The sequence below is a fragment of the Halichoeres trimaculatus genome, unplaced genomic scaffold (assembly GCF_033239565.1).
Source record: "Halichoeres trimaculatus isolate MK-OKI-2021-1 unplaced genomic scaffold, fHalTri1.1 fHalTri1_scaffold_10, whole genome shotgun sequence".
NCBI lineage: Eukaryota > Metazoa > Chordata > Actinopteri > Labriformes > Labridae > Halichoeres > Halichoeres trimaculatus.
Window position 1 is genome coordinate 20,093,447 of NW_027437187.1, and position 54,464 is coordinate 20,147,910.

Below are 54,464 nucleotides of genomic sequence, written 5' to 3' on the forward strand. Positions count from 1 at the left end.
CCACTGTGTAGAATGGCTAGGGAGGGCAGCCACAGTGAATCAGCAGGACATCTGGCACAGCTCTTCCTCCAAGGCACTGAAAAAAGGAAGTGTAGAAGGTTCCTCCACACCAAACCACAGGACATGGGCATCCAGACCAAAGTGGGTCCCAGTGGTTTCCCTTGCTCTCTTTTCCCCACAGCAAATGTAGCTGTGGCCTATAATAAATATCCTTGGTTATAAACAAGAAGTTGATTGACATCAGCGTGAATTCCCCCTGATAATAATAAACATATTTTGAGTCACAAAATGTAATACTAGATCAAAATTGAGGGAACCAAGTCATAACTATGAGTTACTATTTAATTATAGTGAGCAAGTGTCTCATTATACAGACTTCGAATTCCTTAATTATAACTTAGATTCTCATAAATATGAAACACCATTGTTGTTATTTTTGTTTTTGATTTGATTTTTTTTAACTGGTGGAAATGGTCTTCCCTAAAAGCTTGATTTAACATAAGAAGTTAACTTCAAAAAGAACCATATGATATGTCATTGAGTAACTGTTAACTCAATCACAAAGTTTGATAAATAATTGGAGAAAAGAAAAAAGTCAGACCCATTTCTGTCGCACTGGGATCAAAATTTACCTCTAAAGTAGTTGAATACAACAAAAACATCTTTAGTAGCAGATATTTACACTAAAATATGAATCCCATTGGATATCCATAACATGAACTCTTTTTCACTTTTAAACTTAAATCCATTCACTAAACCTCTGTGCATGTAGATTTAACCCACTGTAAATCTGTTAGGTTTGTTTGGTTAAATTTTTATTGTTCTTCATTTTAAACTCTGCCTTGTAAGGTGACCTCAGGTGTTTTGAAAGGCACTTGTTCAAGTTAAGAGTGCCATGATATAATTAAAGGTCTGGCCTAAAGTGCCATCAATTTTTACTTTTATGTGGTTAAGATTCAGTTTAGTTTCATCAAAGCAGGTATAAATAAATGTAGGCAACTTGGTTCATCTGAGTTTATTGCGCAAGAGTTACCAGGCAAGCAAGCAAACAGATTTATGGCATTATAAAGTAGGTCTGCATGCTGCTAGTCAGGAAGCAAGAGCATCTAAATATGTACATTCAAGTTTTAGACATATCATAAACTGACCACAACAAGAGTACCACTAGTTCTGTGACACAGCCTGTCAAAACAACACAAAATCATAGCGCAGGCAAAGAAGCTGTACGTTTTGTACATTTTATACAAAAATACTAAAATCTGATTTAAGAGAAGATTTACAGTTTATTTTCAAAAATGAAAAGAAATGATTGACTTGTCAGTAGCATGACTATTACTTTAAACAAAACATTTTTTTCAGCTGAGATATAAAAGGGTTTTCCCAAATACACACATTAGGGGTTGAATCCAGCAGAGCACACTTGAAAGAATGTATCCCATGTATCAATACATGTATCTTTTGTATATATTTCTCTATTATTATGCCCTTCACCCTTTACACACTCACTTTATGCAGTTTTTATTAAAAAAAGGAGATTGAGATCAAAACTGTAGATAATCCCTGCGTTAAACAGTGATGTCTGATTATAACAACTCTTGCCATATAAAAATCTATTCACACTGTTTTTCTGTCCTGCTTTTACTCAAGTCACACAAACACTAATGGGGAAAATCATTGAATACTTTAAAGAGAAATTTGATCTGAAGTAACGTTATTGATAACCCAGTAACTAGAATGTAAAACAATCAATGGAATAAAATAAAATAAAATCTAAATAAAATAAAAAAATCTATTATTGATTAATCGTGAAAAATGATATCACATGAATTTTTCTGACTGTAGCCTCAAGTTTAAAATTTAGGCTTAAAAATTAACATTTCAGAGGAAGCACGTCAGCTTTTTGAAGCATGAATACATGCCTTGCTTGATGCGGTCTTATATGTGACTGAACAGGTTACAGGATACAGAGTCTAACACTGGCTAAAGTTTGACTGCACATACTATATTTGATGTGTGTCCCTTTTGGCAAGTCTGTTTATTTAATCTCACTTTGAACAGTGGACGGACATATTTTTCATAGCTGCCTCATGCGTCACTTGTCTTGACACGCAAAGGGATGGCCAACATGGACGGATGTTAATACATTGTTGGGATGTTTTGGCTGTTGGTTTACCTTAAAAGTTTTCATTACTCCCAGATAACTTCATTCCCAATCAGTGTCATCAAACACTTAAAACACAAACAAAAATAAGCGAAACATCCTTTTCTCTTTTATCTACTCAGACTGTATGTTTTTGAAAGCGTATGAGCACTTGTCCTTTATTACCTGTGTCCAAACTTGTGGATCTTTTACACAGTATTAAGGCAGACATGAATGACTCATACGTGGACGGCTGGACCCAGGAAGTGCGGTTGCTCAGATAGTGCATCCTGCAGACAAAGCAAAGTTCTGTGTATTTCACTGTCATGTAGTGCCTTCTGTTGCACTAGAGCAGCTCTGTCCAGAACTTGTTGTTGAGGGAGTTGGCTCCTGTTCTGATTCCCTGACACATATGACAGCATCACCGCTCACATTGATGAGACACTGAGCCTGCAGGAGCAAGACAGAAGGATTAAATCACAAGAACACTGGCAGGAGGCTATGACCAGCTGTTTGTGCTTTCATGAATATTAAAATATAAATAAACATATACTATTTAAAGAATGTTAGAAACTTGTTGACATTTCAAACGTGTGTTGTTGATGTGCATGAGTACCTGGTTCTTGTTTGGATTTTCCATAAACACACACTCTTTCATGCTGTAAGACACCACAGCATTGCCACCCAGGGCTGCTACGTGAGCTCGAACCATTGCAAACACTTCTGCAATGAATGAGTGAAGGAAGCCGCTAACACCACCTTCCTGCAGTGAACAAACAAACACAGGCATGTCTACACTCTGCAGAAACACTGATCCTATGTCTTTTTCTTTTGACTTCTCCTTGTAGTCATACCTCTCGCAATGACGTAGTCTCTCTAATAAAAAACATGTTGATGATCCCAAGGTATTTAATGATGCGTGTCCCAGGAAGAAAGGAGAGTGGCGTCATCTTCACTACGGTAACTGAAGTGCCCCCGAATGAGCGCGTGGATCGCAGAGAACGGGAACGTCCATCAGGCAGTGGACTGGAGCGATCCAAAGATGAGACTGCATTTTCATAAAGAGCAGATCCAACAGAAAGAGAAGTGAAAGAGACAAGAGGAGGGAGAGAAAAATGGAGAATGGAGATACCTCAAAAAACTCAAAGAGTGTTGAAAACTCATGTATGCAAGTAAGCAGAACCAAATGTGAATGTGAAATGTGCATGCAACAATACAACACTTGCTGGAGTTTGCACAATAGAAGCAACACAAGTATACACTTGTTTGTGAGTAAATCAGTTGTTTGTTGTACACATGTGACCTGACATGCAATGTTGTGAATGCGTGGAGCTGAGACAATCAGTAGGAAAGCTTGTGTTGCCATGCAGATCATGCAGCGGGAGCAAACAGACAAGACAGTTACACAGTGTCTGCAGACAGACAGACAGACAGACCTGGGCACAGCTGTGTACGTTTACATGTGTGGACACAGTAATTGCAGTACAGTTTATGAAAGACTACTCATCTGTTTGAAATTTTGAAAGAGGTTTGAAAAAGAACGACAGACAGAGACAGCTATGAGCTGAGCTGGGCACATACACGAGCCAGAGTGTGAAAGGTGCTCCATTGTCTGACTGCAAAATTTTTACCTGATGTGGCTTTTACCTCCATCAAACCTGGAACCTTCGGAGCCACACATTAAACTGCAGTTCACTCACAGTGCACAGAACTGGAAATCATATAACATCCTGCAGAAAGCTTTGCCAACCCCCACTCCACTGGGATCTCTACCAAATTCAGGTTTCACCATGTATACTTGATCTGTAGCTCATTTATTGTCCCACAAAAATAAAGTCACTGATGCAGATGCAAGTAAAAATCAAAAGGCTTCTTGTTGTGATCAAAGTGCTTATAGATCAAGGGAAGAACAAGCACGCTGAAAGCAAAATAACCTTTTCTTATTCATTGCTGTCATGGTTTCCACAGCTACAGGCATTTCAAAGCCAAGCTGCTGATTTGCTGATCCTTCTGAGGGGCGGGGCTTCAACTTTCACACTCTAGCAAAATAGCTGGAGCTTGATTTACGATGCTCCGCCCCCCAGCGGCATGCATGGAGGGGTGTTTGAGCGTATGCGAGCATGTGTGTATGTGTGTGGGTGTGTGCTTGTGTTGGACTGCTTGTAAAACTGTGTTATGTATTTGTGGTCACCAGAGTGTGCTAGAGACTGTGTCCTCCTACTTGTCTTAACTGATCCTCGTCTTATGGTGTGAGCTTTCAGCCTAAGCAGCTCTAGCCAGGTGCTGCATCTGTCTGCAAAGGAACCGTAATCAACGGAGGCAGCTGGAGAGAATACACACACACACACGTACGTACACGCACGCACACACACAAACACATGGCCCACACCCAAAACATACACAACGCAACAACGACAACAAGAGAAAAAAAAACAAAGGAACAAAATAAAAAAAACAGGACACAATATAACAGAAAAGAACAAAAGTGGATGAGGTTTGGGAGCAGTGCATGATAACTGTCCGAGACTAAAGGATGAAAGTCAAAACAGGGCAAGTGTAGTAGTTTTGGTAGCAGGAAGATGGGGCAGGGGATATGGTTGAGAAGACGCAGGCTTACCTCGAGATGAAACATTTGAACTCTCTGGGACACCTGTCACACACATACACACAAAAAAAAACACAACAAAGTCCATCTTTGTTCTTGGAAGGGAGTGAAAAAACTTGATAGCACAGTCTGTGTTGCTTTCCCCAGTTTACAAGGTTTCATACATCAAAAAGTACTTTTCTATTTTTGGAAGTTGCTAGGGTGTTCTTGTTACTGTTCCTGCTGAGGAAAGTGAGCTAATCTGCATTAGAAGCATGGTATCTCATCTAGACAACATTACACAGTCCTGTGGGGGCTATGATACACCACTGTTGTTTATTTACCTTCTGCATGAACCACAACCAGCTGATTGTTGCAGAGTTTTGCAGCTGGAGTGAATAAAGAGACTGTACCTAAAGCGTTAGTCGAGGAGAGGGGGGCAATGCCTGTTAGTGAGAGGGGGCGGAGGAGGAGGAGGAGGAGGTCAGGGAGAAACAAAATTGTAAGTTCTGAGGTTACCCGAGATTTTGGATGGTGGCTGAGTGTTGGCGTTGGAAGAGTCCGCGCTCAGCTCCAAGGGAAACTGCAGCTGCTCTTCAGTCTCCCCTGATCCTGAAGATTGCACAGAGACAAAGAAGGACTTAAGCCGGATTCAAAACGCAGAAACACAACTGAAGAGATTAAACTGATGTGTGTTACTGGGAAGGATAGTTATAGATATTACAAGTGTGCAAGGAAAACGTTTAAATTCAGGTACCAAAACTTGATTAAAAAGTGATTCCCTACATATTAGTAAGATTGAAACTGAAGTCACAAAGCTAGAAGATGAGCACACCATCTGTAAAATGTATGAACATAAGGTATTAATAAGAGTTTTTAAAGTTAAAAGTAAAAAAAAAATCCAAAATGTTATCGGAACCATAAACACTTCTCAAAGACCTTTGGTGATGGGCTTCTCTGCTTGCTTCTCCTGAGACTGGTCTTTGTCATATGTCATGGCAACTGCTGTCACAGTGACCTGGGAGGAGGACAAATATTTTTGGAAGCAGGTTGAAGGAAAAATTTCAGATTTTACAAGTGACCTTTCTTTTGATACAATAAAAAAAACTCAAGTAAAGCCTTCTTCTCACCTGTATAAGCTCTTCCTCTGGCACTGCTACAGTAAAATTAAGATGACAAAGGCAGCAGGGGATCATCGAGCGCAACTTGAAGTAGAAACTCTAAAACAAAACACAACGATGGGACTTTTAGCAGGTATTTATGAAGCACACACAGCATGAGCAATCATATGCTGTAAACACTGAAAATTGGAGATGAGAAAAGAAAAGCCAGGCACTACATGTGTTGGGATTTTAACTAATATTTCAGTCCGTCTTACCTTCAGCAGATTCTCACAAAGGTCAGTGAAGATCTTGTTCAGGCCTTGGTTTGTTAGATTTGCATGACTCAACCTAAAGACCCTCACTGATGTAAACATCTGGAAGACGGTTAAAGGAACACATTACACATACAATATATATAATTATCCACAGCAGCACAATGCACATGCTTTATAGCTCCCTGAAATACTAATTCAATTCTAAAGTTTGGCGAGTACAACAGAAGATCTTCAATAAAAGAAGTAACTATGTCATGAAGAACAACCTGAACTCCTGAAGTCCAGTTGTTAATCCCAGGCATGACCTCAGTGTTGCAGCTGTAGAAACCTGGAAATAAAAACAGAGATAAAACTCTAATCAGGACACTTCTGAATGAGCACGTACAGTAAAAACTGAAATCTTTGCAACCTAAAAAATTCATCAAAATGTCTCATTTCAAGAAATCAAAAGACAAAGAAAATGCCTGATTTGCTTGATAAGACAAAAAAAATCTGCCTTTGAAGTATTTTTTTTTCTTAGGTTTCTTGAAATAGGAATAATGTGTTCATAATCTTAATGTGTTAATTAGGATTAATCAATTACAAAAACATACTGTTAAAAAAATGGACGCATCTTGACACAGTTTACTATTGAACTCCAGTTGATCCCTGAATATTTGTCAGTGCACAAAGTGACAGTGCGGTTTAGTTCTGAGGGGCTGAACAGGGTATATGACTTCACTGTTAGTTTTCAGACTGATCCACCGAGAGCTGTCAGCTGCTTCATAAACACACACAGTGTTGGGAAGGGTGTGTTTGATTTATTCACACAGTTTACCCTGTTTGTGAAATAGCTTTTGAGGATGAGCATCATTTTTCATCAGTATACCACATTAATTTCATTAACTGTGCTGTAATACAATAAATACGATATAAATCATATATCGAGTACTTACTATAAAGATAGTGATGCCAGTTATGTCATGAAAAAATATTTTGTGAAGTTGTGGGAAAAAAAAAACTTATGTGAATCTTTTCTGTAAAGTTGTAAACAACAGCCTTTCTGTGTGCTGTTAAACCCTTAGTGAAAGATTGTTTACGCATAAAAAATTTGAAATATGATTGATTTGGATAGATTACAGAAACTGTAATTAATTATATCAGTTTTAAGAATCAGGTCCCACCACAAGTGTTAATACAAGGAACTAAACAAGTAAACTTTTCTTACACCAGAGGAAGAACTTTTCATTTATTAAAAGCAGATCATGCCTGTCCTTAGTCATTGAACATCTTGCAATAAGACTTTTTTTCTGAACGTGGCTCATAGTGGGTCTAATAATATATTTATTATGAGAAACAAGACATGACACTAGTAGTGTAGCTGTAGAGGATACCTGTAGGAGGGGAGGCATCAATGAGGAGAGAGTGGATGTCCTCAACAGCGTCAGTGTCATCAATCTGCAGAAATAAAAGCTAATGCTTACTCTTGTCCCTGAAAAACTTCATATGACTTTTTGAAGCTTTGTTAATAATATACCTCAAGAACAAAAGCATCCTTCTTGCCGTGGGAGAGGTCCAGTTCTGATAGTTCATCTGAGCTTTCAGAGTGGGAACGGAAAAGTCTGGATCTTTGCCTCGGCTCAGGAATCGGAGAACCAACCAGTTCCTCTGTTGGCTCCTGCAGAGGTGAAGACACAAGCCCTGATCAGATGAGATGTCAAAGTGAACACCAGAACACCGTAGCAGCAGCCCACATCTGCATCTCAAGTCTGTCCTCTTGTAGAAAGACTGTGTTAATAAAAAACACACACCACATGCACACTCACTCAAGTAACCAATCAGCTGCACCATTTCACACACATGGCTGGTGTTAATTAGAATATGAATCTGGAAAATTAAAGAATGGTGCAAACACGCACATACGCACAAACATACACTGGTGAGGGTGTGAATGGGCTGGGTAGATGATCACAGTACGTTTACAACAACACAGATCCAGTCTACAGTGAGTTGCCCTCAGGTTGTGACTCTGGAGTGGGTTACACATCATCCCTTCTTCCCAGTTAAGAGCTGTTACACAGTTGTAGTAAAAGTTGTGTAGTATTGCGATTAATAGTGAAGTATTTGTCATGCTTTGCTGTGTCTCACAGCTAAAAGTTGCCGTGTTCAGTACCATGTTTATGCCGCAGAACACCTCAGGGTCCAGGGCAAATAACTTCTTTAATGACCAGAGAGAGACAAAAGGGGTAAGTTTATCAAGATCCACAAATACAGACTATATTAACTGGATTAAATATGACAGTGCACATGATTTTAACACTCGAATAGACACACGTAAACCCAATATTGCTGTGTCAAATGTGTTTGCGTAAAAGAATTGTGTGTGGGTGGCAAAAATATTTTCCCGCATGTGAAACTGAAATTCTAAAAATCTTTTCTGTGTGAATGCAGCTTCTAAATGTGCACAACTACAGTGTGAAATACAGATAATGAAATGACTATCAAACTTTTTCACATGGTCAAATTCATGACACACTGTCCTCTGTTGAAATGAAAATGAAACACTGCAACAGCCTGATGTGTAGTTATGGTTGTGTTACTGTTCATGCAGCGTGTGCTGTGCCTCTCACCGGCGGGTTTATTTGATAGAGCTCTTTGTTCTTGGCTATGGTGTCATTGATCCGTCTTTGGATGGTAGAAATGTGGTGCTCGTTGCTCAGGTCACCAGGAGTCTTCCCTGCGATCTGGATGCCTCCTGGTGCCGGCAGGGCGGTCAGGTACACACCTGTAGCAGACTAAACATGCACACAGACATTTCAATGACAAGGTTGCAAGAAAGACTTGTACTGCTAATTAAGCACTTTTATCTCTGTCAACCTACAGCCAGACCCAGGAGCATGTTTTCTCCGACACTGATCTGTATCTGTAAGCCAAAGAGAGCGTTCATGCTTCGCAGCTTCAGTTTGTTCATCAGTTGCGTGTGCAGTTCGTATTCCATGAAAGGAAGCAGGTTGGAGATGGCCGTTGCATTCACTTCCCCCTGGGCCTTCTTCTTAAGTCGACACAATCTATAAGACAAAATACAGGTATTGACTCAATTCATGTTAAGTCACATTTTTGATACTCAAAGTTTTTTCATAACAGAATTTTATAAACCACATTTTTGTTGTCCGAAATTTTTCCAATGCTAATTTACCCTTTTAATGCCAAGACACAAGCCTTGCAAAATTGGTGCACAAATGTCATTTCTTAGACCTCCCCACAACATATGTTATTATTTTATCATTTTTATTACATTTATTCATAATTTTTCATATTTTTTTATTTAAACCTCAAACTACCTAAGTCTACAACCCAAAGTCAAATCAACACTCCAAAAGATTCCCGAAGTATAAAACCTTTAAACTTTTAAAGCATAAAACCTTTCATTTTAGCAATATGGAAACTTTAATTTCTTGCTGCATCTGTTTAATTAGAACAATTTGAATGGATTGCGGTGGTGGCGATATAATTGATTTATTGATCAAACTGATTCGAAACATCAAGTCTCATGGCTTCACTTTATGGTACCTACACTAATATGGAGAAACAAACACGCCAAACAAAAAGTGTAGAGCAATAGAAATCGGTAATCTACGATTATTTAAAAGAGGCTCTAGCAGCAGTCAGACTGACACCATGTGTGTGTGTAATTTAAGAAAACTGAATTAGAGGAGTGTCTAGAGCTAATGCATAAATTCAGACAAATAACAACACTTATTTTTTAAGCTTCATCATAGAACTTTAGGTGAATCCAGAAGCAACATAATTGCAGGATCCTTGACTGCTGCGATTCTCTCTGCTTAAGTAAAGATGCCCTTAAGATACGATAAAATAAGATAATCCCTTACTTGTCCAACAATAAGGAAATTAACAGAGTTACTGCAGCAAACAAGAAAAAGTACAGAGCAAATTTCGACTTTGAATATTTAAATAGAAAAAATATAAGTGCCAAAGAAAAATCAGTAATTTTGAAACTGTGTAAAAAACATTTTTACATTTTTTTTTTTTAATTTTCAAGTACTTCTTAATGAATTTGAGTGAGGTGGTGTAACATAACATAAAGTTGAAGCCTCCTGTGCTACCCTGCACTGTGAAACTCTTTGGCTGAAAGCAAAATGGTATGAAAGGTGACAAAAAATTCTGAGCAAGGCATTTATTGTAAAATATTTACTGGAATATGTTGCAGAAAATACAGTAAATTTCTCATTTCCAGTTCTCATACCGCACTCAAAACTGTGTTGCACCCCCTTGTGGTTAGAGTAATTGCATGCATGTACCCAAGATGAAAAATGGCAAGCAATACTTTAGAACCATTCTCAACAACAGCTGAGGTGATTTACCTGGCCTGGATAAGACAGCCCTTCCCTGTAACAGATGCCTCTGATGGTAAGTCGATTGTTGTGAACAGAACATCAGGAACCTTTAGAGCAAACAGAACACAATTAATACCGGCTTTGTTTCGCAAGCCTCTGAATTAGACAAACAGACACATGAAAACATATATTTCAGACCTTTTGTCGTCTGCAGTGATAACAGTAGGTGAGCTGAGCAGGAAAGGGCATGTTGAGCTCATCATATGGGATGTGACAGAAGCCACAGCTTGGGGGAGACGGCTCATCAAACCTGGCAAACAACACACACCATCCAGTATCAGCCTAATCCAAACCAGCACAGATATACACCGTACACATCCGAGAAATTTCCATCAGTTTGCTCAGTCGGTGAATCATGACAACCTGTGGTCTGCAATCCCGATGTCCAGGCAGCCTTCACGCATGTACCGAGGGTTGAGGATGGCTGCTGTACCTGAAGCTGACAGGATACACACCTCCTCGCTGTGTTCAGGGGAGATGGATGGATCAAAAGAAAACAAACAAAATGATATGAGAGGATGCTGAACCATGTGTTAAAAAGGAAGCCTGTTTTATGTCGGCTGATCCAACAATAGGCAAAGCAAGAGTAAAAAATGATGACATCTTTTTTTTTTTGTTGTTGTACACACCAGATGCTTGTGCTCTCACTGTACCCCACAACAGCATGGCACCCAAGAGCTTTGGCATGAGATTTAATCTCTTGGCGAATTTCCTCCCACCAGGCATCGCGAGTCTCCGGCTCATCTGCAAAACACAAAATTCTAAAATCAGACAGCTTTCACACAACAATGATTAGCTAAACAATCTATCAAAGCAATACAAACAGTGAATTACCAAAATCTGCTAACATATTAGCAGGACATGTGACAAGTCTGTATCTGAGCTGGTATCTATTCTTACTGATTTTATTTATCAGATTAATAAAAGACAGCAAAACAAGTACAGTTTATGTGTCTGGAAGAGTTGAATAATGAATCAAAGCAAGCAAAAAAACAACAATCTGTGAACAAAGTGATGTGGTGAATGATGTCCATGGAAGTTAGAGGATGATGATGAAGGCATTGTCAATGGTCAAAAAAAGGGTTTCACTCTACTTTTGATTTCCTTTGAGTTAGTCAAACCAACAGAAAGGACATAGGTGACACTTAGAGAATGTGGGTACCTGCTGTGTTTTTTTACCTCTGTGGTTTGACTAGAGGAATAAAATCTGGCCAGCTAACGAACTGTCTAAAGATGGTTTAGAAGTTTTAAATATAAAAGCATTGAGCCTTCATCATACCAAGGCTGGACCATGGGTGTGTGTTTCATTTATCTCATGAGGACAGCTCAAATATCTCTGTTTCATCAATATTTTTTCTGAAGGACCCGATTGTTACCACTGCTGAGCTTACTGATTTCATAGTTACTGAAGGTTGAACATTTTGAACCGAGTATGTATATTAGAGTATTGAGCTGCTCCCCATGGCTCCCTGATAGGGCTACATGCTAACAGAGCTTCTAAAAGAAAGAAACAACTTAAATGTGAAAGGTGAAAAAAGGGAAGGAATGAATGAGGAGAACTCAAAAGAAGAATATTTGAGTGGATGAAGAAAAACGATTGATGTTCAGGCATCAGGGCCCACAAAGTGGGTTCCTTTAAACCAGAAGCGGCATGTCACACAGGCACAGGCTCACCAACGTGCACGCTCATGACCATGTGCTCATGGGCAGAGAAGGGCCATATTCATTCACTAGAGTCCATCAAATCTCGTCCACTTTGAACCCGGAGAACAATGAATGCAACCATTCGTCCTCCTTTCCCCAAACTCACACCTTTCCTTCCATCCCCATCATACATCTCAATCGATGTGTTAAATTTCCCTCGACTCAGCCCATCCAATCAACCTACTTTTCATCCATCCATCCATCCCTCCTTCCTTTCTTCTCTCTCAGTATGAATACGGCCCAGTGAGTCAGGGATGCACATGCCCGATAAGTGGCTCTTTGTCACAGAGTAAACCTCCTAAACCTCCTCTGGTCTAGACAGGTTTGACCTTGGTACTGATTCAGGAAGCATTAAAACAGCGCAGGGACAACATTAGGGAAGAGCTGCTTCTCTTCTGTGCGGCAGAATGAGCTGGGAGGGGAGGGGGCAGCAAAGGGAGCCAGGCCAGGCTGGATGGGTTGGGGTGGAGACGCAGCGCATGCTCAGCTCAGCACACACTCACAAGAATTAGAGAGGATAGGGTGGCAGCTCACTGAATTCATACATTTTTAGGGATATTCTATCTTTTTCTGCTGTTTTTTTTTCGGATATTTACGTTAGCTCGTCTATGTCTACTTAATGCCAGGGTTGGGAGTTTCACTGAGCTGCCACCTCTCCTTTGGGTGAGAGCAGAAAAAGGGGGAAATACCTGCAGTGACACTATTCCAGTCTAGCAGTTTGTATGAGCGCGTGTTACCCAAGGCTGGGCCAGAACACACCGTTAGTACAGAAAAGAGAGAAAAAGAAAAGCAGAGACAGTCTAACAAACAAGCACAGCACAACAGCAGCACTCCACATTTACTACGCAAAGACAGGCTGCACTTCACAGGTACTATGAAAAGACAAACTATAATCAGGCCTTCCAGACAATCTACAAAAAGAGGACAGATGAGGTAAAGAGGAGAGTAGAGATGAATTAAAGCTACAGACTTTGCTAAAATCTTAAAAAGACTGAAGGAGAATTGAGGAGTTGTAGTAAAAAGACAAGCATGCAGAAGCAGCCTAATTGTTGTTTTATCAGTAACGTTCAGAAGATGCGCTGTGGAGCTTTGTGCAGACAAACTGTTAGGGTTATAATCAGTTGCTCTCATTTGTATGAATCTTAAAATTTTTCACTTTGCTTTGTCAGGTTTTTACTTTTCGTTCCATCCTGCATCCACCACCTGCTTAAAATGAAAAATATCAACAAATTTAAACTTACTGAGAAAAACTCCACATGGCACCTTTAATGGTTCTTCAGGCAACAATGGACAGGGCTCTTTACAGAATGATCCAGATGTCAACCTTCAATTTAATAGACTGAAAAAAACTATGCTGTCCCCTCTAGATAGACAGGAAAACTGCTGAATAGTCATTTGGAGTTTGAAAAGTACCCATAAAGTCCTTTATGGGTTGCTAGTTTTCTCTCTGAAAAGAAACCAGCCTATCCTAACCCAACCAACATCCATCAGTGAACCCCCATCCCTAAATACCCTGACATCGGACTTGGAGTGGATCAAAGTAGGTGAGGGAGAAACATTACTGAGGCTACAAACTAGACTCACATAGCCTAATATCTCTTACATGCAGATACAGGCCTGTTGTGCATGTCTGCATTAAAGCTGTAAGCTTGCAAACCAGACAAAAGTCACAATTTAGATCCAATATAGAATAATGTTCTCACTAATGCTTGGATGGACAACTTCTACTTAGTCAGTCCTTAAGGCTGAGCAAACGTTCACACACAGCATTTAGAAAAAAAAAAGCTGCTTCTTGCTGTGGCTGTCACTAGCACAGATGCATAAAAGTGTAGTCATAAGGATTGTGATGCAGGAATTAAAGCCTATTTGCAAACTCAGGGAGAGCGCGTTTAGACAACACCACAGTAATGCACCACAGCGCCACCTCCAGCGAACAACAACACACAACAAAAGCAGCAGGCAACAGACTGGAGCCATGCACCACTATTACAGCCTCACCTCGAGGGGACAGCACCACAGCACACAGCACACAACAACACAGTGACCAGAGCATATGAAAAAACACACACAGACATACACGCGCGCACACGTACCCACACACACACATACAGGTATCACATGAACTGTACAGACCTCACAAAACACAAAGCCTTTCAATCAAACCAGAGGTGAAAGTTGCCCCTATTCATGAAGCTTTTTAGCACTGCCCTAACTTAACTTCATCAAAGTGTTACAAAGCTGCAGGCTACAGTGTGGCCAGGAACAGCTTTCACCTACTCAAGGACTCTTACTGAAGTATTTGAACATATTTTCTATGAAACAAAAATCACACAGATCAGGACTAGGACTGCACACATCAGAAATGTTCAATCAACACAAGAGAATAATGGGCAGCATTAGCTAACAGCCACTTGCAACGAGACCGAGCACTGACACAACACTGTCCATCAGTGGAGGAAGTCGCTCACATCATTTAACAGGACACTTCATTAGGAAGGGGAGGGTTTGTGCACACTGAACTCACCAGGGTTGTGTATCCGATCCAGCAGTTTGACAGAGCGAGCACTGACCACTCCGCCAACATGAACGAGAAAACCAGGTGGAAAAGACGTCAAGGTAAAGAAGGGGAACTCCTGCGGGAAAAAAAACAGCTCAGTCACTTAGAGAGTCAGAATGTTTGTACGGAGGCCCTGAGGTGCCAGGTCAAGGAAAAAAAACAGATTTGTAATTTGTGACCATGGATTACAAACCCAATGCATCTGTAACCTGTGTGCACAGATTTGCAAACTGTGCTCACCACATAAAAAATTTCATGGGTTGGCCAATTTGTAAATCTGTACACCGGGATTACAAATCCATAAAAGCACAACTGTGCCCATATGGTTATTATTTTCTCTATGTTTGAGCTGCAAGGCTACTTTTATCGATGTTTAAAAAATGTCAAATGTTTCATTCAGGCTCAGGAGACAGAGCGTTCCAAAGTGATCATTTTCAGACAAATCTTCAACACAACGCCAGAAAAGAAGATAGTTATACTGGAATTAAGTTGTCAGTCTGGACATCTGTAAAAAAAACAATTTGATTTAATTTACTTGTTTACTTAGCCTCAACTTTTGTGCACTGTACCTTTAAGTGTGTTCTAACTGTGTTAAGAAAAGCCAACATGCAGCAAAGATTGATTTTGATGGTGCCCTTACCCTCCACCGACAATTCAAGATTTACAGCATATTCATCGGTACAAACTACAGCATTTTAAATAGATCTGGAAGTGATTGAGAAAATGCTTTTGAAATAAAGCTCAGGTTTGTTGGTGATTGACTCAATCCTTTCAAGTCTATATAAATGCATCACTTTGAGAGCCACAGATAAGTGTAAAGAACACACAGGTTAACACACATCTCACTATAGATCAGGACTCAGTTTTACATGCTCTTCAGTGGATTTTAAGGACAGCTTGCCCTTCGTCCCCAGTGAAACAATGTGATGCAAATCCATGCACTCCCTGACATGAGGAAACTGGAAAAACCTGAACTGCCCGCAAGCATCTTTGTTTTCATTTGGGTTGTGTGATGACCACCTTTATGCAGAAAACCTGAGGGGGTTGGGATTTCTAACCATGCAGGCTTATGTGATGAGAAAAAACTACTGGTTTCCTTCTTGTCCAGCACGCCAAGGAAGGAAGTTAGTCACTAATTTGAGTGACAGCTCCTCACAACGGAAGCAAAGAGGCAAGAATGATGAAATGAGGTGAGCGTGCTCATTCCCCGTTATCAACACGTTGCCAAAGCAGACTTATGACAAGCAGTCAGAAAGGAGGGAGGTGATTGACACGAGCGTCCAAAAGGCAAACACACAGTCGCATGCCCCTTCACACCTGAAGGAAACACAACTCCCAGCCTCCAGCCCTCCACCTTATGTGTCTGTGAGTCAATCAAGAGAGTGGTGGGTGTAAAACAAACACAGAAAAGGGTCCCAAGGACCTAGTGCCATGTTGCTCAACCCAGCCAACCACTCTGAGATCTACAAACAGAAGAGGGGAGGGGAGGGGTTGGGAGTTGATTCAGATTTGGTGGTGGCCATCAGCTGGTCAGTGTTAGGGGAAATATGGAGAAATAGAGAGACACTGGTGGGACGTACCCCGGTGTTTAACAATAATGCAGAGGAGGACGCTCCCTGAGTGGCACAAGTAGTCAGAGGACAAAGAAAGGGAACATTACTTGCTCTTACATAAGCCAATTCCCCAATAAACTCCTCCCTAGGGTTAATTAGTGAACTATCACAAAAAAGAACTAGCTGTGTGAAAAGTAGTGACAGTGAGTTATTGTCCAACTCTATGTACAGACTACTGACGTAAACTGCAGGGCAAAGAAAATGCTGTTAATTATGTAAAGTCTGATACTTTAACTTGTGGTTTGAAAAATTTTAGACTTTAATTTATTCCGTGGTATAATCTTACTGATGCTGGTGGTAAAATTTTATGATGTTTGTGTGACAGTTGGGTGCCATCCTACCCTTTGCTCAAGGGCTGTCTGCGTCTGTTGTCTGAGCAGGGTCTTTAGAGGCCCTGCATCCTTTCCACCGCTGCCTCCGCTGCCCATTCCTGAACAAAGAGGAGAGTCTGGCTTCAGTATTGCCATTTTTCGCAAACAGATCAATGGAGTAGATAGACAAAACAGCTTTTGTTACAGTACATTGTAATTATCATGATGAACCAAGTACTAGCAACTGCTAGAGCCTAGTCTACTCTTATTGTTTCCATTCATGTTTAAAAACTAAACCTCAGGTAATGATTAGGTAATCCTGGCATGTTAAAACCACATGCTAAGGTAACAGAATCCTGAGTAATGTTTCTTTTTTATAACAAACTCTGTGTATTCACTCCATGCATGTTAAGTTATAGCACCAAAGAACACCGGTCGGGTCGATCCAGGTGTAGAAAGTGGTGCTGTTCACTCCATATCTCAAAAGTGGCACCAACACCACTTTGTTTCAAGGTTTTGTTACTTGATGACACACAGCAGTCCTACTATACCAGAGGCTGCCAGCAGTAGGTCCTCTGTGAAGGACACGCTCTTTCTCAGCAAGGCTGAGTCTGAGTGGATGGTGGAGGGAGGGGGCGGGGTGGTGGCTCTAGTGGCGGCACCTTTACCACAGCCCACTGAGCCAGAACCGGGAAGGGGCAAAGTATCTGTGCCTGTGGAGAGGGTGGGGGAGCTAGGGCAGAGATAGATCCCAGGCCTGCGTCTCACTGGCAGAGGGACCGCTATCCAGCAAAGAAAAGCAGAAGGAGGGTGCAAAAAGAAAATCAGATGAAGTGAGAATAGAAAGAGAGGTGAGAAGCAGAAAAATGAGACTGGGGTTAAAAAGGTGACAGGAAGACAGAGGGCATGAGGAAAGAGGAAAAAGTGTGATAATGATGACGGACCGCCATTATGCTTAGTTACGTTGAATTTAGCATGACATTACATACATGCTTTTATCCTGAACTCATTTGATCAGCTGGAGTGACAAGTTGTGTATCTATTTGGCCTACATCAAGTCTGCCTGGTGAAAGTGCTGGCAGGTCCAATATACCAACAACTAAATGTGCCTGATTCATTGGGCAGGATAACAACTTATTTCAATTTCAGAACCTAATGGAGTTGGGAGAAAATTTTCACACATCTCCCAACTATGGATATAAAAAAGAAAGAGAAATGACACATAAATGAGGGGAAATAAAAAAAAGAGAAAAAGCAGAACAGAGTAAATAAGAGGAATGAAGCTGACTCGGGGTTTTGCTGGTGTCCTCTCGAGGGGTCAAGGAGCACCCCTTGAGCTCTTTAAAGAAAACGATGCTGAATCTGCATTAAAATGTGTCCTTAAGTTGTTCTTAGTCTGTAACTTCACTTACCTTTACCTCAATGATTAACCAAAAGTGCTGCTAATGGAGAGGTGATCTTTGATCTGCCACAGCCCCTCATGAGACACAGTGCTTCGATTTAAGACAACGAGGGGACAAAACTAATACTGTGATCTGGTCTGTCTTCTCATCATTAGTCAATAATTAATATACAGATGCAAGCATCTTTTTTTATAAGGTGGAAAAAGAAGACCCACCAGGTCACTGAAGACAAGATGGAGGATGGGAATCAGCTAAAATATATTTACAAAAAGGTTAAAGTAAAAGAATGTGACAATAAACCATAGAAAGGATAAATAGTAATAAATAATTCCATAAAACCACCACTTGAGTAGCACCACAATGAAGTGAAGGAGAGGGGAAAGATGGGGGTGGGACAGCGGGACAGGTCACGTGCTCTTACCCGTCTTGGGCGTCAAACTGAGGTCTGTGTCTGATGATGAGGACTGGCGGCTGCATGGCTTGGAGGGAGAGAAAGGGGGAGGAGAGGAGGAGGAGGTGGGGAGGGCTCTGAAAGGGGTTGGCGGCCCGGAGGACGACAGCAGGTCCTCCCCAAATACCGGCCTGCCAGGAGAACATGGCACACACACACACACACACAAACACACGTCAGTCACCACCTCACCCTCTGAGCGTGTGCGTTTGTGTGTGTGCATATATGAGAGTGAGTCAGTGTTGCCATTAGAGTGGGAAATGTTTGTCCTTGTTCCTTCTTTTCATGTTTGTTTTGGGTGAGGTGTGTTTGAGGTGCTACGGATGGCTGGAGAACAAAATAAAAGCAAGCATGGATAGCAAAAAAAACAATCACATCAACACAAGAAAACACAACACAAACACACATAACTAAAGTGAGCAACATGGCAGAACACAGGGATCAGACTCAACAGAGGATGACAAGCTGAAGCATGTGTCCCAGAAGAGTGGGGAAACACTTGAGTGACTTTAGAAGGTTCACAGGCCCTTCCTCTCGGCAAAAGCCACGCTGTAAGCACTTTTTTTTGTACTTTGAGAAGCAAAAAAATGCAGAACGATGCAGCAAGGAGCTTGTCTATCCACCCTCTAATCATCTGAGAAAGACTTGACAGGTGGAGAGTCTTCCTTTGACAAAAGATATTAGGATCTGCCTCCCGCTTTTGTTTTGATGCCTAGGTCTCCATCTTAACTTATCTACTTCTACGTAATCTCTTTCCCCTGTGACTAAAATTCTTCCCTTCCTCTGCGTACCAGTAAAGATGAGAGTGGGAACAGAGACAGAGAAGTTCTGAGACAGTCTCTGGGAGTTGCACGCTGAATGCACGGGGCTGTTGTGGGTGGAGCGGCATCCATGGGCAAGGGGAGACCTGGGCCAATCAGCACGCAGAGAGAGAGGAAGACAAGAGGACCGATTTGGACACAAGCCGCAAGAAACGTCCCAATCCGAATGTAGCCAGGGAAGGAGAAAGAGACGAACACAAGAACCAAGACCACAACATTGCAACAGAGTGAAAAAGGAGACAAAAAGGAAAAAGAAATTTGTTTTTACTCCCTGTTTTTGCCCTTATTTTTCCATACAAAGCCATGTGAAAGCAGCTGGAAGCTCATGCACAGCACCTAGCTAAAGGTCTCAGTCTCACACAGCAGGGATGCAAACACTGTGGAAAGTGAAGATTCAGGAACAAAGCATATGCAGTACAGAGCCTTCAATAAGTATTCACTTTTTTTCTTTTCAACTTTTGCAATGTCATTAATTGGATAGGATCCAAATAAAATGTGTTTTAATCAGCTGTTTTGACATGGAAAAGTCGAAGGGGTAAATAATTATACAAGGCACTGCAGGGATTTAAACTTGATTGATTGATGACATGATACTTAAAATAGAGGACAAAGGAAGACAAATAATTTAAACAGATTCACTGTTGACAGAAATTATCATTATTTCATGATTTTCAGAAAGAATCTGTTATTTGTTTTTGTTGTGTTTTAATTTGTCAAAGGGTGTTTCTGCTCCAGTTACAGGTGTGGCGAATTGTTGTGGGCATTTTTTTGTCTTTTTTTGTTCATGTTTTTCATTTGAAAAAAATTTGAATTTCACATACACAGTGAAATAATGTAAAAATGACTAAAAGTACTAAAATAAGGCAAAAAGGCAGAGAAAGCATCGGTCATACAGTCAACTTTTCATTAAAATAAAAATATAAGGAGACAATTTATAATTAATGGTTCTATAGTCTAGTGTTTCATGAGGTACTTTTACAGTTGGTAGTAAAGAATTTAAAATGATAGTTTTAAGGAAATTGAATAGTTTAAGCTTGGGTATGGAGCTTACTGATTGTACTGGTTTGTTGTCTCCTTGTGAAAAATATGATCCCTCTTATCTCTTTGCTGAACTTTTCCTGAACAAGTACAAACACTGTTCTGACAAAAAAAAAAAAAACCTCCTTCTTTGGTAGCATACATTATACCTCATAAATATATAGTAATATATTCATTTATTTATTTTTAAATTACCAGATAATGACTCCTCATAGAAGCTCTAAGTTAAACATAATCATCATAATGAGGTAATTTATGTTGCATCAACGTCACATCAAGGGGTGACATAAATTCATCAAATTAGAATACTAAGATGATAAAGCCATAAAAATGTTTAGAAAATTAAACCAAAGTGTAGAAATTTTAAACACTGGATGTATAATATCACTAACACAATCACTGAATCTCATGATTATATTTGCAGGGAGGGAGTCAAAGTTTTTTCCAAGACTGTGTTTACATCCCTGATACACACAGTCTTACACACGCCAACAATCAAATTTACTGTATAACTGCAGATAAGAGGCACACATGCTCTCAGCTGTAGTTATGCTGGCTAAGGTCACAAGCTTATCACTCAAAAGCCAGGGTAAGAACAACAAAACAAAGGCATGTATCACGCTGTTAAAGGCCACAGCGGTTAAAAATGTTAGCAGAATGCTAAAAGAAGCTGCACTAGAACATGCATTAACAGAGCAGCAAGCCATGCAGGAGCAGTTTGAAAGAGCAGATAAAGAGGTGGTAGTATGAGGGTGGATGTGTGTGTACTGTACATGTGTGTGTCTCAGGATATGTTGTGTACGGTTATTTTCATAATGCTATCATACACGTGACAACAGACACACAAACTACAAAAGGGGAATCAGAGATACTGAGACACACACAGGGGTAACTGCAAGCAAGACTTACACAAGCACAACATACAGAAGGCTCACGCACTCTCCCTCTCATGCACACACAGATCGTCTTTCCCCATTCTTACAAACTACATAGGCAGTGAAACTTGCACATAACAAAGGCAGGGTCCATGCTGGCGTTGTCATTTTATACTCACTCCTTTCCGTCTTTGGAGGGGGAATTGCAGGCATTGGAAGCAGGGGCTGTGTTAGGGTGTGTATGTATGTTGGTGTTTGGAGCACTTGAACTGAGTTTGTCCAGTGTGCAGGCTGTTCCTATGGCACGGACCACCAGCCCGGATTCTCCTTCCAGGTCAAAACACTGCAGGTAGCCTACCACTGCGTTCCCACCCATTTCCAGTACTTTAAGCCCAATTTTCCTCTGCAGCTCACCTAAATGAGGCATACCAAAGACACATTAACAACAGAGGCTCTTGCTTTATACCAACATCAAAACAGAATCAACATGACTTTTCTCACCAGACATAAGGGAGATGAGCCTCTGACGGGCCTCATTGGAGGCTCGAGGAGTTCTAATACGGTCAATCCACTGGTACTCTGGATCTTCATTTACAACAAGTTCTTCCACAAACCCATGCACCATTGCTGCTCGATAGCATTTTGGAATGCTGGTGGCTAACACAGAACAAAAGGATGGTTATGTTATTAAAATGTATATGAAATTTATAAGAGTTGATGAAAACATTAGGCACCGATACATCTTATTTTCAGCCAAGCTGTTTCATTATGTGAGTGAGCCAAAAGTATCTGTGAAACAAAATAAAGAAAGACATACTGCAGAAAAACTTGACCCCGCAGGAGGATTGTCTAAAGCGGTTTAAGTCATTAAATAGCTCCACTTTGACAAGGACATTGATCTCCCCTCTGATGCCTAGAAAACAGAAGTATCAAAATAAAAAAGGAGTAGCACATCAAGGGAAAAGAACTTTGCAACAATCACAAGTATGTTCTTGTATTCTTGTACCATGGATGGTATCGTAGATTGGAAACCAGCCAGAGATGACAGAGGCAGCCTCACTGCACAGCAGCGGATCAATGTCAATGTAAACTTTCCCTATGGCATCATTAGCACTATAAGTGTCATGGTCCAATACTGTGACCTGCAATGGCTCATCCTGCAAGTCCTCATCATCAACCTACATAGTATGTTAAGAAGAGGGAAATCAGACAACAGTTAAGAGACTGGAGAAGAGCAAGACTTTAAGATATTCTGTAATTAAAGAAATCATAGCCATTTATAAACATTTGACAAAATATATATATATTACAAAAAACTGTCTTTGCCATGTCTGAGGGACACTTAATGACATGTTACCTCAAACTTGAACCATTCTGAGTTCCACTGTGGATTGAGAGACTTTGGGCAGACATCTGTTTTAAAAGTTGTGTTTCCAAACTTAACCTAAGAATAAGACACAGACAGAAGAATTGTGTAGAAATGTTTTATGAAACAAATTAATCATTTCATTTTAAGGAGAAAAAACTTGCACTCTGTGCTCCACTCACCTCTACAAAAGCATCAGTGAGGTCACTGGCTCTGTCCATCACAGGCAAGTGGCGCCCTGCTACAATTTTGGCCTTTAGTTTTCCAGGCATGGTTCAATTGGAGAAAGTTCTGCGAACGATTTTATCATCATTAGTAATAACAAAATCACCACAGGCTTTCAAATGACACCTGCTGTAACCAACGCTGCTGTCACTATTGGCTGACAAGTGGGCCTCTTCATTACACAGGCATATGTTGTTGACAATATGGAGAGCCCTTTTCTCAGCTTATATGCCACCAGTACCTAATAAACTACTTCCCTAAAGAGAATCATGGATTCAACGCTTCTAGCTTATCCTAAAATAGCTATCAACCCGTTACATAATTAGCTATTGAACTAGAGCTCTCACGTAAGACAGCAAGTGACAGTTAGCTAGATTATGTTAGCACATAAGGCTAGCGTGAAAAGCCAGTTAGGGTGACTGCATTGCAGGCGGAATCTCCTTAGCTCTACCTGATCGGCCATGTTTTCACAATCACACCAACACCTTTGTAACGACAACATCGTATTGTAACTTCCATTGAAAACTGTCATGCTTACCACTGCTACAAAATCAAACTGCCAGAGAAGGCTTGAACATTTCTGTTGGCAGCCCACCGCTCATCTGACCCCCGTATCTCTCCCATAACACGAGACGTTAGTTCCCCGTGCACTCAGCAGTATAGTGACGTTCAAGCTACATTAGCTGGAAGTACGACGAGCATGACTCGGCAAAGCTGATAATTTGACGACCGACTTGTTAAACGAGTATTACTCATCTCAATGCTTAGCGTAAGAGGACGACAGCCAACGTTAGCTTGGTTAGTCTACTGCCCGTGATGAATGAGTTTTCAGGGTTAGTGTATGCTGCCTTCTTTTACACCTCGTAAATTTGTAATTTTGGTCTGCCATGCTAAACGAATGCTTATCCGTTGGATAGTGTTATAAAGCAATCTAATGAGTACCAAGAAATAATAAAACACATTTCCTAAATGTTTGTTAATATTCGTTGACATAAAAAAACAGAGACCTATCAAATAAAAACTGGAAGCAAATTTAGGTTAGTCTCGCTTCTGTTTTCGTGAAGATTAATTGTTGAACACAGTATTCCGAGTCTCCATGAAGGCAGCGTTAAGGTTGGACTGAACATGCGCAAATTAAGACTCCTGTCCAAAGTCGCGCTTTGTAATTTACGATGCTTTCAGGTGCTATTATGCCCATTCATACCTTTTCTTGATGGTGTTGCCAAGCTTCTGTTTGATTTAAATATCTTTCTATTCTAATCTATTCATTTCTACCTTTTAATGCCACACTGAAGGCTTATTCGAAAAAAAGGTTATGTATAGCCAACACAATGTAAGTTTTCAAGTGCCGTGTTTCTTCGTGTTTTTACTTTCTAAAAGAATGTTGGCTTAGCTCCAATATGAATATAATGTGTAAAAACAAAAAAAACAAAAAAAAAAACGATCACTGCAGGTTTGCCATGATTTAATCATAGCCCACAATTTGTCAACAATGTTCAATGAGAGGAGTTCTCCTATTTGTTGGCCTGTTTGTATCCATGAAGACAAATGTCTGTGCCATCCCTTGAACATTAAAGAGTGACTCATTACTCATGATTGGGTTGCACATGTATGACTATCCTTCAGTACATGTTTGATATCATTACTTCTTCCAACTTGGGCCTATTCCAAATGTCAAATTTTTTTATTTATTATTTTTTTATCATAACAAGTAACTTTGTCAATCTAATGTTAAAAAACAGGGGATGTGAGCACGAGTATGACAAAAACACTGTTGAGCCATAAATAGAGACAGTGCTGTATGTTGTGTCAGGCAGCTGAGACCGCATAAAACTTGTCTCCATATAAATCACAGCATGCTTTTATTCTGATAGGCTCACAAAACATATCAACACTCTCAGGGAAAGACACAATGTTAGAGAAGAATGACAGCATCAAGGTCAACATTTTCCATTCTTTAAGAAGTGGTATGATTAAATGAATCCAATATTTTTATACAAAATCAAAATATTCAGATATCAAACATACCATAAAACAAGCACATGGAATGTTTGCAAATCCAAAATAATGTGTTTACCAACAGTCAAACAGGAAAGAGACACATAAAAAATGTGTTTCATAAACTTGTCAGTCACAAAAGTGATGACAGAGCAGTCAACCTCAACATGCTTTCCAGGTATCTCACATAAACCTGTAACTGTCCTGTTTGAATTATTAATGTTATGGTTAACAGTGTCACCTCACATCAAAGAAGTGTTGTCAGTGTCAGACGTATGTTGTTTTTTTGTGTTAGCCTGTCTGCAACTCTGAAATGCAAAACAAGGGTATGAAGAACGTGTAATATGTTGCAGGTGGGCCTTTGATGATGTTGTGTGGATATGTTTGTCTACACAGACCAGGTACACATCTTTAAATTATAATGTGTTAACATTAAACTGTGCATTGATCAGTTTTTGGGCTTAATTAAAGTTATCAACCCTTATTCCGTAAGTCTAATTTCTTTTAGACCAAGATGTTTCTTTGCATTGTTTTTAAACATATGTGACACGATAGAATAAAGATTACATTTAGCCACACTGTAAGATTTTGGTGTAAATTCTCATTAGAATCCCATCAGTGACTGCATGGTTCAACAGTACGATGCTGTTATAAACAGTGGGTTCTTGCATAAGGTCAAAAACTCTTCACAGTAGTGAAACAGTAGTTTCCAGTTTCCAGCTGAGGATCTTGGAACATTCATAAAGTTGTACACAATTCAGAAACGTGCACAGACTATGCAGCTTTAGTTTTCTTTCTTTTCAGCACAAGCTAGCCAATAGATATAGGATTTACTTTCTCCTCTTGGTTGTTTCTTCCTTTTTTTCATTCATTTATATATTTATTTATTTAAACAACCGGTTGGTGTTGACATTTTTTTCTCATTTTATGTTTATGTTTTCTTTTTATTTTTAGCATTAAGGATACTTTAAATTCACAGTAAATTACAGAAAAACCTTTCATCATTACACTACTGTAATTTTACAGTCAAAAGTTTTACAATGTAACATAAACGTCCACATTCTTAGGTCAAGGCATGTGAACCTAGTAACCTTGACATGGCCATTTTGTCCCAGGATCTTTGTCTTGTTTTGTTTTTTGGTTAATGTGATAAATTCTGCCATGAGAAAAAAAAAAATAGAGACTAATAAATTCAGTGATGCAGTATTTGCTATTTGCAGATAGTTTGTCAGCGTTTAGCTTTAAAAGCTACAGAATCTCATTTATCAATATGCTCCGTGGGTCACGTGATGTGCTAGACCTGTTTTAAGTGTAATATTATGGTTTTCTTCTATTATCATTTAGAAAAGGCCTACGTCATAATCATAACATTAAAGTGCCACAAAGACGGGTAATTTTGTGAAAAACGTAATTGTATTTTTCTTTTCAATTATTTTTAAGTTGACACAGGCAGGTATCTAATTGGCATGAGCTTTCTTTTTTTCTTTGAGCTCCATAATGGTTTACATTCAGAATCTTTGGAGGAATTCTGGCCGTCCAACAGAGATGTTAATTTTAGCAGCCAAAGAAAGCTTGGTGAGTTCACGAGCAGAGTGCTTTGGTCGTAAATCCCGATGACCGGCCAATAATTTTTCAGCGAGAGGTGGGCGGAGTCATAAATCTGACACCTAAAGAAGTTTCAAAAAGGCAAGATGTCTCACTCCTCCTATATTTTGACGTACCACACAGAAGACATCCTGGCAGCCAAACTGTTGCTGACTACAGTCTGCCGTCAATTACATTTCAGAGAGACCACCTGCATCTCATGGAAGAATACCTAATCGTTTTTATTCTAGAGGTTTAAAGGGAGTGAAACATTTTAAACAGTTGAAAATATTTGGCGGGCAAGTATAAAAACCGGTTGCTTTTAAATCTTATTCTAATTCATTTCTCTACTTTGATAGTGTTGGCATAGTTTTTGTTTTTCATTGGACAATTTCTTTTTCAATTATTTGGTTTGTTCCTTTCTTCAAGGCTAAAAAATGTCTGATGAGTAAGTTCTGTTATCACTCAGTTTAAAGGCTTATTTTCTTATAGTGTTTATTGACCTGTGAAGCGTTTTGGCCTCAAAATAATTGTAGTATCTTTTGTTGGCTTGTGTATGTCCACTTACTCTGGTCCAACTCCAACTTGGCCATCCCAGTGATGTAAGTCACTGCTCACATGTCTTAATCAGTTGGAAAATCCATCTGAGTTTGTGATAAGTTGTACCTACAATGCAATATTTTAATTATTTTCTCCTTAGTACGCACCACCACCCTCGGCACCCAAGGCAGAAGCAAAGGTAATACTACTTTTTGGAAATGTTTTCAGTCAAAAACAAATTAAAGGCTGCTGTGTTTTCAATTTCACTACAATAATGGGTTGTACAGTCACACAAAGTTACTGCTATTTGTAGAAATGTGTGTTCCAGTATTATCCATACGATAGGCCTTAGTTCTTTTGTTGTTCATACAGACATTTTCATTAGGAAAGAATGCACTTTTGTGTTTACATTTTTCCCCTTTTGGTTGATTATGAATAAGTGGCAACTGTATAGAAAAAATAGGGATAAAATATGAAGTTAATGTGTCTATAGCCAAGGAACTAGAGTTGGTTTTCAGACAATGTAAAGATACAAGGTTTGATTCCAAGTTGTAAGAGTCTGCATCAATGTTTCCTTCAGCAAGCAGCTGAACCCTAAATAGCTCCTATAGAAAGAGTGTTAGTATGAGCAAGTATATGTGTGTGGGTGTGTGTGTATTTAACAGACTTGAGATGTGAAACATATTGAGGAGTTAGTGCATACCATTTCAGGGCAGGTGATAACAAATCAGTCACATGAGGAAAACAGGAACTTGAATGGAATAAGTAACTTATCTATTTTAAAGCACATTTAATTGCTTGATTCTAAATAAAATGTTAAATTTGTAATGTTTGTATGATTTCAGCCAAAATGCAAGATTTCTGCCTCACGCAAGCTATCGTTGAAGGTAAACTTGCTGAGAACTTACTTGTTACCATATATACACTGCAATGAAATTAGTTTCCTTTTTTTTTCTTAAACAGAATACTAATGGATGGATTTAAGAAATTATTACTAACTGCAATTCTTCTCTCCTTGTCACTCCGGCCTCTTTTCAGATCCTCCTGCTAGCTCGTGCAACGGAGGAGTTAGAAGCAGAGAAGGCTGCAAGAGAGGAGGAGAAGGTTCGCTATTTGGGAGAAAAACTTCCACCTCTGCAGCTCACTGGCTTAAATCATGAAGAACTGCAGGTAAGACGTTTAAAAATTATCAGAGAGTACAAATGCCTTTGACCCCATGACCAAACTGTGAGAAAACTGTTGTTTTCCAGCAAGTCTGTAAGGATATGCATGCGCAGATTGAGATGGTGGATGAGGAGCGTTATGACTTTGAAGCCAAAGTCATCAAGAACTACAGAGATGTATGCCCCCAAACACACACACAAAAACAAACATTTTGAATGAAAAAAATCAGACATAAATCATTGAAGAAAGATGTTATCTTTCGTCCAAAATCACTTACTCATTTCTCACATCTCTAGATCAATGAACTGAATTTAAAAGTGCAGGACCTTGGAGGGAAGTTCAAGAAGCCAGCTCTGAGGAAAGTGAGAGTTTCAGCAGATGAGATGATGAGAGCTCTCTTTGGCTCCAAAACCAAAGAATCCATGGACCTGAGGGCCAATCTCAAGTCTGTGAAGAAAGAGGATATCAAACAAGAGAAGGTATGGTTACTGCAACAGACAAACCTGAAACCTTTACTAAGAATGCAAACTGAAAAAAACAACAACTCTGTTGTATTTTTAGGAGCTGAACATGGAGGTTGGTGACTGGCGTAAGAATGTGGAGGCCATGTCTGACATGAAGGGCAGGAAGAAGATGTTTGATGCATGAGGTTACAAAGTGAAGTAGTGTAGAGGTGTGATAAAGCTGTGAAGACACAATCAACACACATAAAATAAGAAAATTAAAGACATTTCTAGAGAAAAAATATCTCAGAGACTTAGCTTGATGAATCTCTGAGGTAACAGAGATCAGTGACAGAGGACTTGAACAGCTGATCAGGCTGAAACAAAGTATTTGGTACAGATTTTATTTTTGCTGCTGTAACTTTTGCAGTGGTGTAATAAAACACATGATTTCAAAGTTACTTAAGTTTTTAATCTGTTCTCAAGTTTGTTGGAAGCATCATGGATAAACTATATATTACTGCCTGATAATGTTGTAGTATGAAACACAATACATTTGTATATACATGTCATTGGTTTGACCTCCATATGTTTACAGTACATGATCAAATAACTCTGGTCAAAGATTGTTTGAAGTTGAGTCTTGGGTTGCTCTCGACTTTGTCCTCCAAAGTGACAAAAGGGTGTTGTGGCTGTTTTTTCATGTTCGGTGTTTCCACCAAGCTATGCCATTGACTTACAGACAAAGCACCCGGGATGTTTTCTGTCAGAGGGAGGATATACTTAGCCGTTCCTTTGGACTGGAATGAATTCCTCTTCAATAATAAACAGTAAACACCATCACACACACTATTGGACGTCCTTGGACTGACATGAGTCAGGGTGTTGGTAAGAGGAAAATTGAATGATGAGGGGTGACGGGACAGTCAGCAGCCTCGGGAATTTATGAACACTCGTGAGCGTCTGTGCTCACAAATATAGTTTGTGCCAGTGTACAGTCAGACTGTTATTCTTACAGTGCAAGGCATTTTAAATGCTCCACATTGTCCTCATAAACCACTCTGAGGTTATTTTTAATATTTGGTCTTCAAATGTCTTTGAAGCCAATGATCAGACAGAGTAAGTATGATACCACTCCAAGCTGCAACAGTGAGACAGGGCACACCATGGACAGCTGGACAGCCTGTCACAGGACAGGTACATACAAACTCTATCCGCTGCACCACCACCATGCAGCCCCTGCTGTGATCATTCTATTCAGAAATCATATAAATGCCTGAATCGAGTAAATTTGTGTCATTACTTGCAGACTAATCAATGATAGAGTAAAACGGGCAAAAAAAATTAACAGAGATGAAGTGCAGTACCTGGCAATTGGTACCGGTACTCATCAGTACCAATTTTCTGTACTTTTGTGTGGGTTTATGTGGTACTAAATGTTTATGAAATCGCAATGTTTTTCAAGTAAACAATAAACTTGCAACACTGTGTTCATGTGCAGCATGGAAAATTATCTACTCTTTCACTCCACACAGTCACAAGGATGTGTTTAGGTACCTAAATATGTTACTGTTTGATTTTACATGCATTGGTTCTGGGTACTACAGACAGAATTCAGTCTGAACCCTTTAAATGTATCTAACTTGGTACTCATCCCTATTTGAGCATAAGTTTCAGAAAGCTGATGTTACTGATAATATATCTCAATATAATGGGAAGTAGTGAACTTCACGCTGCAAAAGTTTGTTAGAACATAACTGGATTTTATATTTTAAGACATCAGCTAACAATTGTTAATGTCTATTAATGGTTTAAGCAAAATCAAATGTTTTGTTTTACCAACATCTCATGGTTTCCCTACCCCCTCCTTCTCAGTGTTTGTGGTCTTTTCAGTTGCCAGTAAATCTGACAGTGGTGGAGGTATTTTTACTGTGCTTGAACCACCTTGGCTTTGAACTCAAAGGGAACTGGTAACTGTGTAAATGATCTGGATGTGAAAATAAAACTCATATGGTTAAGTACAATGGCAATATGTGTTAACATTAAGTCAGACATTATTTGGGCTTGCACTACAATTATGACTCTTAAAAATAAACCACATGGTGTTTGCTTTTTAGGTGTGAAACATGCATTCATGTTTGCTGAAGGTGTGTATCAAAAACATAAAGCGTGTTCAAACGCCTTTAAAAACACCACACACTTCTTTACCATTGCAACATGGACTTGTGCACATTGCATTTTTGTTTTTGAAGACAAATTAAGAAAGTTTTTGCATGCTGCTACTTTCAGGTGGAAAATGTAATTTGCTTAACGTACCAAACATTAGGTTTAAACTGAACAAAAGTGAAAAAACTGTGCATGGTCATATCAAAACTGTTGATCTGAAGAACAATACTTGTTGGACACATTGAGATATGCTTATGTCTTATCAAATGTTTCCATTTTATTATTTAAGGTCTTCAGTCCTCAAGACTCATGACTTTTCTAATAAGCTGCAATTTGACGTGTCAGGTATGTGGAAATGCATAAACAGCACACAGTTTAACAGAAGTAAAGTAAAATAAAATATCATTTCAGATTTTCCAAAGCAGTGAAAATGAAAAACAAAAAAGTGTCCCTGAGTGAAGAGACTTCAGAACTTTACAAAAAGCTAACTTCCCAGCTGAGGGATGAGGTATATCTAAACACAACTGTGACAGAACAGTGAAGATTGGACATGAAAAACTTCCTTGCCAAAACAGATTCCACATTAAAATGCTTTAGTTTAAGTTACAAGAAATTGAAACAGAAATTCTTGAAAGTGTTGCTCCCTTAAAACCAAAGGCATTATTTGGCACCAGACCAGAGTTGTGATGTCTAAATTTCCCAAAACAACAAGTAAAACTGTTTTAACAGTTATTGATTTCAAAGACTTTGAAAGCACACTGACTTCTTTGACAGGAATGTAAAACAGTACAAGATGCTGCAATTAGTTTGTCATGAATTACAATATGACAAAACATGCACTGTGATTTTTCTCCCACTACAATCCCAGTTTATGTTGACGGGAAAAAAATACTTCTAAATGCTACTGTATAGCTTCAAAGACTGATTAGAAAAATAGAAATTTAACAAAGTATTCATGACATGAAAAAGATCAGCAGGTTGATTTTAAAAGATCTAGAAAAAAAATTAAACCCTTTTGCACAGGCACAAAACTATTTCCTTCCACGTAATATTTCTTGATAAGTTGGAGTGTTAATAAATAAGCATAAGTAGGAAATCTATTTAGTCTTACCAGACTTTTTTTTTTTTTTTTTTTTACAGTTTTCTGATACTGTAAGTCAGTGATGTGATGGGCAACACAAAGATGAGCTTTTTCGTTACCGTTAGTCTGTCCGTCCCTGATAAAATGCAATGCTACAATCAAAATCACTTAAGCATTTAAATATTTTCCTGTTAATCCCTCTTCCTGACTAATATGTAAAAACAGACTGATGTGGCCCCAGTACCTGAATAAAAGTCACAAGAGAAGGCACAATAATCATAATGCAAATAATTAGAAAAGGGCACTTGACATGTAAACTGGTCAAAAAACTCCTACACACTGATAAAATAAATATATATTTCTATAATTTACAACATAACAAACAAGGCTGTGTTTACCAAATACACAAAAGGTAATCATACTCAGTTTTCATTTTGCAATACACAAATGAAAATTTCCTCCAGTTAAGACTCATGTGCAAGACTTGCGACCTCAGTGTTGTAGGACACTTGTGTACTTTTTTCATTTGAGTGTGAACTTTCATTTAATTCATGTTCTGTCTTTGGATCAGGACAGTAGTGCAGATTGCCATGGTGTCAGTCTGTCAGCAACATGGTGCGCAGTAGTATCTTTATCTTCCATGGTCATGGCAGTCAAACAAGTACCGTCTTAGTAGTCAACATTACATCCAGTGAAATCAACTCTGAGCATATTAGAAGTATCTCCTTAACAACTAGCTTTAGCTCACTGCAGCTGAAGCTCTTCAAGTGTCCTGGTAGTCTTGGTTGTTGTAACCACGGTGCTCATAGTGAGGCAGTGGGTAATATTGTTCCCTGTGACTGGGAATTGTTTTCCTGTTCCACATGCCACGTTTGGAGTGAAAGTGGTGAAAGAAGTTCCTCAAGTAGATCCTCTCCACTTCCAGTCCTGCTTGAAGAATCCTGCAGCAGAGACCAGAGGAAAGATTCAACTTATATCATTATTTTTTTTTGGACAATGAAGGCATTTAACAGCACAATACTGGTAAAAGGTGAGATTAAAGGCCCACTCTCAATTGATGATGTACAAAATCTTTGATTAATGTTGATTTACTAATACATCAGTAATTAAATGTCTCTTTTGTGATGTTAAAATCAACCTCACCCTTCAGAAACAAAGCAAACACAAACACTGACATCCTAAAACATTTCATGCTGTCTGAGCAAACTTTAATACAAAAGGTCTTATTTTTTCCTTATAAATTCAGCAGCAAATATTGAATAAAAAATTCCAAACATCAAAATTTGTAGATTCTTTAAATGTAGTGCCATCCAAATTCTACCTCAATTGGATTGGACAAAAAACTGGCGTAATCATCAGATTCTAAAGCTTAAGAAGATATCTGACTGTATCACAAGCGATGTTAGCAACATGTCTAAAAAAGACCACAGAAGATGGAAGAATTTCATTAACATGACTTTGATTATCATGTTTTCTTTGAAAATTTGCAGAAAATAAACAATTTTCTCTTGCTAATTTCTGAAAAAAAAAAATCTACATTTCTTACTGCTTTCAGCAAATTCTGAATGATGGACAAACACCCTGTATTTGCGCTTAAAGAAACCCTTTGAATTTGTTTCCCATGGCATTGTTTTGCAGGCATAAAGATCTCTGCTCAGTCACTCTGCACTCTGTCTCATTATTGACAGATGCTGGTTTGCAGATTGGCATGATGCCTCTGCAATGTAGACAGTCAGCTGTGTGAGCAGTCGTGACTGTATTGTCTGTAAATAGTGTGCAAAGATTAAATGTCTTGTAACAATGCTTTAATGATAAGTGCAATTTGATTTTGTTATACTGCTCAGGTTACATTGCTGAGGTACACCTGGCTTTAGTCGTGGTTGTCCTGAACCCATAGAGGTGTTGGACTTCATATTACTATTAAAAATGAGTCCACAGTGGATGAAAAACTCTTAACATCAGCATTTGTAGATTCTTCAAATACAGTGGTTTGAGGGTACCTGGAATTGTGTATACACTAATCCCTCTGTCTAAATTTTAAAAAGATAAAATCAGATAAAATCTTTTTCTTTTATTTAAAGCTTTTACATTTGTTACACTGTGTGACATTATTGTGTTACATCAGCCTATAGTTATGATTGTCCTGAATCTTAAGAGGTACAGGTCTTCACTTTGCAGAGAAAATGAGACAACAGTGGTGGAAGCAAAAAACAACAACCAGAAACTGCTTTGGATTTTGAGGATCAATATGTACCACATTCTATCTCTGTTTTTGGCTGCAACTATCTCCCAGGGAAAGCATCTCTCTCAGCAGCTGATAAATGATCATTTCAATGTTCAAATGAGCACCAACATCTGCTAATTAGGGGGGTATGAGTCTGTTTCTAAGACATCTTCCCAACATGATCACAATCTCTTATATGGCTGAAAAAGAGGTAGGCTGCAAACTGTCTGGCATACATGGTCTAAGGGGTGAAAAAAGCCTTAAAAGTTAACTTTGTTTCATCCCATCAGTCTGTCATCTTCAGCACCCTCTGGTAGTTTAAATTAGTGTGTTTGTCTGTCTTCACCTAAATGTGATTCAGCATTAAGTACCTCTTTAAACAATTATACCCAACAACTCTATAAACAGCATGAATAAACTTGTTTAAGGCAGTTCAAGGTGGTTAAGAGACAGCACTGATTGATAATAAGCTGTTTTCTGAAAAGTACTTTTCAGTTGTTCTGTAAAAACTGAGAACAAATTGGAAACAAACAAGCCCAGCTAACAAGCAGTGACAAGACGCCACGTACACACCTGTCAAGGAGCTCCCAGTCTTCTCCTCCCCAACGGTTTGTGAATTCTTTGGTGTTCATTCCTCCCAATGCATCCAGATCAGATTTATAAATGCCCAGCAAGCCGAATCCATTAACCTCCCAGTAACCTGAAACACACAAGACCAACATTCATGGACACACTTCTCCAAGCCTAATGGCAGCATTTATTTCAAGCTTTTCACATTGCTTTGTTCTGCCTCACTTTATGTTATGCATGTTTATGTTGGTGACTCACTGGCTGAGTAACACTGTACATGTCTCGCCATGACCCCTGCCTCGTGCTAAGATGTCCTCGTCATGCCTTTTTATTCATGTACACCTGCCACAGAAAGCAACCTGGCATGACCTGATGCAGTGATTTGCTTCGGCAGATTCAAACAATAGAGATCAGTTGGTACGGTCGGCTTCATTTGTTGATTTGTCTGTTTCCTCCACTGTTTATCTAACATCATGTCAGGTGGAGGAGAAGAAATGATAAGTGTATGAGGAAAGTTTACGTTATGAGGAAATCATACCTCCTTGTTGACCTTGTTGTCTGAAGGACTTTGCATCTGCTCCCCTCTGCGGGGACCTCTCTTTGACAAAAATACAAGATTCTCCCTCTGTTGATCTTCATCTTGGTTACATTTACATGCTGAAAACTGATGTTTTTAGTAAATTTTGCTCAATTAAACAAGTTGAGTTCTTCATCCCATCTCCTGATGGCGTGAAACCTTTTATTCATCCCAAACTAGGTTTCTCCCATTCCTGTATTCCCATGTCACTGTCGGTTTTCTTTTATGTCTTGGAAGGGATGAAAAGAAATTTCCCCTTGGGGATCAATAAAGTATTTTGATTCTGATTTACACAATAATATCAATTACAGCACTGTTTAACTGACTGAAGAAAGTGAGGACTCTGAGGTAGGGAAAAAAATGTAACGTAGGTGTGACTCTCCAAATCTTTACTTTAGAAAGACTCAAAAGTGCTCCCTGTCATGTGACTGACCTCTAAGACAAATATTCATGAAATTTTCACCCAGATGTTTAGTATTTCACAGTTTTCAAAGTGTTTTCCTTGCAGTGTCCTAACTTTTTTGGGACTAGGCATGGATATCTAAGGATTCGTGAAAAAGAAAATCAGTGTTTTGCAGATCACCAAATTCATTTCCTTTAGTTCACACAGTATTGCAACAGTTTTTGGAACAAGGTTGTAAAGCTACCTCTGATAATTTGAGTGCTCATTTTTGTTTATCACCAAATGCCCAAAAAGTATTACACTTAAGCAGTGAAGCTGGATTTTAAAAATCACTGAACTAACTATGGATTGTTAAGTGTGTTTACCTCTGGCTTCAGAAGGCGTAGACCCACAGTTCAGCCTCATCACGATCGGAGCAAATGCCATGTATCCCTCCACACAGTGCTTCCGGATGGTGTCAATGATGGAGGGAGGGAAGTAGATGTGGAGGTCACAAAGAAACAGAATGCTGTGGTCATCCTAAAGAAGAATGAGAAAAAAATGAGTTTTACTATTAATCTCTGCTTGAATCTGTGACTTCATTTTATCCTTATGTTGCTGAGTTACTCACATTCACAAGGTCTATGCCTGCTTGCAGACCAGCAGAGCGCTCAAAGTTCCCGCTCAGCTTCACATACTGGTGCCTGTTCAATCCATACATAGTTTTAGCACACACATATCCTGTTTGACAAAGCTTCACAAGTTCAGCTTAAAAGTGAAGTACAGAATTTCCACCTGAGTTTGGAGTTTTGCAGAGCTGCCTTCACGTCCATGTCGGTGCTGTCATAGTCTGTGATGATGAGGTTGAAATTGCTGTCTCCAGTTTCCACAAACAGCTGTTCCATGTCAGATATCAGCTGTTTCACCCACCGAGCCTGGTTTTTCACTGATTAAGTGAAGAAGATGTTGAACAACACATAAATTCACAAAATTCAAGGAGGTGCTCGGATTAGCATCCCACAGTATGTGTCTTTGTTCATTCTCTCTTCTCAGTTTCCTTCTGTATTCACTGTCCTATCATCTGAAGAAAGCATAAAGCTCAAAATAAACTCTTTATAAAAGAGGCCTTCGCTTACTTGGTATTTTCTCTTTTTTGTGCAGTTTGGATTCATGTATTTTGGTTGTTTGTGAAGGGAGACAATGATGACGGGTGGGCTGGTGGGACCCTGTGTTATTAATGATGTGCAGCTGACTAAAGTGATGTCTGTAACCATGTCCTGGTTTTTCTACGTCCTTTTTTTTAATATACCTAGCAACATTTGTGCCTCTCTGAGAACAAACCAGCATACCTGACATGAATTTACCTGATAACTCCTACTTACAGCTGTATTAGAAAACATAATTAAAAGATTTGGAACGATAAATTGACAGAATTCAAGGAGTTGCTCAGATTAGCATCCCACAGTCCTTGAGACAAGAGGCCCATGCTCAATTCAATTTTTCTTTTTTTCATTCTCTCTTCTCAGTTTCCTTCTGTATTCACTGTCCTATCATCTCAATATAGCATAAAGCTCAAATTAAACTCTTTAAAAAGAGGCCTTTGCAATGATTGAAAGCACAGTCTGTTAATTTCAGTGCCTATTTTACCTGCCTGTAAATATTTGACCCACAAGACCTCATTCTCCATTTTCTGCCAGTTAAACTCATTGCCCTTAGAAACTCCCAAAATTCCCCTGAAAACGCCTTTATCTGAATAAGGCACTTCGTCAATAGCTATATTGTGCCGTGTGTAGAGACTATATAAGATTGTAGTTGTGCGAAGAGATGTGAAGCATGGTGTTTCTAAACTTGATTAACATTTTTGAAAAGAGGGAATTAAAAGAATGGATCAATACAGAAAGGAGAAAAATATAATCTGGAAAATGAGATTTGTGAAAGGCGGATGTACCTGGTACTATAAAATGGACAGTTGCTGCAGGGTTCCAGTGGAAACCCACTGGGTTGCACAGCAACAACCGAGGTTTTGGTTGATGGAAATCAAAGTCGTTTCTGTGCCGGCTCTTTTGTTGAATCAGGACGTAGATGTAGTGTGACAGACGCAGCAGCTGGCCGTTCACATCTTTCAGCTCCAGTTCCAGAAGGTAGCGGCTGCCCTTGATCCTGTCCACTCGCTTCACTACATTGACCACACGCACCAGAGTGAACCTCCTGCAAGGTCAGAGATATAAAAGAAACATGGTGGAATAAGCTGCAAAAGAGTTGTGCCTAGAAAGACTCCAGGCACAACATTTGCTCATATCATACAACTTAAGAAGGTGTGCCTGCATTCTACAGTTACTGAGATAAAAGCACAGTCATTTTTTGACTTAACCTCCCATATTTTGTTGATCAAATAAAATCTCTCATGGGATTTGTCAAGGCAATTTATGACAAGTTCATGATTTCCTTCTTGAAGTCAGTTATTGAAAGATTGGACACTAACACAATAATATGAGTCTTTTTTTTTCCCTCCAAATTGTTAGCGCACCATCCAAAGATATTTTATTTACAGTCATGAAGTACAAGAAATTTGTAAATCTTCCCATGAAATTGAAATTTAACTGCTGATCTAAAATGTATTAAAGCCAATGAAAAATATTTTGGGACCTGTGGTAACAAAAAATAAACATTGAAAATGGCAGCTCCCTCCTAACACAAGGACGTTCCATCTTTTAGGTATTTTTACAGAAACAGCAAAGATCTTCGCACATCTACTCCTTGGGCAAGGGTCTAAGACCGAAGTGTCGTATTAAATTTTTTTTCTTTCTGGAAGTTGGCCAGTGTGAATTTTCTTTTTCTCCTGGGTATTTTTACAGAAAAAAAGAACTTACCCAGGATGCTTTCTGTTGAGTTGCTCCACGAAAGCCTCAGCCATGGGAAGAGCATCACTGGTGTGAATCAGCAGGTTGCCTGAAACATTGCAGCTCAAGTCAATATAATCTGATCGCCGGGCTTGAAAGTCCAGGGGATTGAACTTGAAGGTCTGGTTCCAGATGATCTCTGGGTCAAACGCCGGCGCAGGGGTGAGGTCTTCGTCGCCCACACCTTCAGAGTATTTCTGTTGCTCCCACAGGGGATCTCTAACCTCGTTCATGGTTTCTTCTCTGTTCTGAATGTTGTTATCCTCATGTTCCTTCACTCCTTTCCACTTCTTTTCCTTCTTCCCTCTGGTGGTCGTCTTCACCTTGAGGATGCTGCTCTCTAAATTCTTCTGTAGAGGTTTATTCATCCCTTCCTTCTTATCTCTGAGGTGATTTCTGTGGTCTGAATCGCTGTGATTGAGCCTCACTCTTGGGTGGTCCCTACTAATGGTAACATTTCCAGCCTCTTTGAGTTTGTTGGTTGTCACTGAACCTCGTCGTTGAACCTTTGATTCCTTGATTCTTTTGATCTTTTTAGGGGACCTCTGGATTTGATGCTGTTTAGGATTGAGCTGTTCTGATGGGGCTCCTGGTTGTTTTCGTGCATTAAGTTGATCCCTGTCCACTGGTATTGTAGTTCTGGTCTGTTTCCGTAACACAGATTTCTTCACTGATTTAAGTGTCTTTTTCTTCCCTCTTTCAAAAATCCCTTTTGCTCTTAAGTTTTCAGCCTGCCCTTCATGTCTTAACTTTGTTAGGTTCTGTTGTGGGTGCTGATTATGTTTTATGTTTTGTGTTGGCAACACCTGAGGAGGCAGTGCTGGTTTTGGTACCATTGGGCCAAGACTTTGCCCATGAGGTTCTGTATCAGAGGCAGGAGCTTCATGGTCGACTAATGAGAAGAGTTTGCGTCTGCGGTTCTGGACGTAGTCATCGTAATCATCACCATAGTCTGGAAAAAGAGCATTATCTATCTTGCTTTCTCTTTCTTCCTTTTCTCTGTAGTAGATCTCGTTGTCAATGTCGTTCTCCTTATCTTGCACCGAATTTCTCTTTGGAAAACCAAAATCTAATGTTCAAAAGAAGCAAAGACAAACAAAGAGAGTGTGATGGATTCTCAAAGAATACAAACAATTTCACATTCCATAAAAAGAGGAGTACAACTTACCTTTTAAAGGGTTTTCCCTGATAGGGTGGTCAAATTGCATGTATCTGGAAAAACCAAACCTGAAGCAAGAGGAAAATAACACAAAGTTTAAGGAAATATTTGGACAAAGTCCAGCTCTCTTTGACTTTACTCTCTTTACTCTTTGTCTTCTCAGAGATCCTCAGCAGATTCAGAGTTACATCAGCCACTACTGGCCACGCTACTACTGCATGCATTTTCATGTAGTTTCAAATGTCACAATGAGTCTTACTGCACATTGTATATTATTCATCGTCACATTTATGTGTAAAGGTCTCACATCTTCATGTAGTAGGGGCTCTGGGGGTAGAAGCATCTGTTCTCCGTCTCCATGTGAGTGAGGCGAGTGTAGTCATTGGGGTAGACGTAAGACAATTGGACCTGGGGAGATTAAGTGAATATAAACATGCTGTTTAAGACATCTAAGCTATGAGAGCTCAATGACAAATCATGAGATCTTGTATAACAAGAGTTATCCAACTTGCATCCACAGGGAGAAGGCAGGTGTGTGGCAGAGGTTAGGTAAGAGCAAAACGTGATGAAGTGGATGTGTGCCAGATAAAAGGTTATAAGGTTCCAAAACAATCAGTAAAATAAATAATTCTGTGTTTTGTTTACTGAGTTTACACAACAACAATATAAAGCATCTAAACCATTATTAAAGAATGTTTAACAAGGTAGAAAGCCCAACCACTCACAGGAAAAAGACAAAAAGTGGAGCTTTGGTTAGCAGGAGGGACAAGACTTCAGTTAAACAGGTCCATCAGCAAAACTGCTTCTGTTTGTTCCTTAGCTTCTGAATAAGGTACCATTTTAATGTTTGATGCACTATTTGGCTTCACTTTTGTGATGGGAAGACACAAAGGCACTATGTTTATATAGAGCCAACAGGTTTTAAACAAAATTGATAAATCACCTAGTAGTAGGGGTACCAAATTAAGTAGTTTTGTAGGCACCGACCAAATTCTGTCCAAAGTACTGAGTACAGGTTCACGTAAAATCAAACAGTACCATGTTTAGATACCCGAATGTATCCTTGTGACTGTGAGGGAGAGGAAGAGGAAGAGATTTTGCATGCTGGACCTGAACGCAGCATTGCAAGTTTTTATATTGAGAAATAAATATGTTAAATTGAAAAACTTTGAGATTTTATTGTTACATAAAGTAATATTCATCACCATCAAAACCAAAAGGTACCTAAAATGAGTACCGTTGAGTACCGATATTTATTGCCATGTACTGGGCATCGGCACCTTATTGTTTCAAATGCTAAAGGTACCCATCCCTAACCGGTAGTGGTTGATTTGCTTGTCAGAGTAGTGGGAATCGACCATTTGGAGCCTGCTTTAGTATTACATAAACATTTGTAGCACATTCAAGGATGAGGTCAATAGATTGGTGGTGGTGATGTTAAAGAACCAGTGGAGATCAAAAGAAATATTCAAGCTACTGTCTACATATTAAGAGAAAGGGGTCCAAAATCTTAGATCCAGGAAGTAACCCCAAAATAGCAACGGGTGAAATTATAGGTATTCAGGTTTAGGAATCAGGGCATGGGATTTTAACGGTTCAGCCTTTGTCCTAAAACTCAAAGATATGAATTCATAATGGGACATAAACAGGCTGAAAAAGTTGGATAGTGCATGAGAGATGAAAAATGCTTCATGCTAATAACACAAGACATTTAAAACAAGAAGTTTTCTATTTTATTCATATTTCTCAAGAACACTGATCTCCTCTCTCAGTCAATATCTTTATGTGTGTGCATTTAGAGCTTTAAATGAGAATATTTGAAGAGATGTCATTATAACATAAAAATTATATAAATACATACAAACTGTATTCCTTCATAGCGCGTCAGAGGAAAATCTTTGATAATGTAGCTGGGTCTGTATGTGCAGTCTGGCAGAACATCTTGTAAGAACTTGCTGTCCATCAGAGGCACTGGAAATAAACACAACATGCATATGTGACATTTTTTTTCTGAATTCAGGGGAAGAAGTTTAGAGAACTTGTATCTTAGGAGGAAAGCATGGAGGAGTTTTTCATAAGTCGAAACCTCTCTCACCTCTGTACAAAGAGTCTCGCGGGTCTTCCCTCAACATGTCTGCTGCGACACTGCGCTGTTTTGAGGGGGTGCGTTGGTGGCTTGCAGCCGTCTGTGGTATGTGTGCGACGTCACCCATTAACACTGCTGACTCATCTGCAAGATAAGAAGCATAAGTGAAGCGCTCTACTTATTACACAAGGAAACCACTGACTTGATTTGCAGGTTTGAGGATTTCTGCAGAGTAACTAAGAAGACAGAAGTGTTTCTGCACTCTGAGCACTGGACTCACAAAGATCTGCAGAGTGATGTCATGGACAATGAGGCATTTGTTTTTGTGTACTTACCAACATAAAGGGAGATGTGATGGGAATCAATAACCTTGAAAGAAATGTCTTTGTTCAAGAGCAGCCACTGTTTGAGAAAACAAAACATGTCTTCACTTCATGACTCAGTATTTAAAATACTGTAGGCACAAAATTCACAAAATGACTTTTCTATAACTGAGAGCCAGACTACTTACCGCCACCTCCACATGGTCTGTCCCTCTATTATCTTGCTTGTGGATTACTTCAAAAAAGTACCTCCTTTGAGCAGACAACCTATCAGACAGTAAAAGTCATATTAGAAAACTTAATAGAGATGTGCTTCGGGCAAAATTCTTGTGTTGCAACTCTCCATAAAAGCTGCAGCAGCTGCCTCAGTGAGATAATAGATTGGTTTATCAGTCTCTTTACTCTAGGCCAGGGATCTCAAACTCGTGCCATGGAGGGCCAAGAGGCTGCAGGTTTTCTTTCCAACCAAAACCTCCACCAGCTGATTTCACTGATTACCTCACCTTCAAGCAGAGAGCAGGGACTAATCACTGAAATCAGCTGGTGGGGTTTTCGGTTGGAAAGAAAACCTGCAGCCTCTTGGCCCTCCATGGCACGAGTTTGAGATCCCTGCTCTAGGCACTCATGAAGCTGATCAGGCAGATAAAACAAGTGTGTTTAATTACACATTTTGCAATAAACAGATCCACCCTGCTTGATTTATTTTAACACACCTTACTATGGTACAGAAAAATAATAACACAAGCTTAAGGGAACCTGCAGAGCTTTCTTTTACTGTGATTCATTGCAACTCATCAAACTGGTCTAGATTCTGTCATCTACTGAATTTCCTGTCATGCTCAAGTAAAACTCCCTTCACAGAGTACCGCAGCTTTCCAGTGTTTTTGCAGTAATGCTTTGACATGTAACAGGAAAAACACTGGTTACAACATTAGTTTCAGTTTGACATGAGACTCACATACACATAGTGATGCTTGGGTTACGTGTTGAGAAGTTGTAATGTGATTTTCAGTAAACTTCTGTGAACTAGTTTGGCACTTCTTTTAGAGGAAAGGAACTTACAGAATGATTTTTTTAAAGAAGAATGGGAGATAAGCAGACAAAAGTACCTGCAAACCTCAGACTGTAATGCCACAGCAACCATCTATGTCTTAAAGTACGTTACGTTACATTTGTGATATCCTCTTTCATCAAACTAAAATCACAAGTTATGTAGCATAGCTTAACTAGAAAGCAGATGCCAACCACTTAGCTCCTCTGCCATTCTGTCAGGCTGTTGATTTTTTTTCATGTGTCATCCAAAGCGGTGTCTGTCTGCCATCCGCCTAAATCAATTTGAATGCAGCATGTCCTAGATCTTTAACGATAGGTCGTCTGTTATTGTTACGCTGCCTGTGCATGAAAATGGGTCAACTTTTCTTACTCTCTTGTGAAAAGTCAAATAAGTCCACATCCTGCCTACTGCTGCTGTATGAAGCAGACGGTTCCAGTTAATTGATGGATCTGTTATATGAATCAGTTTTGCTAAAATGAAAGATGTGGAAAAACAAAACTGTGAGGGAAGTAGGAAGGTAATGCTGTTAAAAAATATATTACTCATATTATATTATACTCATCGTAGAGATTTTTTTGTGTTGATCTAACAGCAATTATTTTTGACACTTTTCCCTTTTTGGGGTTGCGGAGGCTGGAGTCTCACCTACACAAGGCAAGGCACAAGACAGGACACATCACTCAGTGATCTAACCTGTATTTCAACAGTATAACATGGCTGTAAGGATAGTTGCCACATGAGGCAAACCTTTTAGGAACCAAATCAGGGGACACACCTACACTCAGAGCTTTTGACCATTTTTTAAGGTCAATTTACTCCAAATTCTCCATGCTATGGAGTAATAGCTCAGACTCATCCCTGTGTTGTAAAGTCACACAACGAAACCGGGTATGAATGGGGTTAATCCGTGCATTCACACATGCTGATTTGACAGTAAAAGCAGTTTAGTGTCAACTTACAAAACTGGTTTGGAGGTTTGACTGGCATACTTCTCAAACTCCCCGGGAGCTGTCCACTCTTTGCCAGTCTGGTAAAAGAAAACCAAAACACTTCCGTTTAGTATATAATGACAAAGGCAATGAGGACAATATTCCAAAAAATATGTTATTCATGTTTACCCTTCCAACCCACGTCAGCAACTGCAAGTTCAAGGGTGAGTCATCTGTGCTGAGCCAAAACTCTGAATTGTCATCAGAGCTTATAGCAAACACAAAGTCTCCTAAAAGAGGGAGAAAAGGAAAGGTAAAGAGAGATTTGGAGTGCTGTACATGTGTTCTCAGTGTGGTAACGGACAGGAAGTAGATGAGAGAAAACATGTTGTACCGTCAGCGTATGGATGTATATAACCAAATATCCTGAGCCCGTAGTCGGTCCACTGGGGAGAGACAGCCAGCTTCTGCACTGTAGTCCTGGACTGTAAGAGAGAGGCGGAAAGACAAAGTCTCAGTCTTGATGTTAACAGAGAGACTAGTTCAGTCTATGGGCAGGAGGACCTAGCATTTGGATGTAGAATGTCGCCCTGAGTAAAAAAAAAGAAAAGAAAAAAGTTATGTGTGTGTGTGTGTGTGTGTGTCTAAACTTGTGTAAGTGCACAATGGTATCTTTGCAACATTGATCATAGTGAGGTCAATTTCAGTCAACTAAAACAAGTCACTGCATTAGGTTTGAAAATATGCAAACAGAAAAATGTGGTAACTTTATTTTGGATGATTTTTCTCTCTGTTATGAAATGAGAAGTTTTGAAACCAGATCAAGTGTTTCGATAATTAAAACAGGCATTGCTGGGTTCTGCAAAGAATACCTTTCTATTTTATACTTTAACTAATGGCACATAGTAAACTTTTGTATAGGCAGAGGGACATAGTTGTTTCAAGTTTTTTGCCTTCTGAAAATACACTCATGGTACCCTGTTCTTTAACACACACAAGGGAAATGGTGGTATTTTGTATGCAAAAGAAAATAGATTGAAAATTAAGCAAGACATGCAGATTTTTTTTGTGACATACAGCTAAAAAGGGCTCTCAAGGGTTGAATTTTGAGAAATATTTTTTTAACACATCGCTTCCAGACCATCTTAAATTGTACTGACATTTCTACATCTATCTGCTGGCATAATAAAAAGAGGTCTGCTTGTGCAGTACAGCAAGGCAACGAAGCATTACAGTGCTAACTTGCCTTTGCTTTGGAGCTGTGATGTTCACGTTTGACAAAATGTTAAACAACTTTGTTTGGCACATTAGCATTCTATCATTTGTTAACTTTTCCGTTAACCAGCATATATCACTTTTGTCCAAACGTACAACTTAAATATCACTTCTTATACCATGGTCTGGGTGAATACTCAATTTTGATTGGCTGCACAGTGTCTGTTAGAAAGTGTTGTAGGACACTTATAAAAAAGTTCCTAATTGTTCCAAATTATTGCGCTGGCTCAAACGCTAGTCTAATGAGTGAATGGTGGATGATGTTTCTTGCAATTAAAATGATTAAGACTTAGACTTTGATTCTTTGAAGCAAAATTTCAAATCATCCCCTAGACACACACGAGCAGTAAGACGTGCACTTGCCTTCTAAAATGATACTTTGTATCACGTAACACAACAGTGAGAAGTCAATTCACTTTCCTCCACTGATTAGGCCTAATATAACAGCTGCGGCCAACTGAGCTGCAGGTTCTGTGGCCAGAGCCGGTTACCTTAGCAACACGTCACAACAAGGGATATTAAATAGTCTACTCAGTCGCTTCTTGTGAAAAATTAGTGAAAAACTAATGGACACCTTGCCAGGCATTGTTCCTTACATGTAACATAATCAGTAATGTTATCTGTAAATGGTAAAATCCCTATAGTTCTACAACACAACTGTACAAAGTTGTAGCAGCATTTTATAATGTCTAAAAATGTTCATGGGTGTTGAATCCACTGTTGCTAAAAATCTGAGTGCATTTTGGAGATGTAGGACAGACTCACATGAGGATACAGCGGGTAGTGCAGGTTCGTGAAGAGGTCAGCTGTAGAACTGCCACACCAGTCCTCAAAGACGTGCAGATTGGCCTGTCCCTTATACTGCAGGAAGAGGAGAGACACACAATTGGATGTTTATGCTGCAGTCGGTCGGCAGTGAGACAATTAACCATCTGGCCCCAGTACTGAGCAAACTAAAACCAACAAATACAGACTTCCTTAGATACCACTTGACAATACAATGGCAAGAACTACTGCTTTCAACTGTCACCAACCCTGGCTATCCACCAGTCTTCCTGTGTTCACACATGAAAAAAAACAACATACACTCTTAATAATCAAAAGTTGGATCAAGCAGGAAACTTTGTTTTAATTTGCTCAGGCTATATAAACACACAATTTTAATAATAAATATAGATTTTCAATATTCTACGCAATATTATGGGCTCTTTTGCCTTGTTTAGATAGGACAGCTGAGAGAGACAGCAGGGATTTGGAGAAGATACACAGAAAAAGGGTCCTAAAGCTTGAATTTAAATCAGGGAACCTGTAAATGGGATGCATAGATTAAGTGCCAGTGAACCAGCATTCTTTTTTTTTTAAATCATAACTTTCTTGTGTTTTTAGTATTTTGAACACTAAAAACTACCTAACAAAGCAAAAACCTACTTAAACACTGGGCTACCACAGGAGAGTAGCTATGCTTACATTGTGGTTTGGGTAAGCCAAACCTTTTGGTAAGCAACCACTACAAGGGTGGATCACAAAGATTGGATGACAATAGAAACTGCTGTCAAATTTCCCTTCCCCTCTTGTAATCATTTCAATGAAGGTCTGTGGAAAACCCTGGAAGACACACACATCCACGTAACTGAAGACGCAGAGGCCCAGATGTCCTGTAAACAAACACCTGTGTGACATCTGCTAAAGAGGGCATGTTATCTGATCTGTGTGTGCTGATGGTAGCACAGCAGCTGAATGAGGCAAGCTAGAGCCAAAGCAAAGCCTCAGTATTACTAACCAGTAATTCACCAGGATTCATTAGTGCGTAAGCTTAACCTGCTGCTGTAATCAGCACTTTTAGTTAAATTTTAGCACGGCCTGGGCCCCGAGGGGAAGACCAAGGGCTGTAAAGAATGACTCAAAGAGCCCCAAAGACCCTGTAGTGACTGAAGTCATCTGACAAGCCTCTTTGTGCCTGTTTCCTATGTCTGCAGACAAGACCAAATGACCTGGAGAAACTGATGAAAGAAAGCTCATTCTGTTACGCTTGATCATATTTTACAAGTATAGCTGCTGTTCCATTTCCTTCTGTGTCAGGCAGCAGGGTTGTAAATCTGTCAGTTGTTAAATGGACATCTTTATTGTCGATGTGATTTGAGCCTTCAGCTGGAACTGCACTGTTTGAACAGACAGTGTAAAGGCTCTCTTACACGTGTTGCATTTCAGGACTTGACTGTAGCATTTACTTTCTCGTCTCTATTTTCATTTTATTAACTTACTTAATTAGTACATGTAGCACCTTGACACTATGATCAAGAAGGTTTTAAGAAGTGTAAACAACAGCCAATATTAACCGCTTCCTTCCAATATGAAACATGAGGTGGCAGCAACTGGCTGAAGCACAGCACTGCTTAATATAGTAGAAATGTGATGACCCTGATGCAGAGCCGCGATAGCAGCAGAGGCAGACTTGGTTGCAGGAAATATACTGTAGTGTATACTGAGGTAAATGCACTCAGGGGGAGGGATAGAGCAGGCCTGGGCAGGTTATATAGAGTTCAGTGGAGGTGAGACACAGTGTTTGAGTACTGTGGACACACATGCAAAAACAGACCTCTGGTTTCCAGGTTTGTGGAGAGAAGCTGGATCTCCAAGCAGTAGAGTCCTCCTCAGGGACAGCTCGGTGGTCTTCTCTGACCTAAAAGCACACACATTAAATACCACCTTTACTCCTCCCTGAACAAACACAGCCCTTTGAATCACTGCTATTTCTGTTTCCACTTACTTTCCCATGCATCGCCCTTGCCCTCTCCTCAAACATGCCTCTCCTCCAGTTATTGCCAGGATTAAAGCCTGAGGAAGAAGTGGGAGAAAACAATCAAGGCAGGGAAAAGCTGATGGAAAAATCATGCAAAAACTATGTATGTGACTTATGTACAGCATCTTTGTTTGGATAAGACACTGTATGTGATTTCACTCATTGGTGGGCTTTGCGTTCATGTGTTCATGTGTCATGTGACTTTATTTGCATCTTGTTTGCATTCAGGAAAATTGTTTCAATCAAGGTGACCTTCATATGTGCATCTATAACGCTGAATCTTAAATCCTGCAGTTGGAATTGTGGCATCAATAGAAAAAAAAAAACACTTTTACAAATGACTGAAAACTATGGGGGCAGCCATCGATCACATCCAGTGCTGTCTACCTAAGCTGCCCGATGGAAGCTCAGGATGTAAACGGTCATCCAACTGTTTAACTGAACTCCAGTGCCACCACTCTTAACTGTTGCTGAGCAGATGCAGAAATATTCTTCTTCAAACCTCTTCCCTCATCTCACAAATTATAGAGCAGTGCGCATTTTAAAAGAGGGACTCAGTATTTCATGAGCTTGTGGTGTAAGTGAGTGAATTGGGGTTGCGGTGCTCGTGGAGTTGGAGTCTGTCATTATCACCAGGGTGGGGATCTCCCAGCACACACCCTTGAGACACAGGGACCAATTTTAGAGACATGGGTAATTCTAGAGCAGTGGTTAAGAAAAGCAAGAGGGCATATTTTTTTCTTCGACTGCACTCATCCTTTCTGAGTGACACCACTGTTGCCACTTTTTATTTTTGCCACATTATTTATGTCACCACAGACAAGTCTTATTTATGATGCATTAGGTCATCGTGTACTGTCATTTCAAAATGACAGTCAGTGCTTTTGGGTGAAATTCAATGAGTTAATTTGGAGACTGCCCACAATATGATCTCATTTACTTTTCCAGATGCTATAAAAACTCCCAGGGTTTGTGTTTAAAAGGATTTTATACTGGCTGTTACACTTGTTTGCATGGAGACGTTTACCCAGTCAAAATATCGGAGACCTTCGAAAGCAAATGTGTAAATGATATGATATCATTATCAATGAACCAGCCACTAACCCAAGACAGCCACACCTCCATCAGAGCATTTATTAACTGCAGCACTTTGAATGCTATGTCTGTACTCCAGTGCCTGTGTGACCTACATGTGGGAAAAACAAGCCTTCCCTTACAGACCCAACCCACAGAGCGTTGTTCCCTCCTCTGGTAACCTGTGTTGATCTTTTAGTGTATTCTTCAACTTTTACAATAACCTGGATTAAGTCTGCACACACTGGGCCAAAAGGTTGATGAGGGTTGTTCCTTTAAGGTCTCCTGTGTTAGACACCCTCAGAGGCTGTTGATTCATTTTATAGTTTTATGGCGATGACATAAACTGACCTATTTCTTATCATCCTCTTTGGCACTTTATTTAATTTATGTCACTAACAAGGTTCCAACAACTGTGTTCACTTGCAATGCATTTGTGTTAAAGCTGAAAACACTCTAAATCAATTAGATGGACAAGGTTTGTAGTAACTTTGTTTGTAGCCTTTATTTGCCAAGTATCTTCAAGAATACAAGGAATTTGACTCTAGTTTGAACTGCACTTTCTCTGTACAATTATTTGGGAATAAACACTAAGTATTACAAAAATAGAAAAAAGAGCTTAAGAAGTAAGAATGAAATTATAAAACTCTGTAAAGAGGAGAATAAAAAATACATACACATTTAAGTTGAAATAGTGCACTGAATGTGTGACGGACTGAGGAAAGAAACTGTTCCTGTGTCTGGATGTCCAGATGGGAGCAGTTTAAACAGTTTGTGTTCAGGGTGTGAAGGGTCTGCAGAGATGTTACCAGCTCGCTTCTTGGTCCTGGACCAAGATAAGTCTTGGATGGAGGGCAGGCTGGCTGACAGTTCTTTGTAGTCTGTGCCTGTCATGTTTGTAGGCAGAGGGAAACCAAACAGAGATAGAGGTGCCCAAGACAGACTGGATGATGGAGGAGAAGAAAATGATGTGCAGGTCCTAGGGCAGGTTGAACTTCCTGAGCTGTCTGAGGAAGAACAACCTCTGCTGTGCCTTCTTTCTTATGGAGTCCGTGTGGGAGGTCTACTTCAGATCGCTGGAGGTGGTGGATCCCAGGAACCGGAAGTCCACTGTCATCTCCACAGTCTTGAGTGGGTCGAGCTCCAGGTTGTTCTGACCTTACCAGAGGACCAACTGTTCCACCTCCTGTCTGTAAACAGCCTCATCACCATCCTGGATGAGACCGGTCATGGTGATGTCGTCTGCAAACTTTAAGAGTTACAAAGAGCGGTCCCCTGAGGTGCAGTCATTGGTGTAGAGGCACAAGAGCAGTGGGGAGAGCACACACCCCTGGGGGGCGCCGGTGTTGACTGTCCAAGTGCTGGATGTGATGGGCTCCAGTCTCTCCTGCTGGGTCCTGTCAGTCAGGAAGCTGGAGATCCACTGACAGGTGGGGGGTGGCACAGAGAGGTGGGAGAGCTTGTGGTGGAGGATGTCAGGGATGAAGGTGTTGAACGTCAAGCTGGAGTTCACCAACAAGATCATTATGCATGTCCCTGCAGAGTCAAGGTGCCGTAGGATGTAATGCAGTCCCATAGTGACTGCATCCTCAACTGACCTGTTTGCCCGGTAGGCAAACTGCAGGAGGTCCAGTAGGGGTTCTGGGTCCTGTGATGAGAATAACTAGTTTGACGAGCAGAGATGCTACGAAAATAATACATGAATAAACAGTGCAGTATATCGTCGAATGAAAGCAGGTGAAGCTTAAAGTTGAATCTCTGTGGTGTCTTAAAGGGATCTTTTGAACAAATCATCATTTATAGCCAGGCAACCTGTTTCCTAATAACTGTTGTAGATTTAAAGTGAAAAATGTTTTAAAGCTGTAGCTCAAGCAAGCAAGCAAAGTATTGGTACTGCTGAGTATTAAAGAAGAAAATAAAATACTTTATATTTCCTAAAAGCTTATAAAGTTAGGGGATTTCATCAAATGCTGATGACTGTTACACACTTTACTTGTCCCTACAAGAACAGAAGGGCACTCACGGAGCACAGATATACACAGATAATAAGCCAATCTATGAATAAAACCAAAAACTCTATTCTAAAAAGATGATAAACTATGTAAATGTAAAACAAAAAAATATATCAAATACTGATATGGAGAATTGCCTGTTTTGTGTTAAATATTTGCTTATTTCAAATTTGACGCTAACAACATAGTTCATAAAAAATATGACACAGGGACTACAAACCCTGAAAGAAATATGTAATGATACATCAACCACCTGTAGAAATATCTTCCAACTAAAGCAAAATGTTAAACAATTTAATAATGATTTTAACGAGCATAAAACTGTAAAGAATTTAGGGGTTTTATCACCTACACTACAATATGAAATAAACAAAATTGATTGCCAGGCCATCATGCACTACCACATATAAAAACAGACACAACTGTGTAGGAGAAATCACGGCATAGTCCTAAAGTCACTTCTAAAATTCACTGGGCACTGCAGGTTTAGACTGTAACATACAAAGAGGACACAGGATCCAGAAACACTGGGACTTTCAAAACCCCTATAAAGATGGACTGCGATGGAGTGGAGAACTGTCCTCCTGTGGCCTGAAATATCAGACTCTGGCATTCTTTTTGGTAAGTAACAGAAATATATGAGTGTCTCTGACATAGGTAACAAACACATCTGGGCTCCACTGATGCCTAAAAAATAAAACACGTCTTGATTTGTTACCTAAGCAGTTAGCAAGTCATGAAACCATTTATACTCCAATGAAGACCCTGAACTGTTGAGTAGCTGCAATCCTATAAACCATCATTGTATTTATGTCAGTGTCAGCTGTATTGCTTTTGCACTTTTAACTCCGAAAGGCCAAAATAAACAGAGATGTAGTGTGCATGACTGCATTATCACAACATGCATTATTATAAAACTATGTAAAAAAAATTACAAATGTCATTTATAAGTTGTAGCCTAATCCAACTTCAATAATGCATCTGTTTTCCCTTGGTGCATGTGACACCCTTCTACCAAATTTTAATGCAAATTCCCTGAACTGTGGTGTTGTTGATACAGATATACAGGGAAGTTTGATGAATTTGTTACCTCAGCCATTGCTTAATCATTAAATTGAGAACAATGTGTTTATCTATGAAAACTATCAGTGAAGACTTCCTTGTGGCACACCTACATTTCTCCTGAGTCAAGGCTTTTTCAAGCTTTTAAAAAATGTATGAACATATTTAAAGTAATGTTTAAATCCCACACAGCAGGTTTGTATGACGTGTTTTCATCTTCAGGTGGCTCTAACAGCTCTGTCTGAAGGTTATGTGGAGCCCTTCCCTTGTAAGAAGTCCCACTGTGACAAGGGGGCTGCAGCCCAGGAATGTGTAGATAGGCAGGGCCTTTAATGTAGGTCTGAGGCATGTGTTTACATGTCAGGCTCTGTTCAAAGTGTGTGTGTGTGTGTTACATGTTTTGTTATTTCTCTCTCCTGGTGACACGCTTACATGACTTTTCACTATTTCCTCCTCTTTCCCACCAGTGTGGTGACACCTTGATGTCAAATTGGGTGTGAGTTCTCTGCAGCAGTTGGTAGACTGAGGTGTAAATAAGGTAAAGTGCAGGAAGTTTAGTTACCCAGTGTGAGACGGCACTTCCTTCTGAGTGTGAATCTGCAATCTGACCTCCCCTCCCCCCCTCACTCTAAAACACACTCAAACAAACACACACACAAACACATACACACACAGCTCCATCCCTTTAAATTGACCTGTTGAGTCACCTGCTGCGAGCTCATGTTTCCTGTGCAAATCGTGTGTCTGTATGAGAAATCAGTCTTTGTAATAGAACCACAGAGTACACAGCAGTTAATGCTCACAGAGGATGAATATCAGAGGTGCTTCATATCACAGTCACAGTCACTTAACATGCTAGAATTCATCAGGAAACAGGTAACTTTGATGAAACTTTGATAGAAAGTCAAAACAAAGTACTCTTGTGTCATTTCAAACGCTGAGGTACAACACACAACACTGTGGAAAGCTGTCTGTGGCTTCACCATGCACCATTGTAAGATGTTGCTGAATCTACAAGAGAGGTAAATATTAAACTCTGTGGTTAATATGTTTAATGGAGCTGTACTTAAGTGAATGCTTAAACACTGCTTTCTACTTTTAAAGGTTGTTCTTCAAAACAATCTATATCAATTGGGAACATCATGCGTGGAATTATCAAATACCAAAGTACAATACAGGCCTAAGTTTTAAAGAAGCACATGAGCAAGAAGAAAAGAAAATTCGTGCAAAAGTTGACTCGCAAGTTCTAACAGTCTTTCATTTTTTTAGCTGTTGCTTTTTTTCTTTTAAATCTTACTCTAGCCAAAGATCTCAACTCGCTTTCCTTTCCTTTTTACATGCTCACTTTCCATAAGCTGATCTGTCAGCTACAGGTGTATCGAGATGTGATACCCCAGCGTTATTTTCTAACGAATTTTCACAAAAGTTTTGAAAAGTTCAGAAGGACCTATGGTCGAAATGTCCGGACAGGGGACCACAAACTTACCGGTGTCACTGCTCCATGCTTTTGCAGCCACTATCTCATGGTACACGGCAAAAACACCGATCAGCAGAATCAACCCGAACAGCAGATGTCTGCCGTTTCGCCGCAGCTTCTTCAGAGGGAAAAAGGGTGCGATCATCCTGATCATCTGGTGAAACTCATCGGCCAGTTCACCTGCTTTGATGTCCGGAGCGACCGACCCCGCTCCAAGCCCGCCCGGCTGCTGCTCCCAATGGGTGCGCACTACAGGCGCCCTGGCTATCCCCAGTGCGCACAGCCCCTGGTGGCTCTCATCCCGCGAAAACTCGGAACCTCACCCGGGGTCGCCGGTAGTCCACACTGAGCTATGTGAAACATCTAGAAAAGAATCAAAACGTCCTGCTTCTCCTTTCTACGGAGTTACAGTTGAGTTCTCCAGACCACAGAAGCTCCGCGTACGACGCCGTGCGAACTGCCAAGTGATTCGCGAAATATCACACCAGATTTACCACACACAACTTCGAGAGGAGTGACAAATGACACCAGAAGCACGTTATTAACCTGTACCTTCAAAGTAAAAGCACACATGTCACTTAAACAAAAAGGAGAGTCGGTACAGCCCTGAATAAAGTTATCTAGTTAACTTATACATGTTATTCTTTCTTAACCAACACTACTATCAGGGTATTTTCCACTTCAGATACACCCCGGTAGAAAAAAAACATACAAAGGTAGCTTA

The 54,464-nt window shown here is 39.7% G+C and overlaps 3 protein-coding genes across 16 annotated transcripts; 1 reads left to right on the plus strand and 2 right to left on the minus strand.

Annotated features, from left to right (window-relative positions):
- Positions 1-1,008: 1,008 nt before the first annotated feature.
- c2cd5 (C2 calcium dependent domain containing 5) lies at positions 1,009-23,717 on the minus strand. Of its 14 annotated transcripts, none has more exons than XM_074677041.1 (31): positions 23,399-23,717; positions 22,818-22,926; positions 22,627-22,713; positions 22,276-22,447; positions 22,087-22,182; positions 21,771-21,926; positions 21,449-21,683; positions 18,506-18,666; positions 16,712-16,800; positions 16,338-16,373; positions 14,725-14,833; positions 12,890-12,943; positions 11,126-11,240; positions 10,860-10,958; positions 10,635-10,746; positions 10,464-10,543; positions 8,963-9,149; positions 8,712-8,876; positions 8,255-8,299; positions 7,619-7,759; positions 7,476-7,539; positions 6,369-6,430; positions 6,103-6,201; positions 5,855-5,944; positions 5,664-5,742; positions 5,244-5,336; positions 4,758-4,790; positions 4,362-4,433; positions 2,995-3,188; positions 2,757-2,903; positions 1,009-2,590 (listed from the first exon to the last, which is right to left on the minus strand). In XM_074677041.1, the coding sequence occupies exons 2-31, from the start codon at positions 22,905-22,907 to the stop codon at positions 2,465-2,467; spliced, it is 3,288 nt and encodes a 1,095-aa protein (XP_074533142.1). In that variant the 5' UTR covers positions 22,908-22,926; positions 23,399-23,717; the 3' UTR covers positions 1,009-2,464. The 14 variants fall into 14 exon arrangements, with proteins under 14 accessions (XP_074533142.1, XP_074533140.1, XP_074533145.1 ...); XM_074677039.1 differs by having other exon boundaries at positions 4,362-4,463; XM_074677044.1 differs by lacking the exon at positions 18,506-18,666 and adding an exon at positions 19,327-19,442 and having other exon boundaries at positions 4,362-4,463.
- Positions 23,718-27,767: 4,050 nt separating this feature from the next.
- Positions 27,768-28,794, plus strand: tnni1c (troponin I, skeletal, slow c). The gene is given in 5 exon segments (XM_074677635.1): positions 27,768-27,869; positions 28,021-28,152; positions 28,233-28,322; positions 28,443-28,625; positions 28,708-28,794. Coding segments are annotated over 5 exon segments (552 nt in total). The 5' UTR covers positions 27,768-27,809.
- A 2,268-nt stretch (positions 28,795-31,062) lies between these two features.
- Positions 31,063-54,238, minus strand: b4galnt3b (beta-1,4-N-acetyl-galactosaminyl transferase 3b). Its single transcript, XM_074678480.1, has 20 exons — positions 53,750-54,238; positions 48,083-48,150; positions 47,912-47,995; positions 46,081-46,176; positions 44,435-44,525; positions 44,230-44,330; positions 44,071-44,138; positions 42,246-42,324; positions 42,070-42,136; positions 41,744-41,878; positions 41,510-41,619; positions 39,956-40,056; positions 39,658-39,716; positions 38,460-39,558; positions 37,538-37,797; positions 36,385-36,535; positions 36,221-36,293; positions 35,976-36,129; positions 34,634-34,760; positions 31,063-32,777 (listed from the first exon to the last, which is right to left on the minus strand). The coding sequence occupies exons 1-20, from the start codon at positions 53,892-53,894 to the stop codon at positions 32,600-32,602; spliced, it is 3,246 nt and encodes a 1,081-aa protein (XP_074534581.1). The 5' UTR covers positions 53,895-54,238; the 3' UTR covers positions 31,063-32,599.
- Between the last annotated feature and the right edge of the window lie 226 nt (positions 54,239-54,464).

Bases quoted from the DNA above. Each gene is read 5' to 3' on its own strand.
- b4galnt3b (XM_074678480.1), bottom strand. From the start codon at position 53,894: ATGATCAGGATGATCGCACCCTTTTTCCCTCTGAAGAAGCTGCGGCGA. The intron at 39,559-39,657 runs GTAAGTTGTACT...TTTGAACATTAG, and splicing joins CAGGGAAAACCCTTTAAAAG to ATTTTGGTTTTCCAAAGAGA. The intron at 32,778-34,633 runs GTGTGTACGTGG...TCTCTGCTGCAG, and splicing joins GACTGGGAGCTCCTTGACAG to GATTCTTCAAGCAGGACTGG.
- c2cd5 (XM_074677039.1), bottom strand. From the start codon at position 22,907: ATGCCTGGAAAACTAAAGGCCAAAATTGTAGCAGGGCGCCACTTGCCT. The intron at 16,374-16,711 runs GTAGGATGGCAC...TGTGCCACTCAG, and splicing joins AGACAGCCCTTGAGCAAAGG to GGAGCGTCCTCCTCTGCATT. The intron at 6,431-7,475 runs GTATCCTCTACA...TTTTATTTCCAG, and splicing joins TGATGCCTCCCCTCCTACAG to GTTTCTACAGCTGCAACACT.